Raw genomic sequence first — 72,089 nt, 5'->3', positions numbered from 1 at the left:
TATATATATATATATATATATATATATATATATATATATATATATATATATATATATATATATATATATATATATATATATATATATATATATATATATATATATATATATATATATATATATATATAGAGAGAGAGAGAGAGAGAGAGAGCTAGGTTCATGTGTTTAAAGTATTTATTGTGTTATTGTATGCATAAATGTGAGTCAATCATTCTTAAAGGGTATTACTGTAATCTTAGAATATAATTTATATTTTACCGAGTTAATTAAAATTTGATTGATATCAATCAAATTCCTAAATATCAGCCTATTAAATATGTATCTTATCAACGAAAATAATATATATATATATATATATATATATATATATATATATATATATATATATATATATATATATATATATATACGTTTTATTCTATTGCAGACTGATCGTTCATCATCTTCATATCATTTTTGTTATTCTGATATTTCGTTAATGGAGGTATGTTGTTCTTACAGTATTTATTTCGTTCATTATATGCATATAAATTTTGGTCTATTGACAGTGCAGACTAATCGTTCATCAGATTTATATCATATTTCTTCTTGTGATATTTCATTGATGAAATTCATATTTTGAATTATATTTTTGTGTTTTTCAGAACAAAGATAATATTGATAACAATAACAATGACTTTTCTGATAACACTAGTCCGAATGTCAAGCAATCCCAAGTGAATCAAGATGTGAAGAAAAAAAGATGTGGTTTTTGTTTTGGTGTTGGTCATGATAGGAGGAACTGTCCTCAAGCAGTGGTCAAGAGAGAGTAGATGTTTATTTCGTCAAGATATATTAGGATTTGAATAATGTTTTCAATTTAGTCTTATCGGATGTTATGGAGTTTATTTCATTCTAATAATGATATGGATTCATGAAATTTAGGGGTTTATCCTTGTAACTTTATGTTTTCATTCAATTAATATTAATAATTTTCATTTTGTATTTGATTAAAATTTCATACAATTTGTTATTTATCGTATGCCTACAAATATGTTATTTTAAATGTATTTTGTTCTCATATTTGTATAGAATAATTCTTCATAAATTGTGTTATACATAATGTTATATGCAAACATTCTGTTAGAATTGTTGTTATAAAAAGTAGTAGAATGTAAATGTTGATTACAAAATACAGAATAAAGAAAAACACAATTGAATGTATGTTTTTAAATGCATTTTATTTTTATATTCATACAAAATAAGTGTTCCGAAAGTCGTATTAATTAATGATTAATCAAAGATTTTGTTGGAATTGTTATTATTAAATTTTTGCAGAATGTTAAAATTTGTATTACAATATACAGAACTAACATGAGCAAAATAAATTTAGTGTATTTCTTGTCTCATATATTGTTACAGAATAAGACTCTGGTCGAATTATGTTAAGTTTTATTAGAATATACCGAACAAACGTGAGAAAACTAATTTTTTTGTAAATCTTGTTTCAAATGTTCTGACAGAATAATATTTTGGTATATTAATTGATTTCTTAGTATATTCGTTTATGCCGTAATAAATCAGAGATCATATGTAAATTCATACAAAATATTTTTTTTTATAAAGTTTGCTGAATAAATTAATAAAAAGTCAAAGTTATGCAGGATGATATGTTGTGAAGTCTTATCTATGGAATGTGTTATATTTGGAATTTGAATCTGTCAAATATTTATAATATCATGATGAATAATACGTTTTTGTGTTGATTCTTATCTTTACAATGTTTCTAAAAATTCAAAAAAACTAATATTTGATAACAATGAATGCAGATATCACGCCTTGTTAGTTACATATCAATTACACGGTTTCTCCTTTGTTAATATATATACTGAATTGGTTCAAAGTTTGTAATATTGAATTTATTTTGCTTTCTCCAATAATCTGGTGTTCAATCGTGCTGTAAATTATCTTATGGATGACACGGTATCAGCAGGTGACGATCATATTCATGTTCAACATGAATATCCTAAGGATTATGCACATGATTATGAAGATTTCGGGTTAGCTGATCATGATTCTCTACATAATATCGATTTTCAAATATCCGAGAATATCAATATAAATTTAGGTGAAGTATCTTTATAAGTTTTTATACTTGTTAATTTTTATAATAATAATGTTTAACTTGTATATTGTTTTTTGCAATATGGCGTAACTTGCACTTGCAAAGATGAGGATCCATTAGAACACATTGAAAATCATATATATGACAATTCCGAATATCAATTCGGTGATTGTATTAATCATAACCCAGGTGATGTAGTTTAAGTATTTATTTGTTTTTTATATATTTACGTATCCTTACATATTCTACTTAAAAGATGCAGAAAACGAAATCGAGTTCATTGATCATGAGGCAGATTATACTATAGCCGATGATAACATTGATTTTCAGAAAGGTTAGTATACGAATAAGAAAAAATTTTACTAAACTAGATTAATTCTTTTCGAATTTTTTCAATTTGCATAAAGGATAATCTTTTTTTTTTTTTTTTTTTGATGCAGAACAATCTCATGTTACACATGATTATGTTTCTCCTGGTGGATCATCTTATTGGATTCCTGTTGTTTCAGACCACATCAAACCTAAAATCAATTCAATTGTTGATTCATATAGTGCAACATTATCAATGTATAAAAGTTATGCATCATTAGCAGGCTTTGATGTCAGGCTTGGACCAATTAGAAAAACCGAATCCAACATTATCACACAACGAAATTTGCTATGCAATCGGGAAGGTAAACCAAGAACCGCTAAAGTGGATACTTTAGACCCTCAACATAATAAGATTCAGAGAAGGAAAGACTCGTTTAGGTGTGAATGCAAAGCGAAAATTATTTTTATTCTAGTAGATGGTACTAATAAATATCTTGTTGCTGAATTTGTCGAACAACATAATCATGAGTTGTTTCGTAAGGACAATATGTTTTTGTCTCGTACAAAGAGGAAACTTGATTATTTACAGGAGATGTTTATTCATTGCTCCGATTTTGACATTTAGTGTAAATTTTTTTTATTTTTTGTGATAGGTGCAATGTCTTAAATTACGAGTGTTAGTACTAATTTAAATTTATCCGGAATTTTTTTTACGTCTCACCACTACTAAAACATTTTACAATCGGCACTATATACATATCTATGTATTTTAAAAATGTTTTTATATGTACTTATATCTATTTAAAAACGTATTTCATATTTATATGTTTAGAAGAAAAAAAAGGTTTTTGTTTGCTAAACCACTTGGTCAAATACAAACAGAATGGTTTTAAGAAAAAAAAATCTTCCATTATTTTGATTACGACAGGCAGCAAAAAAACTCAAAAAAAAAATGTCTTTTTAATTTCTTTTGTTTATAGTGGCAAGAAAAAAAGTGTTTTTTTATAACAATAGTAATAATAATAATAAAGGAATTTTATCCGTTATAAATTAAATACTAGTTGTGAGACACATATATTATATGTGTTGATTTAGAAAAAAAAAATTAAATATAAAAGTCAAAATATTTGAGAACTTTGAATTTATAAGAAAATAATAAAAATAATGAATTATTATAATGTAAATGTTTTTTATTATTTAAATTTAAACAAATAATTTAAATAAAGAAAATAAACTAATGAGTTTTAATTTTGGGAATTTTGAAATTAAAGACAAGTTTATTAATGAAATTAATATTCATTTATTGCTATATTTATTGAATTATTACATTAAAATATTATGTATAATTTTATAAAATAAAAAACTCATAAAACAACATGTGGAAAAAAATAAATTCAAAATAACCACAACATGTGGAAAAAAAAAACCCTTCATTTATAAGAAAGGATAAGCAATTGGAATGAAAACCATGAAATCAGTTTTAGTTTAGTGGATAAGTTGTTGTATCCTTTATTGTGAGTTCTTAAGTTTGATAACCGCTCTCATTTTTCTTTAATGTGCTTTCATTTCTTTTAATTAAAGGTATAGTGCTGACGAGGCAAGCCTTGTTATCCCCTACGTCAGCATTTAAGTGTCTTATTGACTCGGTGACCGGTTGAGGAGCCCTAAATCGGATAAAAGGGCAACATTGACAAATTTTAAGCAAATGCGAGGCATAAATGAACATAAAAAATCGCTTTTGATAAAACCAACAATTTCTTACAAAATTAGGGTTCTTGTGACATTAAACCTTAAATAAATCAATAATACGATGATGAAGAAGAAATCAAGAAAACATATTCATCCGAGCATTTCTCTCTGTAACAAACCCGGCTTTCATGTATTTTCAAATCCTTTCTTTTGTATTTAAATATGTCATTTTGGGTACTTGGAGTATAAAGGAGTAGCCTTAAGAAGCCCTAGTGGCAAAGTGGTAATTTTTGGGAGCATAAGTAGTACGCTGGGTGTACATGTGAGTAGGCTAGGCGTACTAGAGCATGCCCTAGTACGCTGGGCGTACACATATGTACATTGGGCGTACACATATGTACATTGGGCGTACTAATGTCAGGGTGAAACCCTAATTTTTAGGGTTTGAAGAGTATTTAAGCACCTTTATAGATCATTTTGCCTCACTCTTTCACCCTCCAAGTCCTTGAGCCGTTTTTAGCAAACCCTAACCCCATAAGTGAGTGTGTTGAGCTTAAAGTGTGATATTTGTGTGCTTAAAGGAGAAGGAAGTGCATCAAGGAGTTAAGGAAGGAAAGCAAGCTTGTAGATCTTGGATCATCATCTCATTTGGAAGCTCCAGAAGGTAAAAAGTTGCTACCTTTATGTTTGGTTTGCTTAGATCTCATCTTGGTAGCTTTATGATGTTCTTTTGTCCCTAAAAGTCCCATTGTTGTGCATGTTTGATTTTGGACGTTTTGGGATGTCCTTCTAGACCCTAGGAAGGGTCCTTAGTCATAAAAATGAGGTCCCAATGGTGTCTCATGCATTTGGGAAAAGGTTCTTAATCGATTAAGACCTTGTATTAAAAGCTTATGGACATGTAAAGTCATAAAATTAGAGACTTTATGGCTCAAGGGTGCATTTGGACCATGGATCTATAATTTGGGCTTCAATGCTTAAGCCATTAAGCACTTAATGGACTTTTAGATCTGCAAGGGTACGCCCCGTAGGGAGGAGTACGCCCCCGCATACTCGGTCAGCCACCCCGATGGTGGTCAATACGAGGCTCACGTACGCCCTGCGTACCTCCGGTGTACGCCCAGCGTACGTCGTCTATGGGCTTTTGAGTTTGGCTTCGAGTTTTGGGCCAACTTTTGGGCTTGTATGGCTTGGGCCCTTATTGGACTTTCTGAGCATGAGTGTTTTGGGCCAGTTGGAGAGTTGGACCTTAGGATAAGGCCCAATAAGGGGTTGGGCCCAATTTGGAAAATTGGGCTAATTATGGGTCTTGAAGTAATTTTGGGCTTTTTGGATCAAAATTTGGACATTAGGCCTTGGCCCAATTAGGGAAAGGGTAAAGTGGACATTTGCCCTAAGTTTGGATCTTTAGTCAAGGATGGTAATCCAATTGCTAATTGGATGTTTGTTTTGTTGTGATAGTTCGGGATTTTCGTGAGCCAGCAGCCAGAGATTTTTAGTGTGGTTCGACATTGTGAGGTGAGTGTCCTCACTATACTTTCAGGTCGAAGGAACCAAGGCTGGCCCTTTGATTTGATAACTTGATATTGTAAATATGCTGAGTATGGAATTGATGCTAGTCTTGATATGCTAGTCTAGTAGATCTGTAGGACTACCTGCGATACTATCTGTTTATCTGAATGTGTTATTATCCGTTATATGTCGACATGTTGTGTGGGTTGGGTTGAGGTTGTATAGCTCCGTGCTGTAGCCAACAAACCTTGGAGCATACCAGATATTAGCTGAGGGCCAGGGAGCGCATGCCAGACTCATACTGAAGGCTCATGAGCATTCTAGATACGAGCTGGGGGGCCAGGAAGGGCATGTCAGAATCGTACTGAGGGTTTAGTGGCATTCAGTCCAAGGACTGATCAAGACGGGGAGCAAGCCAGACATAAGCTGTGGGCCCATGGGGAAATCCAGACTTATTTTGTGGGCTCAGGGGTAATCTAGTCTGTTAGTTGTGGACCCATTACATGTTATTATTATATTTGTGTTATTTGTTATGTATTGGTATTTTGGGGGAACTTACTAATCTTTGGGCTTACAGTTTTGGATTATGTTTGAGGTACTTCAGAGGATCACGGGAAGGCGAAGGCGTGATCATGCACCTCCTCATGTTTTGTTTCACGGTTTTGGGATTTCTCTGATGTGGAACTTATTTTAAAAGCAATTTGTAAACAATGATGGTTTTGGGTATAATTAAAAGTTTCAAATTTTTGAGAACTTTATGAATGTTACAAGTTGGTATCAGAGTCTTGGTCTGAGTGAATTGGAGGAACACTCGTGTGAATCCAGTCTCAAACTAAGGAAAAAGATTTTAAAATGATTTTAAATGGTTTTCAAAATATTCAAGGAGGATGCAGTGTGTACGATCAGTAGGAGCCAATAAGTAGACCCCTAAATACCATATTTTTATTGATATTGTGATATGTCAGAACAACATGCTAGTGTTAGGCTAGGGATCTTCAGGAATTGCATGATATAATTGCTTGATTATATGATGCCTGACAGCCTAGGACCTTTCTTTTATGGAATTGACATAATTACTGTAGTTGCTTAGTGTATATATCATGGTTGTACATAACTAAGATCTTATAGCATGAGAATGTTTGGTTTGGCCTTATTTCCTGTTCTTGTTTGATGAAGGGCTTAGGTTAGGATCAGATATTCAAATGTCTATAGGGTCCAGTGTTATGTATGGCTAGCATACACGAGTGGTGTAGAGTTGGTGGAAGTTTCATGGATGAGTCGTGCGGGGTCAGCCGACCAGTTTTGAGATATTTAGCATTTCCTCTAGGGAGTGAGGATTGAGTGTATGGTTATGCTTGTGAGTATTGTTAGAGTGTTGTGATGATCCTCTGAGACAAATACGGGTAGGTGTGGAAGGTAGTATGGGACCGTACTACTGAAAGCACAGGACCTGTACGCGTAACAGAGAAGTCACAATCCCTAGAGCTTTGTTAGGAGTTGGCTCCCCTTTATGATATGTGTGTTATCTGGTATCCTACTGGTTTACTTTCAGTATGGTGACTACACGTCGAGTTGAGGCAAGATCCGGATCGGGATCAGGAGCTGTCCGTCAGGGTGAGTCAGCTGCGTTGGATGAGAGGATCAGGGAGATCCTGCAGGAGGAGGTTGTTGCTCGGTTCCGAGCATAGTTTCCAGAGATGTTTGGGTCTATCAAGACCACCATGGTTGAGTACTTTGATGAGCATTATGATGCGTTGTCTGAGACTGCTGCAGCCACTGCAGTTGTTGCGGCTACAACGGTTGGATCGGTTCGGGCTTTTCACTATCGGGACTTCGACAAGACGAAGCCGCTGACTTTTGATGGGGTGCAGGATTCGATCATCACCATGAGGTGGCTATTTGATGTGGAGGGATGTTTCTTCACTTGTTTGTGCCCTACTGGCCGGAAGGTCAGGTGTGCTCTAAACCTTTTGAGGACCGAAACAAAGGATTGGTGGAGGCTCGCTACCAGTTCCTATACTGCTGAGCAGAGTGCTTCTGTGACTTCGGAGCAGTTTTCTGAGATGTTCCGCTCCTGGTATGTGTTGCTGGTGGAGAGAGAGAGAGAGAGAGAGAGAGAGAGAGAGAGAGAGGTTGGCTCATGAGTATCTAGAGTTGAGCCAGGGTTCTGAGACGGTGATGAAGATCACCAAGATGTTCACGGAGAGGGTTATGTTCTGCCCTAAGTTTGTTGCATCTGAGCAGGCTCAGATGACCCGTTACTTAAGCATGCTCAAGACGGAGATCATGCAGTTTGTTTCTACTCAACACTATGGTACATTGTTGGAGATACAGGAGGCCGCCAGGCCGCGTGAGATTGAGATTCATTTGTAGACGAGGGAGTTGAGACCGGCCCCGACGTAGGTGTGACCTGCGCCAAAGAGGTTTAAGACTGTTGATGTCCGATCTGGGGGCAGAAGGGTCGCACTTGTGGAAAATGTGGCAAGGAGCATGAGGGTGCTTGTCGATCATCATCTGGGTGCCACAATTATGGCCAGCGGGGCCACATGGCGAGGGATTGCCGCCAGCAGGCTCCAACAGTCAGTTTCAGGATTTGTTATCTTTGCGACCAGGTTGGCCATGTGAAGGCCAACTGCCCATCTCTTGGCGCTAGGCCGGCGCAGGCTCCAGCGCCGGCTACCTTGAGGATCACAGATGGGAGTCAGGGAAGGGCGGAGCCCCCGAGGGCTTGAGGGCGCGCTTTCCAGCTTACCGCCGAGGAGGCCAAAGCAGCACCAGATGTTGTGACTGGTATGTTTATTGATTATGTTTGTATTATGCTTATATATTTGTACCTTTGGTAGGTACGTTCTTAGTGAATTCCTTGCCTGCTTTAGTATTTTTTGACTCGGGTGCAAGTCGGTCCTTTGTTTCTCGATCATTTAGTAGGGAGTTCGCTATGCCTTTAAGGGAGTTGGAGTGTCCGTTGCGAGTTTCTATCGCCAACGAACACGGGGTTTCTGCTTCTTCAGTGTATCAGGGTTGCATTCTGGAGATCTTTGGGGTATCCTTCCCGATCGACTTGATCCCTATCCCCATGGGGGATGTCTGCGTGATTGTGGGTATGAATTGGCTGAGCCATTTCGGTGCTATGATCGATTGCGAGGTCCAGCGTGTGGTAGTTCGAACCCCAAGTAAGGGAGAACTGGTTATTTTTAGAGAGGGAACTAAGATGGGTTCAGAGTTTTATTCTACAGCCAAAGCTCAACAATATATTCAACACGGGTGTGTGGGTTATTTAGCTTATGTGGTGGATACGTGGTTTGGAGATCAGGTTTCAGTTTCAGAGGTCCTGGTGGTTAGGGAGTTTTCCTATGTATTTCCGAAGGATTTACCCGGTGTGCTTCCTGAGAGGCAGGTCGAGTTCAGGATCGACCTCGTGCCAGGTGCGACCCCGATTGCCAAGGCGCCGTACCGTTTGGCATCGCCATAGATGCATGAGCTGTCATCTCAGCTGCAGGAGCTGCTAGGCAAGCAGTTCATCCGACCGAGTAGTTCTCCGTACTTTCCTCAAGAATTGCCTTGACTCCACCAAGTCCCTTTCACTACTACTGCTTTCCGCGCTAATCTCATCCTAGGCTTGCCCTAGGGTAATCTCCGACCCACTCTCCGCCATCAACTGCATAAGAAGTCCCTGCTAACTTTCCCTAACTAGCTCGCGAATACCATTACATTTTACTAAGACTAGATAATTCTTCGCATGAAAGATCTCTCCCTACAACGGTTAGACTCAAACAAGAGCTGCGAAATAAGGCTAAACCTAACCTTCTTAAATTATTTAGTCCTCATAATATGTAACTTAACATATTCGTTTACTAGTTAGTTAAAGATAACTAGAACTCCTAAAAGCACAAAGCAAGCAACATTCGGGCATTGAGTAAACAAAACCAAGCATATCCTAATCAAACCATCATATCATTGACTAATCAGTACTAGCATGCAGTTCACTAAGCTCATACAGTAGGCATACAAGGTATCCTTCCTAGATCCTTAGCCCTAACCTAGCATGCAGTTCACAAATTCACAATTCATATCATAACATAAACGTGTATGGGTAATTTGGGAGAACTTACTTGAGCTCGGCTGATTGCATGCACCACACCCTTTTCTCTTTTCAAAATCCTTTTTATAAAAATGTTTTTCTTTTGAAAAAATTTCATACCAAGTCCTTAGTTTGAGTTCAGACACACCCGAGAGTGTGTCCGAATCCCTCAAACCAAGGCTCTGATACCAACTTGAAACATCCCAAAAATCATGTCCAAAAATTTCATTTTTAATTATTAAATAAAATCATAGTTATCAAAACCTCTCGTCAAAACATAAGTTATAGTATCTCAAAACATCATAATCTATATAAAAACATATGACTATATATATATATATATATATATATATATATATATATATATATATATATATATATATATATATATATCATACTAAACATCCCATGCTAAAACATTGTGGTGTGTGCAATGCAGTCATCCCGAGCTCTTCCCTTTTCTACCGGAAGTACCTGAAACCAAAACTGAAAATTGTAAGCACGAAGCTTAGTGAGTCTCCCCAAACTACCACATACCATACACATAATCATACAATCACATAATCACATATAAACATAAAGTGGGCCCCGCCCCTTCATCGGGCCCTGCCCAACATCGGATACAGTCCGACATCGGGCCCCGCCCGACATCGGACAGAGTTCGGCATCGGGCCCCGCCCGACATCGATCAAAGCTCGGTATACATTTGAACATATCAACAAATACACATAAATAATCACATAACATAAACATATAAACATTCCTCAGGCCCCGCCCGACATCAGAAAGAAATCTGGAAGCATACAAACATTCCTCGGGCATTGCCCGGCATCGGACCGCAATCCGGAAACATACAAAACAGACACATACCAGAATCACGAAGACATCAAGCATACAAACATTCCTCGGGCACCGCCCGACATCGGATCGAAATCCGGAAACATATAAACCTACATCGGGCGCTGCCCGACATCGGACCTTAGCCCAGAACATACTAGCATACATATACGAGCCAGCATTGGTGTCTTCGACCCGTTCATATAGGAGGAAAACTTACCTCCAATGTCGAATGATAGCTGAAATGTCTCAGTCCCGGAATCAGCTCTATACACTCCCTGAATCAAAACAACCCCCTTAGATACTATTTATACTCATAACCCCTTTAGGGTCAACCATGGTCAACGTCAAGGTCAAGTCAAAGTCAAAGTCAACACTCCAAGTTGACTCAACTCGTCGAGTTTTCCCTTCAACTCGTCGAGTTCCCATGAATCACAGAATCGTGAAATCACGATCCAACTCGTCGAGTTTTCCTTCAACTCGCTGAGTTCTTCCCTTTTACAGAATTGGGACATTTCAACCCAACTCGTCAAGTTCCTCTATGAACTCGTCGAGTTCTTCAGTCATTCAGCCTTTCTTAATGCATTAAGTCACCATTCTTCAAACCAGGGCCCTATCTTCTGGATCTAAGCTGGAAATACGTCTAGAAGGGTAAAGTTTCCAACTTTACCCGTTAAGAACCTCTCCATAAGGCAAAAACTCAAACCCTAACCCAAAATGGTTTAGATCCTATTTCAAAAGCCTTCAAAACTTCGAGATAGACCATAAGGTCATAGATCTGGACTCTAGGGACTAAAGGATCACGTAAATCCTTAACCTTTATCCACATGCATGGCCATAAAAGCTTCAAAAGGCCAAAATGATGGTCTAAAGGTTGCATGGGACTTCCATGGGCATAAAATTGGCAACTTTATGCCATGAAGTCCCCTCAAGACCCTAGATCTGAAGGGTTGCCAAGATGGGGCGTCCAAATCCCAACCATGAAATTACTTGGACCAAAACATGAATCAAAACATCCTAATACTAGATCTAAGCATATCATGGACAAGGTTGAAGCTTTATACCTCAGATGAATCAGAAATGAAGCTCAACTTCTGGATCTAAACCTCCTTCTTGTGTCCTCAAGCTTTTCCTTCTTCTAATGGCTTCAATGCACACACTAAAACACTTAGAATAGCTCACAAACACTCACAATACCATTATGGTTTCGAGATTTAGGGTTTGGACCTTGGAGGCTGGAAATGAGGCCAACATGAAAGGTTTAAGGTGCTTAAATAGGGTGCAAACCCCAGAAATTAGGGTTTCATCCCTGCCAGCCTACTCATCGAGTTGAGGCCTCCCAAATCGCCGAGTAGGTTTCTTAAATTATGTGGCCCTTAATCTCTACTCGACGAGTTTGGGGATTCCAACTCGTCGAGTTGCACTTATAAATTGAATAATTTAATAAATTAAATCCATAGCAGGAACCAGGCGTTACATAACTGTTGTAGGTATGTAAAGGATTTGATGTTATTTAAATGTATTGTTAACTAATATATTCTTATTTTTCTATGTATTTTAGAGTTCATCAGGGCTCTTTTTGATTTAGTTGATTTGTGTTTACAAGAGACAAAAGTGGTGGTGGTGGAAATAATGAAATAAACAAAATTATCAAGGTGCATATTGAGTTGATTATGACGTCTGGGTTCTTTTTCCAAAAAAACATGGAAAATAATAAATATTTTTCCAAAAAAACATGGAAAATAATAAATATTTTTCAGTGAAATCACATTTTCCCCCTTTTGTTTCACAGGTTGTGTAGAGGTTTCCTTTAAGAGTTAAAGGGTTTGGAATATAGAGATTATATATTACTAGACCTATGGACTTTACACCTTATTTAAAGTAATAGTTAGTGTTTTGCAATGTCTGAATAGCTTTAATTGTGTTAGTTAAATACCACAATTAAAATACTTGAATATATATATATATATATATATATATATATATATATATATATATATATATATATATATATATATATATATATATATATACACAGGGGCGGATTTAGGGGTGGTCCACGGTGGCACCGGCAACCCCTAATTTTTCCGGGCATAGTGGAAAAATTTTCAAAAATTTTCAAAATTTTTATTTTTTCTATTATTGTACAACCCCTAACTTTCCCGCGCAACCCCTACTGTGAAATCCTGCGTCCGCCCCTATATATATATATATATATATATATATATATATATATATATATATATATATATATATATATATATATATATATATATATATATATATATATATATATATATTGAAGTCATGTTGTTTATCTACAAGATATATTTGTTTTAAGAACCATATATGGTCTTATGAGCCTTTCTGTACATCACTAAACACTTTATTTCTTAAAAAGTTTAGTTTTCTACAGATTGAAGTAAAGCACATAGCAGCCATGGTTTGCATGTTGTAGTTGAGCCTGGTCTAGCTGAAGTATGTGTAACATTGGTAACACACTTTTTTTTACTAATGGTTATATTTTAATGTGAGATGCCATCTTTTTCCATGGAATCATAATGGATGTATTTATGAAAGATGTTTGGTAAGGAAGATGTGATGCAACTTTTAACCTCTTAAGCATGTGCTAAAGTATGCTGTAAAATACTAAAATATCAAGTTGCAGCAAATACGCTTTAAATCCTATGAAAAATATGGTCAACTATAGATTATGACATAATAGAAAAAAATGTATGGAGTTATGAAAGTACGTTGCTAAGTCTTGCAATTAACCCTTTTATGTTAAACCTAATAGCAATTATCAATATCATATATCATTCACAAGGAAACAGTTAGGATCAATAGTTTTATGCTCATGGAAAAACATATAATCAAACTTGAGTTCTCGTTTAGCTGTAGGATTAAATGCCTTTAAGATTTATTGTGTTTTGCAATTATTTTTATCGAAAAAATGTTCTATTTAAATTATTTTGATGTAAACTTCAGTATGTCTCTAGCACATGATTGATGTGGATGTAATAAAAGGAAAATTAGTATTTACAATTGGAACTATTTTTACTATTTATCTATTATTATACAAAAGAAATTGTTTTTAAAGGTATATAAATTCCTTCTAAAGATGTGCAAGTTTCATGTTAGTGCTTGGCATTTTCATCATTCCAATAAAAAAATTAGTAAATATTTTTCAATTTACTAAAGGGTCTTGAACTCATGGTTTATGTTTTAAAGTATATATTGTATAAATTTTAGTTTCAACTCACCACCTAATTTTCATATTACTACTCTAAACATTGGTAAAATAATTATAAATTTCAAAATTTAAAGACACTTTTAACATTTTTTTTACAGATTCTTTATGTTACGAAATTTAATTATAAATTTGATAATTAGAGGCCATTTTAATATTTTTTTGGTTTAGATGAGACATTTGTGTTTTTTTTTCCACACTTTGTATCTATTATAACCAAAAGAAATGATGAAAAAGGAAAAACGTTTATACAAATATCAGAAAAAGGTTCCAAGATTTTAAGGGTTGTTCATGATGATGATTTTGTGGTTATAATATGAAAACAACCTTTAGAAACTTATAAAGCATTTATTTAAGAAACCTAATGTTGGAATCGATTGTAAATGGTTTGGGCCAAGGGCGTTTTAGGGATTCATATATGAGAATGTGAGACATGATTGAGTTTAATGTTATTGTTGACCCAACCAATTTTTTCATACAAACTCATGATTTTATCAAATAACTCATCTTACAAAACTTAAATTGAATTTTAATAATGGGTTATGTATTTATTGTAAAACAAATTTATAAACTTACTAACAACACTTCTATTTTTGTAAATTAATATTTTTTTTCAAATATTTGATTAGTTATTGCAATTTTAAATTATTAATAATGTTCTTCTTTATTAACTATGATTTATGCATATCTAAAGTGGACACAAATTAAGAATTTTTTAGTTTACTATAGTACTTAAGTATATATTGTTTTTTCATACTTATTACTTAACCATGCCAACATTAATCAAATTTAATTGGACAAATGAAATCTTATTTTATTGGACAAATGAAATTACTTTTGTATTTTTAAAACCTATGTTTATTTACTTTATCAACCGTCGGGTTTAAACCTAGTATATATAATATGAACCGAGAGTTTTATAGTTTCTTTCTTTTTGTTTTTGAACGGAAAAGTTTGACAAATATTGAATGGACTGAAAAGAATTTTGATAGAAAAATTCTAAGACAATTTTTATGGAAATCTTAAAAAAAGAAAATATATTTTCTCAAAACACGAGTTCTTAAAAAAGCGGTGAGCATTTTCCAATTAAATAACGCTAATATGATACGTATATAATATACCACTTCAGTATATATGATTTGTTAGGGTCTTAATGAAATTTGTGTACAATACCCAATGGATAGATTATTTATTCAGGAATATTTATTTATATTTTGTAGACAAAGTTAATTAATTATGGGGAGAAATTTATATATATTTTTGCTAAACATGTAAATATTGTATTTATGCCGTATTTGTTATTTTTAATGTTTTTTAATATCATATATACCAAAATCTATTTTTTTATTACTTTTAAATTCAATAATTTTTTTTTTTATATTCTTAAATCATTATAATTAAAAGAAAAAATGGATGGACACTTGGTTCTAAATTCCAATACAACACACGTTCACGTCAGATTACTACGATCGCTGCTTCCATATTCACGTTTTTTGCAGTCTGTTAATACTTCATTCCAATAGCAGCCTCTTAATCGCATATATTGTCGCACTCACAAGCATCACGCACGCATCAGGTATACGATTCAACCCTAATCCTATTTCCAACCATAATCCTATTTCCCAAAAATCAATCTGTTGGTACAGTGCACGATCCTCACGAACATTGTTGTCCACTTCAGTAATATTTGAGCCAGCCAATAGCTACATAACAAGTCCAGAAGTTATAATGGGAGTGATACCCAACTCCATGACAGTCCCATAGTTGGAAGGGGGAATAACATGCATCCAATAAAAAGGATATGCACTGGCTGTTGAATGGATGACATAGAGAGGAAGCTGAGTGCACACCAAGAATATGAAAAGAGAGATCATAGTGTATATGACTTTCCCTCTAAAAGGATGTCTCTTGATTATCAACTCCAATTGAATTAGACCACCATTATCTTCCTCACGAAAAAAGACCTGTAAATTTAATGCATCTCATGGATTTCTCTTGATATCAACTCCAACCTATAAAGATATAATAGTACAAATATCATACATAAGAAATTTTAAAAGAATTAGGATGCAAGCATACACCAGAGACATTAAAATCGATCTTTGACCAGAATTAAAACTCCATTGAGAATTGTGTTCTCAGAATCATCAACTTTCAATTCAATTATGCAGAAAGTTTAAGAATTTGGGTATTCAATTCCATAGAAATTTGAAATTTACATTTTTTCCTTTTTGGAAATTGTTCCTAGAAGATGGTGCCGATAATGCTGACGGAAAACCCCAACAAGGCTTCGACCTTGCCGGAGATGTCGCTCCTCAGGGGTCGTCAAAGGCAGAATTCCGTTGAAACCATCATCTTGTCGGGTTTAGTGGGAGGCGGATATAGGTTCCTGGCCGATCGACAGCGGTACACAAGGTATTGGGGATTTGGGGGTGGGGAGAATTACGACCAATGCATCCTGTTAGTAAAAAGGGATTTAAGAAGTTAGTCTAAAGGGATTTAAGATTAAAGGGCATTATGGTCCACCCATCCATTTTTTCCTTTTAATTATAGTGATTTAAGAATATAAAAAAAAGAACTATTAAATGTTACAAATAATTAAAAAAAAAATTTTTTTGGCTATATATGATATTAAAAAACATTAAAAATGACAAATACAATATTTAGAGTTTAGGTCGGACAAATACAATATTTACATGTTTAGCAATGACATATATGAAATTCTCCCTTAATTATGCAATCTAGTTATTTTTGCATGCATGACATGATATTGCCTTTTTAATATTATTGTAGATGATTGATTAAGAGATTAAAGAACATAAAATATCAAATAACACGAAACACACCGAACTCTCAATATATCGATTTTGACAAAATTTATATCACATGGATCAACACACATACTACAACATCTATCATATCAATACACAAACCTAAACAATGTCCCTAATTCCTATGACCATATTACTAATTGTCATACCAAATCAACAAATTCCAACCTATCTCGAAAGAGAGATAGTCGCCATTAACTACATATAGGACTTGTTCTTCGGTTAGGTTTGGTTTATCCCAATTAGTTCTACCCTCTTTCAGTTTGTCGTTCTCAAACTCTTTGCCAAGAACTACTTCAACCATCTTCATTATCCTAACCTTCGCAAGGCTAGGCTTATCCAACTCAATGGACGCCAATTCACAGATTCCCACCATGTTCTTCATACCTAAAGCATGATCCTCAACTAGACTACTGTAGTGACAAGAACACTTAGATTTGACATGCGGAATTGTAAGAACACAATGAACATGGTGATTTGAGTGCTAAAAGATGTATCCGATCATAGTAATGAGTTATAAAAAGGGATCAAGATCTAGTTCTACATAAATATCTCAATTACTAATCAAAATACACTACATCTCTCAAGCACACTCTACTAATGGTATAAAACCCACTATATATAGAGGTGCTAACAAGTCTCTTTCTCTCTCTCTCTCTCTCTCTCATACTCACTCATATCACAAGGCTCCAACCTCACATGTGAAAGTGGGTCTTCTCAAGCCAAGTCTTCACTAGTCATCTAATGAAGAACTTTGTACCCAACATTCCCTCCTTAAAGTAAGGAATGGATGGCTCAGCTTCAATCTCCAAAAAGAGCAACTTAACGAACGAATCCTAAAGCGTGACAAATGTAGAAATTAGCATTAAATCTTCAAGTCTTCAATGATTTTCCAATCCGGGTTCTAGAGCGTGAGACATTACAATCCGAGCATCAAAAGTTAAGTTGGAGTATCCAAATCTCCACAAATCAATTACCCAACTTTGAGCATAAAAACACACCCCAAAAATCTTCATTATGTCCAAACCCTTCATGAACCGGGAAAAACCAAAACCACTTCAAAATTTCCAAATTGAATCACTTCTTGATCTACTCCCCCTTAAGGTCACATCGATATTCTAATTCGCCTAATATGAAAAGTCCAAAACTTCCGACTTTGAATTCCCATATTAAAATCTTTCTCCTTTTTATAATTGAAATATGATTATAAAATCCAAATGGGAATGTGAAAGCGCTCAATGTGGAATATGCAATACAATCCTCCCCCTTGACAGATGGCATAAATGTTTCACACAAATCCGGAAAATCCAAAAAATATGACAATTTTTGAATTCTTCACTTCCCGGACCGCCTTTGACTCGAAAATTAACAAACTCGTTAATATTGTTGAAAAATTCTTGCAAAAATTACCAATTTTTTGAAAATCCCTAAAAAAAATCTTCAATATTTGATAAGATTGTAATTTCTGGGTAAAAATAGGCATTTTACTGAAACTTCAGGGACCAATTTTGAAATATTGGTTATCATCTTCCCCGATTTGTTCCAGCTACAAGATAGAACGAAAGCACAATAGTCGAAACCACACTTTCGACTCGAAATAAATAACCAGTTTCGACTCTTAAGCCTGTAAACGTTCGTTCCCAAGCCTTTGCAAACCAATTTTCGACTATAAACCCTTTATTTCGACTATAATCTTCAATTTTCGTTAATAGGCTTTATCAAAAATTTCGACCTCAAAGCCTTTCAAAACCAATTTCCCATCGAAAATCAAAAACCCATTTAGAACAACAGTCGAATTTCCGAACATTCGCATATCGACCACTTAAAATCAATATTCATCACTCCCAACCCAACCATTTCAATATCAAAATCCTATTCACTGTCAAAGCACCAATAAAACATGTTCAAGGATTCGATACTCAAAAAGCTTTGATATTTTTTCCTTTTTTATATAAAAAACGACTTTCGACACTATAATCCCCATTTAACATCGAATTTTCAACCATTCACCTTCATGGCTTCTTTCTGTTTCGATTCACACGTGCCGATTTTGACTTTCTTTCTTAAAGCTTTGACCACTTCAGCCAAATCGAATTTCATTCAAGCTTATGCTTTTGGTCATCTAAATCTAATTCATTGCCTTCCTGTACTTCATAGAAACAACTATAATAGATTCATAGACTTCGAGTCCACTACAATTCTTGATCATAACCCCTTCGATATTCATGTTTTTGTGGCAAAAAAAGGCTTCGATATGTCGTATTGTTCAAAAAATTTCATTCTAAAACAACCGATTTCAATTCTTTGGAACATCAACTTTGACCTGATTTCTTTGACCATCCATCTGTCTACGATTATCGAAACCATTCTTTTGATTCAATTCTTCCTGTTCTTACAACCCTCAACGTACTAATTTCAATTTGAATGAAATTCATCAAAACATCCCATTTTGACTTTCAATCAATACAACATTTCAGTAATCGTTACATAGAGCTTCGACAACCTTGAATTTCAAGGATATTCCACAAACACAAATTTCAGTTGACTTCAAGAATTGTTTGCATCAAGAACCAAAAATTGTTATCTCCAAAAATTTGAAATCAATTTCATCCAAAACAGAACTAATCATTCTTTATATTTGTTGGATGAAATCATTAAATCGATAATAATTTCTAAACCAGTTCACCAAGTCGATTTAGCCATTAAGATCTTGATTCATTTCAACAATCAATACAATTGATTCAATCAGATCGTGATAAAAATGAAGAATATTTCGATGAATCATAAATCGAGAATCATAAATAGAGAATTGGATTGATTGCACAATTAAGGAAATATAAAGCGAAGGTAGTATGAACCAAGAATTGAGAGACAAAAGGATAAACAAAATTTGTGATGCCTTGACTCAATTTGACATAAGAAACAAGAATAAATATAAACGTTCATGTTGATTTTGAGTTAAGGATAAACTGAACAATCAACTGGATTGAGCATTCAAATTGGATAGTGAATAGTAACGAATCGCAAAGATTGGGATTCAAATTTGATTCAATGAATAGTAATGAACTAAAAGTGATATTGGGCAATTTGACGAATTGAATACGGATCAAGAATTTGACTAAAAAAAATATGGATCAATGTTTTGGCCAGATCAATCGATTAAAATATATTGGATCAACAAATTTAGAATTGAAATCAAATAGATCTAATGGAATTAAAATGTTCAAAAATATGATACTGACAGATTTCGAGAGATTATCGAGAGACTCACCATAAATCGTTCAAATTGTGTTGAATGTTGCCAAATCGAGAACCGTTTCTTCAAAAATCACTTCGATCTTCAAAGACACGTTCTGATACCAAATGTAGTGACAAGAACACTTTGATTTGACATGCGGAATTGTAAGAACACAATGAACATGGTGATTTAGGTGCTAAAAGATGTATTCGAGCATAGTAATGAGTTACAAAAAGGGATCTAGATTTAGTTCTACATAAATATCTCAATCACTAATCACAATGAACTACATCTCTCAAGCACACTCTACTAGTGGTATGCAACCCACTATGTATAGAGGTGCTAACAAGTCTCTCTCTCTATTTGTCTCTCTCTCTCTCTCTCTCTCATGTCACAAGGCTCCAATCCAACATGTGCAAGTGGGTTTTCTCAAGTCAAGCCTTCACTAGTCATCTAATGAAGAACTTTGTACCCAACAACTACTCTTTCCTTTCTCAATCGTAATACCCATTAATGTATAATCATAGTTTTCAATGAAACACTTCATTACTTCAGAAAATAGATTATGAGTACCCCTATGGATTTGATATATGAGGCATCTTTTACCAACACAAATGTCACATACCAAGTTTCCAGAAGTTTCCAAGATCGTCTAGAAAATCCTGGAACGATCAAGAATGTCGAATACATCTCTGAAGAGATCAAAAACACACTATGAGACCCTGGAAGACTCTAGAAAATTATGGAAGTCCCCGAAGAAATATGAAGTGATCAGGAATGATCTAGAAGACACTAGACAAAGCGTGAATAATTCAGAGGACTTTGGAACGACCTAGAACATGATAGGTCATGAAGGGACAATTTGGATAATGCTAGAACGTCACACAAATCTCTAGGATATCGTACACTAGTATAGAATATTCTAGAGTCTTGTAAATTCCCTATATATAGTTAGAAGATTCTAGATTAGTTAAGAAAGATCGGGATCTAGATCCTTCCTTTGAGGAGAGGTTAGAACCCTATAAATAGGGGTAGAGTCATTTGTAATAACCTATCGACAAGTTCACTTGTAAAGAATTCCAATTCTATAATAGAAGCCTTCTTTCTTACTTTAAAGTGTTCCTTATCAAATCTGTTGCTTCCTTGAGTCGTTAGTACATATACATCATTAAAGTTATCCTAACTTAGTCGACGAAACACTCGACACTTGACTGAGAAATAACGTCACACCGCTTAGAAGACCAGGATATCAAATTATCTCCAAGAAAAACACAATATCCGAAAGTGGAGCAGAGAGAGACGAGGCATCCCCCCAGTCAGCATCAGAATAAGCGAGTAGAACATACGTAGGGGAAACTTGAATATGTAATAACATGGTTTAACGTGCCATGAACGTATTGCAAGATACGCATAAGCGCATGAAGTTGTGGCTCCTGTAGGTCCTACATACATAGACAAATGTGATGTGCCGTAAAATCAATGTTTGGTCAAACGAAAGTGAGATACTGAAGGGCACCGAAAAGACTACGATAGATAGATGGATCCGCGACAGAAGATCTAGTGGAATCCAACTTATGAGTAGTCTTGGCAGGTGTACGAGATGGATTACACTAAAGCATATTAGCCCGATGAAGGATCTCTGTAGCATATTTTCTCTTAGTGAGAAAGAGACCGTGAGAAGGGCGAGTGACAAATATCCCCAATAAATAATTGAGAGCTATAATATCAGTCATGGAAAACTCTTTGCTGAGCTGAGCAATAATGGAGTGAAGGAGACTCGTAGAAGAAGCAGTTAGAACTGTGTCATAAACATATAGAAGAAGATATTCAATATCCAATCCATGATGATAGGTAAAAAGTGATGAATCAGTGAGACTATGCTGAAAACCCATGAGAAAAGCATGTTGATAAAACGGTTGATACCATGCCCTAGTGGCCTATTTCAGACCATATATAGACCATTGTAGATGACGTACATAATCTGGGTTCTAGGAGTCATAAAATCCTGGTGGCTGATGGATATAAATAGCCTCTTGAAAATGACCATGAAGAAAGGCATTCTTCACATCAAGCTAATGAATGGTATAGTGTCGAGAGATGGCCAAACTGAGAACGACCTGTATCGTGGCCGGTTTGACAACCATACTAAAAGTCTCATCAAGATCAATACCCTACTGTTGCTTAAACCCATTTGCAATGAAACACACTTCGTAGCACGAGAGAGCACCATCAACATTAAACTTCTTCTTAAATAACCACATAGATCGAACCACATACTCCCCCGGTAGTCGAGGAACAAGAACCCAAGTATCATTATTAATAAGTGCATTATATTCCTCATTCATGGATTTATGTCAGTTTGAATCGTTCAAATCCTAGGTATGTGACCTCGGGACAAAGGAAGTTTGAACATTGAGACATTGGATGGGTTTCATAATTCCACTTTTATGTAGGGTGTACATGTGATAGGTGGGTGGAGGTGGGGGCTCACGAAGAGGGGAGCGCTGGCTCATGGGGAGGAGTAGGAGGGTCTGAAGGTGGGGGTGGGATTAGGAGAGTGAGTGGTGGGAGAGAGGATGTGTCTAAGATTAGGAGAGATGTTGGAATCATAGAGTAAATCATAAGAGGAAGGGTCGATGAGGGTGACTGATCCGTAGGGAAGGACACTCTCATCAAAAGTGACATAACGAGTGATAATGACTTACGTGTAGACAGATCAAAGCATCGAAAACCCCGATGATATGCAAGATAGCCTAGGACAATATAAGAAATAGAGCAAGGTTGTAGTTTATGAGTGGTATGAAGACGTGGGAAACCTAGGCAACCAAACGCACGAAGATGGTTGTATGTAGGATGATAGTGGGAGAGTCGGTAGTGTGGCGTGCCATTAGAGATGGAGGCAGATAGTAGGAGGTTAAGTAAATGAGCTACCATGTTAAGAGCTTCGGGATAAAATGTGTACGTGTGTGTGGGGGGGGGGGGTACATAAGAATAAGAAAATAAGAGTGTGCATCATGTTATTAATTCTGCGAATCATACACCAGATTGACTCTTTTGTTGAGAAGGGTGAGGACATGATAACTGGAAAGTGATCCCGTATGTGGCAAAGTGATTATGGAAATGTTTGTTGTTGTATCTCCCCCCCCCCCCCCCCCGGGTTATCACATTTGAATTGTTTGATGTTACCTCTTAATTGAGTTGTTATGGTGTTGGAAAAATCTAAGAATTTAGAGAAAGATTATGATTTTTGTTTTAGCAGGTAGACCCATAAGTAGTGGGTAAAATGATCAAGAAACAAAATAAAATAATGTAAACCAGCATTACTAGAAATAACAGATGTCCACAAGTGAGAATGTATAATCTCAAGAGGTGTGGAAACATGAGAATCAGACAAATAAAAAGGTAATCTAGTGTGCTTACTATGATGAAACGCATGGCAAGTTACCTTATTTTTAGAAAAATGACAAGAAATAGAACTACTAGAAGATAAATGCTTCAAGACTTGATCACAGGGGTGACCGATTCTTTGATGCCAAGTAGTGGGAGAAATGAAAAAACGCATGATTATGGATCTTGTGAATGGATAGAGAGGCCCGGAGCTATCACAACAGATTAGAGGACGTCGTGTCGGATAATCAAGAATGGTACAATTATAAGCATCAAACTCAATAGAACAGGTATTAGTAGTGATAAATTTACGGAAAGAGATGAGATTTTTAATAATATTGGGTGTAATAAGGATGTTTTGTAAATGGAGATGGAAATAAATATTTGGAATTAGAAAATAAGAGTGTCCCGATTTCATAACAGGTATTGTAGAACCGTTACCGACATAAATAGATCGAGGATAATGAGTAGTACTGGTGGAAGTAACTATACATGCATTCGTGTGAACGTGGTCCGTTGCCCCGGTCTCCATGAAGCAACTGGCATGTCCCGGGTCATTTAGTGACATGGTATTGAATAAAATGGGAAGGAACGTGGGCTAATCAGAACCGAGAAATGCCCATGGGGACTGATCCATGCCTGGAGCCTGCAATTGGGCCTGAGGAGTTGTTGATACTGTGGTGAAATTGGTCATAGTAGGCTTGGTACCAAGGATACCTTGGCTGGAAGAAATGGGCATGCCCATTTGTTGATAGTTCTGATGGGTCAGATGGTTGTGAGGCTTAGTGTGAGCCCAAGTGGGTTGGGTTGGGTTGGTGTAGTCATTCGGTGAGTCCATTGTAACGCATTAATTAACGCTCGTGGGGTGAAATAAAACCAATTATATGGTCTTGGCGTGCCAGCAGACGAAAATGGAGGTTGACGAGGGTGCTGGTGGTTTTGGAAACCACCTCCTCAACGATTGTTGTTGTTCCCCCAATAAGAAACGTTGTTGCTGTTTGTGATTAGAAAAGGGGTTTGCGACAACGCTAAGATGGAGAAACAATGGTTTGTAGGAGTGGTGTTTGTGTGAAGGGGTTGTGACATGAGGGTTGTTGAGCCTCGTTTCTTCAACCGAAAGCATAGATCTCATCTCCAAACATGTGGGGAAGGTTTTGGTGAAGCAAATGATTCTGGTGACACTATCGAATTTGTCAGGGAGACCGTTCAAAGCGTGAAGTACAATATTCCTGTCTCTGAATTTTGCACCAAGACCCTCCAACAGGTCCACTAGTTTTTTCACCCTTTCACAATAATCATGGATCGAGGAGTCTCCTAAGGAAAGGTTTCTCAACTATTTTTCAAGTTGCATTGTTATGGACTCAATATTTTCGTAGAAGAGAAAGTGTAGGTTCAATCAAACGTTACGAGTCGTGGCCTTGGTTGAGTAGGCCAAATATATACAGAGATATAAATCTTCTTGTTGGTGATAGGATGCCGAGCCCATTGAAAATTGATGCCGACAACTAGTCTTTTTCAGACGAACTTGATTTAACTGCTCTGTCGTTCTTATCCACTTTTCGGCCGCCAATGCGTCATGGGTCACCATCACCTCGATTCTCTTGTCATCGACATTCATGACATAATTTATGACATCCTATATACGACCAAGATATCGAATCTTATACTTCTTCACCATAGTTGCTACGTTCTAGGGTTTCAAGAACCTCGATGGGTTGTAGATGGAATGGATCGAAAAACGAATACACAAAGAGTTTTTGTGAATCCGATCTGCAATGTAAGATGACGATAAGTGATACATCCATTTTTACTTTTATCCTTATATAAAATTTACAAAAATATAAAAGGATAAATAGATTTTATATGCGTCTTTTAGGCGTCTTTTTTTCTCATAAATTGAATATAGACAAAACTTCAAAAATGGTCCTTGTGGTTTTCAAAAATATCAAGTTTAGTCCCTAAGTTCAAAAAACCTCACAGATGGTCCTTGTGGTTTCAAAACTTTTAACAAATGGTCCTTTTCGCTAACTCCGTTAGCTTTTGGCCGTTAAGTGAAGGGCATTTCAGTCATTTCACAACCACAGGGACCATTTATGAAGTTTTGCCTTAATTTTTTAATATTATTGGACCACGGATGCTGTACAGGTTCGAAACACTCATTCATCACTTCTAATGCCAAGTTTAGTTTGCTATAAGTTTCTGTATATTCTTCCTTTATGTTGTTATCATCACTCACCATCTTCAGTAAACTCCAACTCAGGTTGTTCGTTGTTAATGGAATCGATATGCCAGAAATCCCCATTAGGCCGGAAGATATTCCTTCACATTTTTTAGAACAGAACGTTTTATTACCATCAGAAGACATTGAAAGCCCTTCTTTTTTCAGGCAATCAATGTGGAAATGGCGCTCACATTGTTCACACGTAATTCGGTCATGATCATGACCTTGAAGACAAATCCCACAACAGCAAGATGGGCAGAACCAGTACTCAGAATCAGAAACTCCATTCAATCCAATGAAAGATGAATGATAAGAAGAAGTACAAGAATCACATAACAATAAATCACCACCATCGTTGCAAAAAGAACAAAACTCATCTTGGCCAGATATCGCATGATCAGATGATTTTGTAGATTTAGTGACTGTATCAACTTCGGTTTCTAGGTTTAACTGTGTTTGACAATCCAATAGAGACCTCCCATCATCTAGAAATATCCTGGCTGATGGTCTACGATATGTACTTCCAGCATGAGACTCGAATTTGCTTAGCAGAAAAAACATATTGCAACAATCACACTGAATTCCCTTCTCATATATACGCCCGGATGCCATAATATGATCATCTAGTCTGTTAAGATAAGCGACTCTTGAACCACTTAACACAATTTTTCTTTGGATTAGGGAAGAAAGAAGGCACCTGCGGCTCACAGAAGAAGGTTTCACCTTTCGTATTCGTTTCTTGGGTTTAAACTCTTTTCTTTTCTTCCCGGATTCCTTCAATTTCTTAATCTCACGAAGAGCTTTTCCTGGACGATTTCTCAGAATACCCTCTTTCTTTTCATCATCGTCAACAATACCCGAATCATTACTGTTCCCAACCGATTCTTCACTCTGTTGACGAAAATACGAACTTTTAACATCTTCTATCCGAATCCTTTTCTTGGGTCGACTATTGCTGATCACTGACTCATCGCTATTCACCAATTTCGTATCCTGTTTTGTACCTTCTTCGATTATGGAACTACTCACGTCAAGATCGTGATGATCTTGATGATGAATGAGAGATCCACAGGCTGTTCGGAGGGAGATATAAGTTTTACCTTTCGGAGAACAGTACCTAAGTTCTCGACGATTGGGTTTCTTCTGAGAGAGAGAGAGAGAGAGAGAGAGAGAGAGAGAGAGAGGGTGGGCCCTTTAATATTAAATAATTATATTTATTTTTCTTTTTTTTAAAAAATTAAGGCAAAACTTCATAAATGGTCCCTGTGGTTGTGAAATGACAGAAATGTCCTTCACTTAGCGGTCAAAAGGTAACGAAGTTAGCGAAAAGGACCATTTGTTAAAAGTTTTGAAACCACAGGGACCATCTGTGAGGTTTTTTAAACTTAGGGACTAAACTTGATATTTTCGAAAACCACAAGGACCATTTTTGAAGTTTTGTCTTGAATATAAATATATCCATCAAACTAGTAACTGATCCATCAATCTATATATATATATATATATATATATATATATATATATATATATATATATATTATTTGTAACTCTATCACCTCAATTACAAGTCTAACAAAATAATTTGTTGTTTTATGGAGTTTTTTTACCAAAAGATCATACTTTCAAAAAGTATTTACCAATTAATGGTATTTTTAAATTTATTTACTAAATAATAGTAGTTTTTTTTTTAAATAAGAAAAGAAAACCTAATGACCCACATTACACACTCTTCTCCCACAGATTTCTTTCGCGCGCGTCTTTTTCCTCAAACGTGCGTCAGCATCATCATCTCTCTCTCTCTCTCTCTCTCCATTTATGGCTGCCATTGTATCCGATTATCCCTCTCTATCGATTTGCAGCCTACAGATTCACATTCACGATTATCAATTTCTCGAAATCTCCTCTAACGATGTTACTTCCTATTTGATATATATTTTGTTGGTTATTCTAACTTTAATGTAAGCTTATGCTTATCGACCTCTAGTACATCAAGTTGTTCGGTACCATTCCTAACGCTTTGGAACATTAAAATCCTTTCATAACTACGATTTAACCTAGAACTATCTGGTAGGGGTATAGGAGATCATTTGGGAACATTAGCCGAAATTAGTTGTAGAACAGAAAATCGTTGAGAACCAAAGACTTTTTGCAGGCCCCACACATTAATGATCTGTTGGTGTTTTTTTTTCATTGATAATCTATGATTGAACTTAATGTTCAACGAAATCAAAATCAATCATCTTCTCTGAAGATGTCTCTCCATGTAGTGATATTTTTTCTAGGTTGTAAACATCGATGGACATTTCTGATTTGCAAAACATCATAATCTTAGTCCTTGAGTCTATGAAAGCTTGATTGCTGATGCCAACAATCGAATTTTACAGGCATCCCTTTTGTTCATCTAGATTTACAACGTTATGAAACTTATATTAATAAATGTTTCTATTGATATTTAATTTCAAGATTCGAACATGATTTAATATATATTGCTCTCCACGAGCAACACTGAGTCGCTCAAAAACCTTAAATTGGAAGGTTCTTAAGAGGGAGATGAAGGTGGCATAAGGATATGGAGTCATCAGAAATGGATGAACATGAGTGTAGGGTGTTCTGTGATATGGTTTGAATGGGTGCTAAATAATAAGATTAATGATTCAATATATATTGCTCTCCACATAACTTTACAAGGTCATAATTTTCGAACAAGATCAGTATTTTGGAGCATAAGATGTTGGAACATTTTCATGATTTCAAAGTAGTTCATAATTTTCAAACTAGATCGGTATTTTCAAAGATACAATCTACATAACTTTTAGAACAAAAGTAAATAGTAACATAATTTTGGTTGTGAAAAATGATTTCGAAGGAAATGTTTTTCAAAGACACATTATATTATGATTATTGAACATCTTCTTTAGGCTCCGAGTCCGAGAAATAAAAACCAAATAGTTTTTGTAAGGAAATTTCGAATTCATGAAAATATAGTAAAAAAGACATCACCGTAAATAGAATGGACCACTTAAAAAAAACTAATCATCAAAAATCATTAATTAAAAAATATTAGGTTTTTTTAGTATTTGCGAAATATGTAACACATTTTAAAAAAACCAGATTTTCAAAGATCGTTGTCATATTTTGTTAATGATATTTTTTATAAATGTGTTTTTTATGTGAGACAAGTCTTTTTCTTTTTTTAATGTGACCATTACCTCATTTTATATATTATAAACCAATTTCAAATCATTAAAAATATTATAAAATATGCTAAGGTTCCTCCTTGTCCTTTCCCCCACCCACAATTCCTTGGACCGGTGTTAGGTGGTGATACTCTTCGTTCATTTGTTTCGACTAATATTATAAAACTATCATACTTATCTTATATGCCGAAAACCTCGTAACTCATATTCTATGCTCATATCTTCTAATGTGTCCAACATTGATAAGGAAAGTCCCTTAACATTTGAACATTTTTTCTTACTATGTTACAAAAGTTGACTTTTTAGATAAAGTTCAATGATTCTTTTGACACCCCTTTATTTTATTGGCACTTAAGGTGAATATATTCAGAACCCATATACTATCTTAGCAAATACATAAATGTGTAGAAGGAGTTTTCGATGTGTAAAAGAATTTTCGTTACACATATATAGAGTTGGTGTAACTATAGATGATTAATTAAATCCCACCAGGCCACCAACTAATGGACTCTATTCAATTCCCATTTTTCACATTTTTTGTAATATAGACAACTTTCATAAAACATATATTAAGTTCTTATGTGAATGATGAATATTAACAATTTTTATATTTACGTTCTTATGTGTATGATCACTATGTATAGAAAACTTACATTATCTAACGATTCCTCGTATATTATGTTCATTCTCATGTGAAAGATGAATATCAAATGATTATCATATTTATAATATCCCGTGAATGATCATGTGTCTAGTAAATTTATAATATCTAGCGGTTTCTTGTTTATACAAAATGCTAATTCTCATATAAGTAACAAATATTTATATGATGAATATGAATGATAATCCAATTTCACAAATGTGAACCTAATCAAAACAAATCTCTAAATATTATTAAAAGAGAACCCTTAATTCATCAATGAAGTAATCAGGGCCCTTGATTGTATTTCAATCCTATGATTTCCACCCTTAGATCAAATTGTTGACATCATCTTCCCAAAATATAATCCAAACATTTAATTATAAAATCTTTAAATTTAGCAATTACATTTCAAACACAATTACATTTAATTATAAAATCTTTAATTATAGAATCTATCCATACTTTCTAAAATATATTTCACAATTCGAGCACAACTATATTAAATTATAGAATCTTTAAAATCAACAATTATGTTATCGATTAAAGCATATCATTCTATTTATATATATAAGATATCAGTTTCTCCATAAATCTGGCCAAAAAACATGAATAGCCGCCCCATCTTTCTCCTCTATTTTCTCTATTAAACCATAATTCTCTAATACTCTTCGTCCTCATGTCAATTGTTGTGCTTCAATTGATGCTTTGTGTGTTTATTACATAATGTAGCACCATAAGGTGGTTCCTTTTTGCTCATGTATTCTTAGAATTTGCGTATTGTGTCTTCCTTGCATCTTTAATTATCACACCTCTGTTTTGGATTCACACAAATCTCTACAAACTGAAGCATGCATCTCCTTCAAGTCATCTTTTGACAATCTATGTCATCATTAACCCTAATTAATATTGTCCATAATTTAACTCCCTTATTTATAGTTTTTCGCTTCAAAAATTCAAACCCGTTCAGTTTTTTCTTTTTTAAAAAAGTCATTAAATAATCATACTAATAATTATGTTATCTTTATTATATACTAAAATAAAAATCTTATGACATCATCTTAAACAATCTGGGCCCTTTATTGTATTTCAATCCTATGTTTTCCACCCTTAGATTGCTGACATCATCATCCCAAAATGGAATGTATTTAATTCCAATAAGAGTTTTCCACAAAATTAACTTAAATCCGTTGAAATGGATTGTATTTAATTCTAATAAAAGATTCCCAGATTTTAAATCTTGAATTTTCGGTTATCAAGGTTTTAAAATGGTCAACTTTAAAAACATATTACAAAAAATCATTTCAATTAAAGCATTAAATATCAACCATTAATATAAATTTGTTTATATTAGTAACCATTAATATAAAATCCATTTTTATTAGGAAACCATTAATACCAAAAAATCAGATTTAAATTATCACATGCATATATGATTCATCTCTGAATCCGCGGCTCACACTTATTTTCAGTTGTTGCTTTTTCTTCAAACATTCTCCTACAACATCATTCTTATTGCTTATAACTTTCATCATCATTCTCTGCTTCAAACCTTCGTTGTTGTGCACTAGAAGGTCAGTACCTTCTTTTTGCTTTTTTATATTTTTTTCGATTATTTTTTTGTTCCTGTATCAAATATATGTATTCATATATTTTGATTTTCTTTGTCACAAATTACATGATATCGGTTAACTACTTTTCTGAAACTTTTCAAATAAATAGGAAAATATATTACATACCTTTAGTCCAGAAAAAATAATAATGTTCTTTGATGGAAACAAGTTAAAACACAATCTAGAAAAGTACTTTGATGGAATGACAAATACACCCCACCCGTTTTCCTGTTCATTGTAATCAATTTTTTTGTGTATTCTTTTAGCATGATACTTCCATTTTTTATCCGAAGGGTAAATCATTAATTTAGTATGTACAATGTTCATCAGAATGGTAAATCAGTAATTTAATTTAAACATTGATCAAATCATGAGCTGTTGCTATTTCTGTTTGTTTGATTACCTTAACCTGGTTACTGTTTTTGATTGTATATAATATCTTAAATTGCTGGCTGAATTACAGGGATTACAATCTTGATATAGAACTCAAATAATCAGTTAACATAAATATATGGTAATACCGAATGGAAAATGGAGTATAAGGGTATAATATGAATAAAGAGATATGTTTTTAGTGTTTGAATGTAAATTAATATCCTAATATGATGGTTGAATTACAACATTTCTAACTTTAAATTGAAATCATAACTAAAGGTTATTGATATTGTTGGATGGATTTTTTTTTAAATGCTAAGTATGATTTTAAGGTTTAAGGGCAGAAAGGTAATTTTATTTGGGATAGAATAAAGAAGGAAGATTCGAATTTACCTTTTGAAGGTATCAAAAAACTCCTAAATTTATGTGATTTATTTTAATTTAATTGCAAACTAAATGCAGGAAACCTTTAAGTAAGGAAATATAAGGGCAAAAGGGTAATTCGACTTACGAAACTAGAAAAGCATTGAGCTGGAAAAGCAATTCAACAATGGATATTAAGATGACATGTGTACTAAAATGATTCTTTTTGCATGATACTTCCATTTTTTATCCGAATGCTAAATCATTAATTTAGTATGGACAATGCTCATCAGAAGGGTAAATCGGTAATTTAATTTAAAAATGGATCAAATCGGTTGTTGCTACTATTTCTGTTTGTTTGATTGTCTCAACTTGGTTACTATTTCTGACCTTATTGTCGAATATAATAACTTCATATTATACCATTTTTAGGAATGTACTTGTAAAGTACATTGTTATAGCATTTTTAACAATAACCTGTTGTGAGTTTTTCATGTTTTAAATGTCTCTTTTAATTTATCTTTTATTCACTATTAAGGGGATGAATTTTATAAAAAATTTAATCTAGAAATAGTTAAACTATAATTATTCTAATTTGTATATATTTTTGTACAGCAAATACAACAATTCAAAGATTGTTTTCTATGACTAACAAAATTATGTTTCTATTTTTGAAATCTCATAAAACATTACATAAGGTTTTTTTTTGGCTTAACATATTACATCATTCAGTCTAGATTAAGTCAGACAAAACAACAATGTATAACTTTTCATATTAAATGTGTAACCTATTAACTTGGACTCGATACTCAACAATCTCTACAAACTGTAATAATTATGTGGTTTTTTTTACAAATTATAGCAACATGTATACTTACCATGAAAAAAAACTTTTAAGTTTAAAATAAAACTCAGTTTTTTACCGGTAACAACAATATACAAAACTTAATATCAACATCATTGTCTACCAGTTTCTCTAAATATTGATATATGAACTATATCAAAAGTAGGCTAAGAAGTTAAAATCTAAATTAGGATTGATCTTATTTCCTTGAATATCAGATTTACGGTATTATAGACAAATTTTTTATTTGATTCTTAAATTTTCTATGTGGTCGTATTTATATGCTAGAATAAAATTGTATAATTACAATTAACATTTATTTATTAAACTTTGTATGTAGGTATGAAACAATAATAAATATATTTTTAAAGAAACATTGTTCAAAATAATTTACATAATCTAAATACATGTTAATTTTGTTAATTCCTACACTTTCCTGTAAGATTGGATTTTTTTTTGTCATGTTACATTCAAAAGATGGATTATTAGAACAGGCACCGTAGGTGTTTGACGAAATGTTTCAAAGAATCTGACACAAGTTCTCTACATTCACCTCACAACCTGGTATAAATTTTGGTTTTATTTTTTTTTTCAAGATTTTTAGCATCATATGTTTTTGTTGTTTGCAACTTTGTAGTTTTACATGTTTTTTTTACTTGTCCTCAGGTTTTTCTATCTCTGATATGGCTTTATTTTTTATATTTGTTGTAAACTATCGATTCAATCTATTGCAGTTTGTTATGACTTTTATCAACGTCATAAGATTCTAATAAATTGTCCATTTCTCGATCTTTTAGAAAAAGATATTCTAATTGTATTACCATCTACGACTGTGGTATTCTATTTTGTTGATTAAGCGATCTATGATTTGCCTTGGATGGTTTTTACGGATTATGTTTGGCCTGATAATTGTTTCTGTCATCAAAAAATACATCCAACAAAAAGTGAAAGACGATTTTTTTTAAATTAATACCATTATCTAACTATAAATGATCTTTTTTCAACTTTGATGACGTGTAACAGAGTTTTGGTTGAAAATTTCAATTTTTCGGCATATAACAGGTTATGACTTAAATAATGATATTAGATATTTTGGCAATAAGGTTTTTTGCGGTTCTTAAATTATTTTGTAGAAAGTAGTCCAATTTGGTATTATTGATCTCACAAAAGGCAAGTCTCATGTCTCTTTTAGCGTATCCATTGAGTTTAGAAGTTTCTTGTCTATATTTGTTTTTAAAAAATGTTAAATCTTAATTTAATGAATGTAAGTCAGCAGGTAGTAAAGGTGCAAGAAGAGCAAAGTATTAAATATGGGATGATCATGGCTATGTCAAGCCAAAATAAAATTCTAAAGTAAGAAATGCTAAATTCAAAAGGTAAGAACTTGTAATGCAGAATACATATTATGCTTGCCAAATAAATAACCAAAAACTAACCTCTTCGTATCATAATAACAAGTAAGTTGTGTGTCAATTATGTATTTTGACATTTTCAATGAGTCACGGGCAATATCGAAATCAAGCAAACATAACTGTTTTTATATTTATTTGTTAGAGTTTCTTTATATTTAATATTGTTGGGGGTTTATGTGGTTCATTTCAAATGAACATAAATAAGTTGTTATTTTTTGAAATAAACAATTATATTTCACAATATAACCATAAAATAACAATGTATTTTGAAAGTACATTGTCAAATGTTGGATTATACTTACGTAGACACGTTTTCGTGCATGGTCAGGTGTATGTAGTTGTTTCCCTTGTCACAAGTAAAAAAGGTTTGAAGTTACTTTGTGACGAGGAAGATCGTTCAACTAATAAAAAAAATATTGTGTACAAAGAGATCCTTCAACGACTATATATATTTGTCGATTTCAGTGTATTTTCTATACATTTCAATAATACCAATAACCCTGATTTTTTTTTAATTATTCTGCGATATCTATATACATTTATATTTTATTTATGCGTTTCCCCGCGTTTAACGCGGGTCATAATCTAGTTATAAACCTAAACCTAAACAAAAAAAAACACAAATGTGGGCAAATTTGTCATCTCACAATTAAATTAAATTCTATTCTTTCATTGCATTCCCCAAAATGGTGACACAATGCTACAACAACATGCCATTTTAGGCCCCTCTACATCTAAGTAATTTACAAAACTACCACCACCTCTAATGAAACCAATATTTAACCAACTCTTCCATTTAAGTCAATTAACATACCAATATGTTCCCCAGATAATGCTCTTGATATATTTCCAACCTCATCAAGATTAAACATCACAACTGCCACAAATATAAAAACTCCAATCAATACCAAAAAAAAAAAAAAAACATATTTAATAAACATAAAAGTCAAAAAGTCAAAAAAAACCAACCAGGAATTCCATTCTCTTGACAAAATGTCACAGCCATCATGTCCATTAAAGCCACACCTCTAGAAGCAAACTCCCTAAAAGAAATGTGCTCATACTCACTCTCACCAGTGGCACAATCGTAAATACCATGTAAGCTACTACCTTTAATTACCACATCAGCATGAACTACAAAAAAATAAAATAATTAATTAATTAACAATCTTCTAAATGAATGAAAGATTTTAGGCGAAGTACTTTCTGATGCTCGAAGAGCTGCAGCTGTGTCAGTAGAGAAAAGTGGATTCCCTGTTCCAGCACCAATCCCACCGAAAATTACAACTCTACCCTTTTCCAAATGTCGAATTGCTCTTTGTTTGTTGTAAGGTTCAGAAACTTCCGGCATACAAAATGATGATTGTACACGTGTCACAACACCTAATTTTTCTAATGTTGATTGGAGTAGAATCGAGTTCATCACAGTTGCCATCATTCTGCTCACATATGAAAAGATAATTACCATATTAACCATTGTTGAATAAGAACAGATTGAAGAAAATAGCAACATACCCAATTTGATAAGCAGAAGTTCTATCAAGACCATTTGATGTTACCCATGTATCACCACAAAAGAAATTTCGTCCACCAACAACTATTGCCACCTGGATTTAGGGCTTCAATGTTAAAGGTAAGATCAGAAAGTGGAAATGTGAATGAAGTGAGAAATTGTTTGGAATTGAAGAATACCTCAATACCAATATGGCAAGCTATTGATACTTCTCTAGCAATTAGCATTACTACCTATAGAGTACAAGAAACCAAAAACGAAAAACCCCACTGAAGTTTGGATATTATGGAAAGATAGAATTTTTCCTTTAATGTACCTTTGGATCAATGTTTTGAGAATCAGTTCCAGTGAAAGCAGAGCCACTGATTTTGAATACAACTCTTCGCCATCTTGGATTTGTGACTGATTTTGGCTCCATGTTAGTGATTTGATGATTATTTGGGCTAGAAGTTGCAGTTGTGTATCTGTAGAAATAGAAAAATTTGATGTTTTTCTCTAAAATTGCAAACTGTTAGCTGCAATGAGAAAGGTGTATAGTGTATATACCTCTTGGATTGTCTAACTGAGCTGTTGATTCCTCCTACAGACTTGTCTTCATCCAACGCAGGCTTCAAGGGTAATGAATTTCCAACAATCTGTTCCATTTTCTGATACCAAGGCCAGTGGCTTGTGGTGTTTCCGCCATTGTTGTTCATAACTCGGTGTCTCTCCAGCTTATACCTCTTTTTCAAATTATCTACTTTGTTCTTGCACTGTTCTACGCTCTTCGATTGATTCTCGCACCTCTCGCTCACGACCGCAGCTACCTCTTCCCAATCCCGCACTCTCAAATTTCCACGATTCAATTGCATAAACTTCTCCAGATAAGCATCTAAGAGGAACGCGATTGCAGTGTCACTCCACTCCTCTCTATCCTTTCTATACTCTCCGCCGTTGCCTGAAGAAGAACCGGCAACCTTCGATTTCTTATTATAACTAAACGGCGTTCCTCCGTCGCTGAGATCTTCGCAGTCGCTACGTTTCTCGTTTCTTGCAGCGCTAATCCCAGATCTGTTTGGATCGGATTCATTTTCGTAGGTAACCACCACCATAGGCTGTGAACCGAACGCGTGATCACTGTAACCCTCGCCACTGGCTTGTAGAACACCATCATGTGTTGCCCCTGGAGGTGGTAGTTCGTTAAACGGGGGACCCTTGGAAGCTAATAAATGCGCGGTGGTCGAGAGGTGGTGGTGGAAACGCGGGTTTGTTTGGTGGCTGTTGGTGGTGCTGTCGTCACCGATAAGTACGAATTCGTCGTCACACGACGCCATCGAAAGAACGTTAGGGTTAGGGTTAGAATCGGCAGTGAAAGTCGGAACAGCGTTATAGACGACGTTAACATTTTGTTATTGAGTTTGTAGATAAAAAAAAAAAAAAAAAAAAAAAAAAAAAAAAAAACAGTTTAAATGAACATTTTGGTAAGTTCTGAATGGCTCTTAATCATCAGTATTGAATGCATTTGCTTCATTTTCTAAACGAATCACAAGTTTGGAATGATTCATTTCAGCATTCAGTGCAATTTACAAAGAGAAAAATTATAAAGAAATTAAAGTATGCCATTTGTTTGTGTGAAATAAAATTTTAAATTCATTCTTTCTATATTTGTTTGGTGGATACTCAAAGGTTTTGGATGATAACTACATTTGAGAAGCAGCTTCTGTTAACAAATCGTAATTTTAAAATTAGCTTTTTTATAACCGAGACCTTTGTACGTATTGCTGCTTTAAGAAGAAGATCTTGCAAGTTGATACCAAATTAGAGGCTAAATTTGTAGGTGACTAAACTTATACATCTTATAGCAAATATTAGAAGTAGAAAACAAAAGCGCCCATGGCCTAATGGATAAGGCGTCTGACTTCTAATCAGGCGATTGTGGGTTCGAGTCCCACTGGGCGTGAGCATTTTTTAAAAATATTTTTATCTTTTAAAATTAGTTTTGGTTTTTGTCTTCTTCCAAATATCATATGACATTTTGTCGGCAAGAACATAATATCTCTCTCTCTCTCTCTAGTTTCCCTGTTTATCCACCTCATCTTTATCTCATTTCATCATTTCTTTTCTTTTTTCGAAAGAAAATTTCATCAGTTTCGCCAAAGACCATGATAGTATGTTACTTGTTACGTGGACAATAAATCTAGAAAATTCTAAAAAGCAATTTATTTGAATTTTGAAGAGTATTTGCTACGACAACATCCTTCACTTGATCAAACACTATCGATTAATACCAAAAACATATATAGTTGTAAACGGAAAACCGAATCATTTACAAACACTAACAATTTAGATATGACTTTTGTTGAAAAAAATCAATGATATTATATATCTTGAGATGACTATTTTTTGAAAATGGTGGTAGAGATTGCTTTTAGAATGTGTTGTGTGAATGAGAAAAAAAATCTAAAATAATCACTTTCGTAAATTGTGGTCATTTTCTAAATGCTCAAAAGTTGAGTCATTTCTCTATATCGCTCAAAGTCATGTGATCAATTTTATGAATATCCCTATAAAGACAAGTATGTCATAGATTTAATGTATCAAATAGATTGTCACAAACAACTTAACCAAACAAACTCTTTTTTCAACAACGATTGCCATGACCCATGACAAAGTCAGACGACAATTAATATAATTGAATCAAAATCGCTTGATTACTTTTTTTTTTCAACAACAAATGTAGTTTTATTAGATAACAGTTATCGGATAATGGGCGGATAATGGGCGAAAAGTACCAATGAGTTATACGAAGAAACAAAACACCAAACATTATAAGAACTGGAATTTAAAACATAATAGCAACAACTAAGCACCATTATGATCAATACAACCATTCCAACAACAAAAGCAACAAGATATTGAGTTGTCAATTGGATTAGTTTTCAAGAAACACATAAAGAAAGCACCAAAATATACCATCATACATTTGGCGACCACAACTCTACCACCAGATCGTGGTCCTCCCACAATTTACTCAAACGTCAGAGAAAATGGACATTATTATGTACAAATTCATAAGAAGCTATTTGCTATAAAATAAAGGGAACAAAATAACAACAAATACAAACTTGGATAAATTCAAGGATCGTGTTTATCAAACACTTTCTGAAATCTGTAATTTGTCCCTTTTGTCTGGGATATATGAATTCAGAAGTGGGATAATCCAAGAATAAACCAATCTGAATTACAGGCCTAATTTAGATTGAAAACACCAAACCTTGTTTGATGTATTCTTGAGACATAGATAAATTATGATATAATTTCGAGTATATGAATGTTCAACCCTTTTTCTGGAACCAGAGAAAAGTTCTTATACTAGAGGGAAAAGTGGTTAAAATCGGTTAAACCAAAAATGACGCCAAAACATGGTAGTTATTGGACACAACTGATACCTACATCATCATGATGTGATCAGTGGGGTTTTGGCGAGAAAATGCATAACTAAAGTCTCACTTGATACAACAATCCGTTTAGGTTTCGGGGCGTTGCCCCGAGCCCCGTTCGCTAACCGGTCTGCGGAACCACCGCCAGGGGCTCTGCCCCTTGGACACCGCTAGGGGCGCTGCCCCTAGACCCCGCCAAGGGGCTGCAGCCCCTTAGAACCCTGGACCCATGAGCGCTGCCCCCGGACCCCCGTATTCCCGAGTTCACATTTATGACACCGAGTGTGCACCCTGCATGTGACATCTCTAAAATCACGGTCATTTTAAAAATTTTATTTATGCTTATTAAAAATCAGAGTATCCTTTTTGAAAAATAGTATTGCGGAATTTGTTCCCAGAAAACATGATAATGATGTTATCAAAGCATTTCCAAAGAAATGTGTTTTTATTTAAAACATTGGGATGTCATCGTCAATACAGAAACATAAGTATAAACAAATCTTACACTCATTTACACTAATGATTTACATCTCATTTAATCTCTCAGTGTAATGTATCTTCGCATCGATACCTGTGATTCAAATAAACTGAGTGGGTCGGGTTGGGAAACCTGGTGAATACATAGGATTTTCAACCCACAATAATATAGTTAATTTGTTTCTTCACATATTTCATGTCAAACAATTAACCCAATTACCCATCCCCATTTTCTTTATTTATTCTTCCCTAAAGATTTATTCTAAGGGTCATCTCCTACATCGTATTTACCTATCATCATCGTATTTCTTTATATGTTTGTTCTTAAAGACTTTTCCTAAGGATCATCGCCTACATCGCATAGACAATACTGATTCGGGGATTACTCCCCCAATACGTGTCCAATAAGGGTTAGAGTATCATTGCATGAATACGTAGTTACTACATCGCCTGAACTCGTAATTCACCACCCACATGTTATGAGCTTGTCGGTGTTACCACATGACTTGTTTAGATTAGTCAGTGGTCGTCATCTGTACTCTGGTAGATGACTACATCGCAACATCGCAGGTCAAGGTTATGGCATCACCTAATCATCTCTTATCTTTTATCACCTTATTCATCATCGTATATCTATCATCACCTTCCTATCATCACCTACCTCTCATCACCTGTCGCAACCCAATACATATTTGTAAGTATTTAATACTTATATGATTAAATCCGTTAAACATCATCACATAATATCTTATCTAACACATAATATTCACGGCATAGATAATAAGCACATGAGCATGTAATTATCCAGATACTTCATATCTATGTGTAAGATGAAAGTAACTATGCACTCACTTGTTAAAGTGATGACTCGAAATTCGGGCAGCGCTTCACTTCTATCAATCGTCTTTTCCTTCGACGAAACCTAGAATTATTATCGCTAAGTTTTTAGTCTAATATTTATTGCGACTAATTATTAGTTTAGATTTATCATTAACTCAAAGTCTACTTTCATGATCTATCAAGTAAGGATCAGCCTGGTAGGACAGTTGGGAGGCAGGACCATTTAGGCATATAGCTTTTCTGAAATCCAACAACCAAGCCAACGTGACCATTCTAGACACCTCTTCCGTAAGTAGATCAATCGGTATAACGACTTTGAATCACTAATAAATCTTGTTTATAGGATCATAATAACGATTATGAACTTAAACATAAGTTATACTTAAAGTAGGGTAAGCATAACTCACTTACAAGGAAGTTTGGCGAGGAACCGGGCACTGCGCGAGCAGAGCTTCTAAGCCGAAAGCTCTTCTTCTCGGAGCCTTCTGGCGCTCCGGGACTCGCTTCTAGCACTTAGGAAGTTCTAGGGAATGGAAAGGGGCTATGGGGGTGTTTGAGAGAGAGTGGGATAAGACTGGTGTGAGAAATGAGGTGATTTGTGCCTCTATTTATAGGCTGGGAATTCGCACTACACGGGGCATAATATCGACGTACGTTGGCCGTACTCGGTACATTGGGCGTACCAAGCCTTACGTTGGGCGTACCAGTGACACGTGTCGAGATCTGGTGCACAGCCGTGGGGAGGAAGGTACGGTTGAGATTTAGCCACGTCACCTCCAAAGTTTATTAAGAAAATTAATTATTTTCTAAAATCTGTAACTTTCGCATACGAGCTCCGTTTTTGACGTTCTTTATATCCACGCGTAGGTAGCAACGTGATCTATAACTTTCGTTTAGACTCCGTCGGCCAGTTTTGAATTTATTTTTAAAGTTATATTTTAACAGGCTTACACAGTTAAAGTCCGTTAAAAATTCATAACTTTGTCACGACGTTTGTTTTCAATTGTCTTTATATCGTTTAGCTCCTATTAATGAGATCTTCAATTCTCATTTAGGTTGTGTCGGCTAAAAATTGATCGATCTAAAATTCGATTTCCGAGCTGTGTACTGCTACGCTAAATCTTAGAAAAATCAGAACTTCTTCAAACGAAGTCAGATTTGGATGTTCTTTTTATGTACCTTCTCGGTTTAACATATACTACGACTTTCGTTTAGATTGATAAGGCTAAAAAGTAGCTTATCAAAATTCACTTTTTACGATATGCGACGTCGTGCCAGTTTTGTGACATATACTATACTTTGGTTAAGATTATTTATTCTAAATAATCTTCTATAAAAAGTCATTTTTAACTCTTATTATTTATAAATTGATTAGCCCGAATCTGCGGGCGTTACATCGCACCTCTAAACTCGGTTAGTAAATGGAGCTCGACCTATCTCATTATTAATAATAATTACACCAAAATATGTTGATAACACTAAAATCACCAACAATATCTCCTCACAAACATTATAAATACCTAAGCCATAGGATGTATCAACAAGTAACAATTCACTCCCAACTCTCAATATCGCTCTTATACACTCTTGAGTACACATCCCTAACTTAGGTTTCGAAGTGTAATCCCAAGACTTTCCCAAATTACACTTGATCCTAGTCTATTCTTAGCGATCAATAGGTCTTTGAACATCCAACTCAAATAAGAAGACTCCAATCTCTCTCTACATCCATCATTAATCCTATCCATTTAGGACTTGGTTGCATCACTATATTTTAAGAGATGATGATTTCACTCAAGAGATTCATACAAACGATAATGGAGCAAATATGTTTACCAAGGATCTTTCCATTGGGAAATTCAAGCATTGCTTGAACATCATTTGCTTGCTCAAGTGTCGATGTCATCTAGGCATTTGGGGGAGAGATGGGTTTGGACATCTTGGAAATTCAAGAATGCGTTCCACCCATTTACGTGTGACAAGTATTTAAAGAGCGAAACTCATTTGACTTGGTTTTTGTCTAACTCATAACCTATTTCACTCAAATTAAAATCTTAAGAGGATTTTTCCTGTCATATCCACTCCATTGCAACGAATGTTACCTTATAAAGTAAACATCCACTTGGTAAATTTATATTTGAACTTTATATTAACGGAATATATTTGTTGTAAATATATGTAGTATCTCTCTATTAGGTTAGCTTGATCCTTTTCCCAAAATAGCTCTCTTTTTTTGTTACCCATTCGTTCAATGAAAAGGGGCATCGAATTCTATAACATTTTACATGGTATCAAAGTGCCTCTAGCTCTTGCCCTATTTCTTTCTTCCGAATTCCTTTTCTCGTCTCATCACGATGAGCGACAAAGACGGAAACGCAGCAGGCAAAACCAATTCTCTTCATCGTGTCTACACGGTGACTAATATACAGAACAAAATCAAAGTGCTTGATGGTACGAATGTGAGTTACTCATCTTAGGTAAAATTATTCCAACTTCACGCCCGTGGATACAAAGTTCTCTCACACATCGATGGCACAAAATCCCCAATCAAGACCAACCCTCAATATGAATCTTGGGCAGAGATTGATGTCATTGTCCTTCAATGGATATATGGAACCTTATCAGATGATCTCCTGGTCAGAGTTCTTGAAACTGAATCCACAACTCTTGAAGCATGGACTCGTATCAAAAACATCTTCATTAACAAAAAAGGCTCACGGGCAGCCGCCTTGGAGCAAGAATTCATGAACTTGACTCTCAAAGCCATGCCCTCTCTCGAAGCCTACTGTCAACGGCTCAAAGAACTTGCAGATTAGTTGACAGATGTTGAAAGTCCTGTGAGTGAAAACTGCCTTGTGTTACGGCTAGTTCGTGGTTTGCCTACCGAGTATGATACTGTTGCCTCCTTCATTAATCAAAGCCTTCCCTCATGGGATACGACTTGTAGCATGCTCCAACTGGAACATAATCGTCAATCGGCTCGGGAATCGCTTACCTCTCCCCCAATTGTTGTTGCCGCCTCCCATGATCCGCCTCCGCCTCAAAATAGACCTGACAACCCTAACTGTGGTCCTCCTCGCAACTATAATCAACGTCGATCCGGTAACCCACATAACCAGAACCATCATGGTTGAACAAGCAATCAAAGACGCCCTCTATGGTTAGTGAACAATTCCAATCCACCACAGTGGACTCCTTAGTGGATAATGCATCCACCATGCCCATATCCAACACAACCTGGATGGACCGCCAACCCATGGAACAACATCCCGTGTCAACCAACACCGCATTAGGCCACAACTAGGACTCTACATCAACAGCAACCCAACACTAACAGTGAAGGTCAACATCACCAAGCTCATATGACTGATCATGATGCCTTGGAACCCATTGAACTCGGTGAAGCCTTTCAAGCCATGACCATGGAACCTGGTGATAACCAATTTTACATGGATACAGGTGCATCTTCCCATCTCACGACTGATCAAGGTAAAATGACTAAACTTTCTCAGTTTTGTCCCGTTACTTGTATAATTGTTGGTAATGGAAATCGTGTGCCAATTCTTGGATCGGGCAACACCACACTCACACAGTCTTCCAGAAACCTTCATCTCAAAAATATTCTTTATACACCACATATTATCAAAAACTTAATATATGTTAGACAATTCACAATTGATAACAACGTTTCTGTTGAATTTGATCCATTTGACTTTAATGTGAAGGATTTTCCGAGTGAGAAGCTCCTGACTCGACACAATAGCACAAACAACCTCTGCCCCTTCACAATAGCACCAACAACATCTACCCCTTCACAAGAGTGGGAAGTTCTTGAGTTGACTCAATAGCACCAACAACCTCTGCCCCTTCACAATAGCACCAACAACCTCTACCCCTTCACCAGTGTCGCTCGCGCATCAACCTTCTTGGCTTCTTCAACCACCGATTTTTGGCATGATCGTCTCGGCCACCCCGGTCTTCCCGTTAGGGATTTTCTTGTTTCAAAGTCTTTGATTACATCTTATTAATCATAACCACATGTAAACATCAAAAGATTCCTCCCTTATAAAGATAAATATCCTGTGAATATCACGTTTTTCTATCCTAGTATCTTTTATACAAAAAAACGAAATTGAGGTGTCCACTTTAAAAAAGTATATATTGACAATAATATCATGGTCGGTGGCGTTCACCATTCAATCCATGTCTTTTGCATTCAAAACTTCAAAAGTATTAAAACGTCCGCCACAATAAATTGGCAAATTATCTTCCACTACAATAAACACAAAACAAGTTTTTTGATCGAAAAAACGTTTTTTTCAAAATCCGAATTATATGATCTGCTGTAAACAATTAAACTATACATTTTCGAAGATAAGGTAATTTTAGAGAAAATTAATCATAAATGATCTTTGAAGGAAAAGGTTATTACACAATGATTAGTGGTTGATGATTTTATTTCTGGAAAAAGTCCGACAATTCGATTCGAAAACAAATCTTTGTCTTGGTAAACGACGTATTAAAATAAACACAAAACTCCACAACAGCCGAGGGGGAAGGCTGTCATCGACACACAAACAGCTTTCCCTCAAATAAAAATCTCCCTTCCACCACACTCATCCACCGGCGACCACCACCACCACCACCACCACCACCTACTGTCACATCCTCACTTCACAAAATCCCCAAAAATTGGGGCTAAAGGTTGATTACATGGGAGCGTCGTTGTCTAATCTGACAGAAGGAGGGTCGACAGCCGGCAACGGAACCGGACTCGGCGATATACCGGAGAGCTGCATCGCTGGTGTTTTTACCTATCTTACCCCGCCGGAGATATGTAACCTAGCACGACTCAACCGTTCGTTCCGTGGCGCTGCTTCATCGGACACCGTTTGGGAATCAAAACTTCCACCTAACTACCAAGATCTGCTCGACCTAATTCCACCTGAGAGGTACCAAAATCTCTGTAAAAAGGACATCTTTTCCCTCCTCTCTCGCCCTGTTCCCTTCGACGACGGCAATAAGGCAAGCTTCTGAACCCCTTTTCCCTTTCGTCTTGTACTGATCTCTATTCTTTTTGTTGATTTACATGTTTTTGTTTTCAATTGGAATCGGATCATATATTTTACTTCAAAATCTGAACTTGATTTTGATCGAATCTTGTAGGAAGTATGGTTGGATAAGGTTACTGGAAGAGTGTGCGTGTCAATCTCCGCAAAGGCAATGGCAATTACAGGGATAGAAGATCGAAGATACTGGAATTGGGTTCATACTGGAGAATCAAGGTTTATAACTTCATCATTCATGATTTCTTATCAACGAAAAAGATGGATTGTGTACTGATTGTCTGATTCTGATTCTATTGCTATATCACAGGTTTAACATTGCAGCATATTTGCATCAAATATGGTGGTTTGAAGTAGATGGGGTGTTGAAATTCCCATTTCCAGCTGATGTATACACGTTATCATTTAGGATACATTTAGGAAGATTTTCAAAACGATTGGGGAGACGTGTATGCAGTTTTGATCAAACTCATGGGTGGGACATAAAGCCTGTAAGATTTGAATTATCAACTTCAGATGCTCAAGAATCATCATCTACTGAATCTTTTTTAGACGATTGTGATAAAGATGATGAGACAAATGGAAATCATAAACGTGGTTGCTGGATCGAGTATAAAGTAGGGGAGTTCATTGTAACTTCATCTGATCCTGCTACTGAAGTAAGGTTTTCAATGAAGCAGATAGATTGCACACATTCTAAAGGTGGGATTTATGTAGATAATGTGTCTATAATTCCCAGTGATCTTAAATTGGGTAGAAGAAGAAGAAGGATGTTGAAGTAAAATGGGGGAAATCTTGATTGCTTTTGTGGAGATAGTTAAGTGTCCATGTATAATTGTTACCACTATGTTTATGATCCAATTTTGATTGGCCTTCTTTTGATGCTAATGTGATTTCTTTGTGTTGTATTATTACAAAATTATTAAGTAGAAACTTGTTTTTTGTAATGTTTTTGCATGTTTATTATTATTATTATTATTACAAGCAACTTTATTACAAGGCAAAACATGACAAATCAAATCTCAATTATGTGAGCAAGAAGAACAAGTTGTTAACTCATTGTAATCACCTATAAATAGCAATTGAGATGGAACCATTGTTTCCTGCATAAAGCAAGAGAACACTCTAAAAAAAGGATATCAAGTTGGAAGTATGAAGCCGATCTTAAAGTACAGCTAATCAGTAAGCAAGTATGATGAATATGTTAAGCAGTATAAATGAATTATGCATGGAGTACTTATATGATATATTGGTATGTTTTCCTTGCCTAATATGATATGTTTATATAGTAAACATATGTTTTATGGCATTTTATGAAATTAGCATGTGTTTTACATATGATGCATGAAGATTTGTATGCATGTTATGTATGACAATATGACATCGAATATCTGACCTCATATGGAAAGAAGAGATGTTGTGCTAACGGATTTTATTGGGCTGCCCTTATGTGGACCCATGGCTGAGCTAACCCAAGACAAGTTTTTGACATAATTGGATGTTCCATTGACATCTCGAAGGATATTTTATGACGATGATGAAGGGCATATTACTATACATGGGTATGTATTATGAGAATTGTTTATTCATGAAAGATGAAACCATGACTATTTACTAAACTTAAAAGCTTATATATATATATATATATATATATATATATATATATATATATATATATATATATATATATATATATATATATATAGAGAGAGAGAGAGAGAGAGAGAGAGAGAGAGAGAGGTTGAGGTGTTTAAAGTATTTATTGTGTTATTGTATGCACAAATGTGGGTCAATCATTCTTAAAAGGGTATTAGTGTAATCTTACCATATAATTTATATTTTACCGAGTTAATTAAAATTTGATTGATATCAATCAAATTCCTAAATATCAGGCTATTAAATATGGATCTTATCAACGAAAATAATATATATATATATATATATATATATATATATATATATATATATATATATATATATATATATAGGTAGGTTCAAATGTTTCTCACATCTATTGTGTGCTAGAATACACCAATGAGAATTTAGTAATAATTATATTTATATTAAATGTTATCCATACTTATAACTCATTTTTATGGAAACTAATTAAATTCGTCATTAATGTCAACAATAATATTCTTTCAGAATGAATTCATATTTAGAGAATGAGACTGTATTTCAGCAGAATGAGAGTGTATTATAGTAGAATACACTCTAGTTCTTCATATTCCATGCAACTTTATTGTATTTTAAGTGAATGAGTCCTGAAACAAAATACGAACTCATATATAAAAACATAAATGCGAATTCATTCTGAAAGAATGTTATTGCTGATATTAATGAAGGATTTAATTAGTTTCCATAAAAAGAGAATTATAATTATGGATATCATTTAATATACATATAATTATGGAAATAATTTAATATCTATATTTATTTAATTAAATAATTATTTAATTTACTAAATTCATATTGGTGCATTCTAGCATACAATAAATGTAAGAAACAAAATAACCTAGCCCTATATATATATATATATATATATATATATATATATATATATATATATATCAGTGTTGTAAAAATCCCGACTAGGTCCCGATTAATCTCCGATTAATCCCTAGGCACTACTCGACCGATTAGAGGGCGTCTAGCGATTAATCATTAGATACAAAATAAATGAAGCAGTAGAAAACGATGAAATTTTAACATTTTGAAGAAATTTTATCTCAATAGAAACTATTTAAGGAATGATTAGTGTTGTATTAATCATATTAACCTATTTTATTATGACATTAGTGGTATTTATGAACTTTATGATGATATTAGTCATATTTAATTTGTTTTAATTCAACAAATTAGCAATTAAAGGTTCCCGATTAATCCCCCGATTAATCCCCGCCTAGCCGATTAATCCCTAGACCCCAGTCCACCGACTAGCCAACGTCGAGCGTTTTTTACAACCTTGATATATATATATATATATATATATATATATATATATATATATATATATATATATATATGCATCATATACGTTTTATTCTATTGCAGACTGATCGTTCATCATCTTCATATCATATTTTTTATTCTGATATTTCGTTAATGGAGGTATGTTGCTCTTACAATATTTATTTTGTTATTGTTGACTAATCGTTCATCATATGCATATAAATTTTGTTCTATTGATAGTGCAGACTAATCGTTCATCAGATACATATCATATTTGTTCTTATGATATTTCATTGATGAAATTCATATTTTGAATTATATTTTTGTGTTTTTCAGAACAAAGATATAATTGATAACAATAACAAGGATTTTTCTGATAACAATAATCGGAATGTCAAACAATCCCAAGTGAATCAAGATTTGAAAAAAAAAGATGTGAGATTTGTTTTGGTGTTGGTCATGATATGAGGAATTGTCCTCAAGCAGTGGTCAAGAGAGAGTGGATGTTTATTTCGTCAAGATATATTAGGAATTGAATAATGTTTTCAATTTAGTCTTATCGGATTTTATGGAGTTTTATTTCAGTCTAATAATGTTATGGATTCATGAATTTTAGGGGTTTATCCTTGTAAGTTTATGTTTTCATTCAATTAATATTAATAATTTTCATTTTGAGTTTGATTAAAATTTCATACATTTTGTTATTTATCATATTCCTACAGATATGTTGTTGTAAATGTATTTTGTTCTGCAACAAATAATGAAACAAATGATTACAGTCTATTAATAATATTTTTCAAAGTAACCAGCCATACTTCAATATCTATAACCACTATCAATACCATTTATGTTTTTATTCTGTAAGAATGCAACACATATATATAATGTTTATGTGAGAATTAAAAGCAAATAGTAAATACAAATAAAGTAAATCAGCCAAAATCACAGTAATAAAATAATATACAGTTACTTACTAGCAATTCCCAGATTAACGAGTCACACTCCAATCTATATAACCCCTATCTATATTTCTTATCTTTCCATTCTTTAAGAATGTAAACACATTTTCTTACACTGATTCTATGAGAATTAAATTCATATAGTATATACAAATAAAGTAAACCGTCAAAATCACAGGAATAAAACTACAAATAAAAAATAACTCATAATACAAAAAAAGAAAAAAATATAAGACAAGACAACAATATCATCACAAACTCTGTCAGAAGATCAAGCACTTGAAAGATTTATGCAAGGTTTTAAAAACATAAATCAAAATACTAAACAAAATTACAAAAACAAACAACACTATCACCCCCTAAACTAACACAACAACAACCACATACAAGAATTTAAATATTTCGTATTCTGGAAGAATGCATTGCACATGAACATCACAAAAAAACATAGAATTCTAACAGAATATTATCCTGCCTTACTTCTAACATAAACGACAAAATAATGCAAAAAAAAAAAACAAAAACAAAAACAACATCTTTTTACTCTTCCAAAACACAAAACAAAATAAACAATCACAAACCCCTTTTTTTTTGCTAAACAACACTCACACATCTTTAAAATCCAAAATTTTAATCGGATTTTAAATCCCCAATTTCAGAAAACCCTAATAAAAAAATACCCCCTTTTTACACTATTTCGGTCAATTTTACTTAAACCAACTAACAAACCACATGCAAATACTTCATTCTTCAAACATTCCAAAAGAATGTTGTGTATTCAAACGATTAACTTAACAAAAATTAATAAAAAAAAATACCTATAGGCGGAGCAACGAAATCATCATCGTCTTCATCTAGATTCAACACCATTTGTTGTGTGTTCTTAAATCTCGATTTGAAAGAAGTCGCCCTTGTACTCCTCATTATACTGCAATTTCTTTTACTTCGAACGATCACAATGCAACTTCTGTGAACAATCTTCAAGAATCGATCACTATATATAAAAACTACAACAAAATCTACCGCTTTTTTGGTTGATTAGAGAAGATATACTTTGATTTTGTGTTCCGATACAGAGGGTAGTGGAATCCGGGTTCATGCGATGTTATAGAGATTATACGGGAAGTTTTCATAAATAGAGTCAGTTACCTATTTTAATGGAGACGACAAATGTACACAAATACCCTTATCCGTCCGTTTTCTTTAAATGTGGGGCCTTTTTCAGTTTTTTAATATCAAATTAATGTTAATCATTTTCTATTAAAAATTAAATATTTAATTGACCCACATTTATGTATACAATAACACAATAATTACTTTGAATAAAATAGCCTAAGCATATATATATATATATATATATATATATATATATATATATATATATATATATTCTGTGTATCTTATGGAAGGAGTACATTTACAAGATGAAGCAATTACTATTTTAATCAATAATCAATATCATTTTTGTTGTATTATAAACTAGCACGTAACGTTTTATTTGTTTTCGCTTATGTAATAATTTTGTATCGAAGTGCGTTTCCGGCTGATAATAAAGACGAAACACCGGTTTTCATTTTTCAAACCCAAAACCTAAACCAAATGGTGCTTTATATATCAAAAAATTAGACCCGACAAACTTGATGTGCCGTGTCAGGTTGAAGCATTAAACGGTTTGAAAGAGCTTGATCCTAACCATACCCATTTAATTTTTGTGTAATGACATGTCAACACGTTTATTTAGTGTCCAGTTATTAGGTTAGAGTTTAGAGATTGTAAATATGTTGTGTCGTACCGGGTTGATACACTAAACAAGTTGAAAGAGTAAAAGTTGAGGATGTGAAAGGGAAAAAGTGAAAAAGTGGAAGGATTAGAAGTTTGGGAAAGGAATGGGCGAATTCACGATAAATGTAAGTCGTAGGAGTATAAGTTGGGAGGCGGAGGGTGAGGTCGTGAGAAGGAGGGTTACTGGCTGAGTATGGAAAGGAAAGGGAAAAAGGAGAAAGAAATCTTAACCTAGACTTCTTTGTGGTTTTGGTTTTGCACCTATGCAATATACCTAAATAAAAATAAACTTACATATGAATAACTAAATCCTTTTCGCGTTGACAATTTTGGCCCTAACACTATATATTCAATTTCCGTGTTGTGTCGTTTTAACTCATTTAATTAAATGTGTTGAAATCTTTTATGTAGACTTGTTTATTTTGTGTCATGTTCTAGGTTAGTGTGTCACGTCAGTTTTACAAACTGATGACATGTACTACGATATCTAGCAAAAATCTTATCTCTTTTATAGGCAAGAAAGGAACAACCTTTTGGACACAATTGCTATTTTGACCATAAGACATACTCCCATCGTGCCTACACGAGGAACTAACATAAAAGCAGGCATACATGCTCCTAAATATGTTAGAGTTTGATGACGAAGCCTCGAAGTATGTATATATATATATATATATATATATATATATATATATATATACGTAACGCTTGGTCTAGGTATGAATTAATTCTAATTACTTTTAAATATTGGAAGGAACTCGACGAGTTGGGAGGCTCCAACTCGACGAGTAGAAAGCTTCCTAGCCGCGTAGATTGGAGGACCTACTCGACGAGTTGGGGAGCCCCAACTCGACGAGTTGGCACTGGAAAGGAAAACCCTAATTTTTCGGGTATTGCACCCTATTTAAAGGACTTAACTCTTAGGGCTGACCTCCTTACCAGCCTCCTTGCCCAGAGAAAATCCTAGAATCGCCTTCCTCTTTGTTCATTGAGTTTTGTGAGTGTTTGAGTGATTGTTGAGATCTTTGAAAGAGGTTTTGAAGAGAGAAGTATCAATCTTGGAAGAGAGATCTTGGATCCAGAAACTCTACATCAAAGGCTGCATCTTTGAGGTATAAAGTCATAACCTTGACATGTAGCTTATTAGATCTCATCTTTTGTAGTTAAGGGCATGGTGTTGGGACTTTGGCTTGGATGTCCAAAGAAAATAGGTTTCCAGAGGTTGAGGGTGTAGATCTGGCCTCTATAAGACCTCTAGAGGATTAAAGTTGCAAACGTTAATAGCCTTTATGTCCCATTCATGCAATATGTCCACTATGAAGCCTAAAATGGACCTTGGAGAGTGTTTCAAGAATGCATAGATGTAAGTTAGAAACTTTACGTGATTTGTCCACCTTTGGACATCAGATCTGTGTTTTAGGACGATAGGATGAGAGTTTAAGGGCTTAATGAGTCAATACCTTCCTTAAAGGAACTAGGGTTTGGGTTTAGAGCTTATTAGATGATTGTTGGGGGTAAACTTGGAAACTTTACCCTTCTAGACATCTCTATGAAAGGGGATCTGAAGTTTGGAACCTTTGGATTCGAGAAAAAGGGCTTAATGCATTAAGTGAGTTGACAGACTGAATAACTCGACGAGTTCACAAGGGGACTCGGCGAGTTGGGTTAGAGTTACCTCGATTCTATTGGAAAACGGAGGAACTTGACGAGTTATAGGAGAACTCGACGAGTTTGATCGCAACATCTCGATTCTGATAAGGATATCTCATACCAATCTTAAAAAATCAATTTTAGGCATTAAAAACGAGTTATGGTAGTTATCCAAATCAAAAACTGGCCAAAAATTCGAAAATCCCGGCAACAGATCACTGAACTCGTCAAGTCCACTATGGAACTCGTCGAGTTCATGTAACTCGTTGAGTCCATACTTGGACTCGTCGAGTAGACCTGTCAGACAACAAATTTCTCAACTTTTTGATCTTTTGGCAGTTCACTTTTGCATCTATTCAAATGAAAAACGACCTAGGCTCTAATACCACTGATGGTTTTTTAGCATAACAACATTCCTATGGTGTACATGAAAACCTAATTGCTTTGGATCTAGGTTTTTCTCTATTGAACACACAACAATGAATACCAAAGCAATAACCCTATGAACTAGCATATACAATTCAAAAATCACATATGATTAGGATTAGGAGCTTACCTTTCTTGTTATGTAGCAATAACAAGCTTAATCCTTCTTGATCTTGACTTCTGAAATCCTAGTGCCCCAAGTGTTGCACCTCTAATGGAGTCACAAGCACCCAATGCAAGAGGATGACTTGAGAGAGAAGGATTTTCGGCTAGGGTTTCTTTCTTGAATGCTTAGGCTGAAAATCCCTTGATATGGGGTTCTATATATAGCTGTGGCTGCTAGGGTTTTCAGGTGGAAACCCTAATACCTTACTTAGGCAACAAGCAGCCCATAAACTCCTTCCTTAGAGCCCATGGACGAAATCTATAGGGATTCCCTATAGAATTTCGTCCACTCCACTCTATGGAGTCCATCAGCCCAATTTTGCAACTATCAATGATTTGCAAAACCAGTCCCTCAATTATTAATCAGTTCCTTTAATCCCAAAATTAACACTTGATTAATTTCTGATTAATTACTAATTAATAATATGATTTCTAATTAATATATTAATCTTGTAATATATTAATAAAACCATTATGAGTACCAATTTATTATTCATATAATAAATCCTACTTGCTCTCTCTCCACTTGTCATCCTATCAAGTTGCATGAGTGAAGGAAACCCAAAAGGACCATGCTCATAATCAAATCAAGCACATACCAAAACAGTTATGGGCTTAGACACCTAATCCAATAGGGGTGCCCATGGCATTCAAGGTAAAGACCATGGGGGGTGCCCATGGCACTTGGATGTCAAACCATGTGGGGCTGCCCATGACATTCCATGTAAAGACCATAGGGGGTGTCCATGACACTTGGTTATAAGACCATGTGGGGGTGCCCATGGCATTCCAAGTAAGATCATGGGGGTGCCCATGAAACATGGGTGTAAGACCCTGGGGGGAGCCCACGACATCCGTATATGTTTGTATGCATGGCTTGTATGGTTGATATGGTTTATATGGTTATGTGGATTGTGTGGGGCATGTTATGGGGAAATCACTAAGCGTTAGTTTACAGTTTGTTGGTTGTTTCAGGTACTTCGGGATCTAAGGGTAAGAGCCCGGCGTGATGGCGCGACATGCACTCTCTGGCATGTTACTGGGGACACTCTGATATTATGAATAAATTGTTTGATGTTATGGATTTTGAAAACAAATGTGATTGGACTTTTATATTTTATGGAAACGATTGCGTACTTAAACATGAAAATTTTTATTGGAAATTTGGGTTGTTACAAGTTGGTATCAGAGCCTTGGTTTGAGGGATTCGGGTATACTCTGAGGTGTGCCAGAACTCAAACTGAGGAAATGGTAAAATTGTTTTCAAAAATTAAATTTAAAAACTTCATAAAACCAATTTCTTGTAAGAAAAAGGGAGAGTGCAATGCGCGTAATCGGCCGAGCTTAAGTAAGTGTTTTTCCCAATATGTCAGCCATGATATATTGATATTTGGAATGTGATAATCGTATGGATTATATGGTTTATATGGTTATGTGGATTGTGTGGGGCATGTTATGGGGAAATCACTAAGCGTTAGTTTACAGTTTGTTGGTTGTTTCAGGTACTTCGGGATCTAAGGGTAAGAGCCCGGTGTGATGGCGCGACATGTACTCTCTGGCATGTTACTGGGGACACTCTGATATTATGAATAAATTGTTTGATGTTATGGATTTTGAAAACAAATGTGATTGGACTTTTATATTTTATGGAAACGATTGCGTACTTAAACATGAAAATTTTTATTGGAAATTTGGGTTGTTACAAGTTGGTATCAGAGCCTTGGTTTGAGGGATTCGGGTATACTCTGAGGTGTGCTAGAACTCAAACTGAGGAAATGGTAAAATTGTTTTAAAAAATTAAATTTAAAAACTTCATAAAACCAATTTCTTGTAAGAAAAAGAGAGAGTGCAATGCGCGTAATCGGCCGAGCTTAAGTAAGTGTTTTCCCCAATATGTCAGCCATGATATATTGATATTTGGAATGTGATAATCGTATGGATTTTGCTATGTGTATGCTTTAAAAATTGTATACGATTAGGATCCTATAGCCTTAGAATAATTGATTTAGCCTTATTACCTGTTCCATTTGGTTGTGGTCCTAGGGTAGAGTCTATTATTCGACAGTCTATTTGATCCAGTTCTGTGTATAATTTGCATGCATAAGGCAACCTGTTATGATTGATTTGAGTCCTAGTTTGATGGGAATGGAGCAAATCCTAGGATAGCCTAGGATTCGAGTTATGCGGTAGTTTGTGAGATATGCTTGTTTTGGGGACGAATTAGAGTTATCAGGTAGAGCCTTGGGGAAGGTACAGGTAGGTGTGGAAGGTAGTATTGGTCCCGTACTACTGAAAGCACAAGACCTGTACCCGAACTGATGTTAGATCTGGAAGCTCTAAGGAGACCGGTGTGGAAGGATCAGCATTTTGAATATCTTGATCAGTCTGTGTTATGGTATTTCAGATCAGGATGGGGGTGACGCGTCATGGAGCAGGGGGATCAAGATCTGGGTCGGGGTACGATACAGAGCCCATTGACGAGAGGCTGTGCGAGCTTATCGGAACCGAGGTTATGAGGGGCATTCTTGACGCTACCCCAGTGATTTTCGGGACCGTCAAGGAGGGGATGATGAAGATCATGGAGGAGCGGCTCAGGTCTTTCCGAGCCGAGATTGTTGTGGGCCAGGTTGGGGCCCGAACTCCCTTGTTCTGGGAGTTCAAGTCGTGTGGGGCACCTGAGTTCTTTGGGGTCAGGGACCCCATAGTTAGTCGATGCTGGGTGGCAGACATGGAGAACGCCCAACGCACGAGCTCTTGTCCCGAGGCAACAAAAGTGGGGTTTGCTTCGTGCATGTTGAGGGACCGAGCCAGGGACTGGTGGGAGGAGGTGACCTACCAGGTGGGATTAGCTGGAGTGGCTGAGATGTCATGGGAGGAGTTTGTTAGGCGTTTTGACTTGGAGTTTGCACCATCCAATTGAGGTGCAACGGTTAGCGAGGGAGTTTCAGGAGCTACAACAGACCACCGAGACCGTGGCGGAGATCACCACCAAGTTTTAGGAATGAGTACTATTGACAGTATGCTGCGGATGAGGATATGAGGAGGATAAGGTATCATTCCATGTTGATGGATGATATCCATGAGTTCGTGAGCTTTTCAGGGTGCAAAACCCTGAATGAGATGATGGAGAAGGTCCGGGAGTGGGAGATGGAGTTGGAGTTCCGCACCAAGCGGAAGCCATAGCAGGCTCAGACAGCTGTAGGCCAGGCTAAAAAGCCTAAGACCTCAGATTCTTCTGGTAGGAGCCAGCAGGGGTGTGGCCAATGTGCCAACTGCAGTAAGCCGCACAACGGGGGATGTCGGACAGCGGGCTCGGGATGTTACACAAGTGGACAGCAGGGCCACATGAGCAGGGATTGCCCCAAGAAGGGCTTGATTTGTTTTCAATACAACCAGACCGGCCATAAAAAAGCCGATTGTCCGAGGTTGCAGGGAGGAGGAGGAGCGGTGGCAGCGCCTGCGCCCGCCACCATGAGGATCACTGATGGCCACCCTGCCAAGGCAGGTGCTCCTGCAGTGAAGAGCCATGCATTTCAGCTGACCACAGAGGAGGCTCGAACAACGCCAGACGTCGTGGCTGGTACGTAATTTATTTTCCCGCTCGATATTAATTTATTATGCTTATGTATGTATGTGCTCTTATATAGGGACCTTTTTGGTCAATGGTATGCCGGCTCATGTTCTTTTCGATTCGGGAGCTACCCGATCGTTTGTATCTATTGCGCTTAGCAAGAAGTTTCAAGATGCTCCGGGGACTTTGGATTCACCGCTTGAGGTTAGGATTACGGATGACCGCACCGTGAGTGCTGCGAGAGTATACCAGGACTGTGTCCTGAATGTGTTTGGGGAGAGGTTCCGTGTTGATCTGGTTCCGATACCATTGCGAGGGCTGAAGGTGATCATCGGAATGGACTGGTTGGGGGCCAATGGGGCCATGATAGACTGCGAGCGCCAATTGGTGAGTGTTTGAACCGCAAGTGGGGGAGAGCAGGTTATTCAGGGAGAGAGGGCCTCGTAGGGGCCAACTCTCTGTTCGGCTGCGAGGGTTAGGAGACTTCTCCATCAGGGTTGTTCAGGATTTCTGGCATACATCTCGGATACAAGGGTTGAGACCACGACAGATTTGGACAATGTACTGTTTGTACGAGATTTTCAGGATGTATTTCCCGAGGAGTTGTCTGGGGTGCCTCCGGAGAGGCAGGTAGAGTTTCGCATTGATTTGGTGTCGGGTGTTGCTTTGATAGCCAAGGCACCGTACTGGCTAGCTCCGCCTGGGATGCAGGAGCTGTCTACGCAGCTTCAGGAGCTTCTAGACCGAGGGTTTATCCGTCCGAGCAGCTCTCCGTGGGGAGCACCGATCCTGTTTGTAAAGAAGAAGGACGGGTCACACAGGATGTGTATCGATTATCGAGAGCTAGACAAGCTAACGGTGAAAAAACGTTATCTGCTTCCAAGGATCGATGATTTGTTAGATCCGCTTCAGGGTGCATCTTGGTTTTCCAAGATTGATCTTCGGTCGGGGTACCATCAGATGAGGATTAGGGATGAGGATATACCGAAGACAGCTTTCAGGAGTTGGTACGGTCACTATGAGTTTGTGGTGATGCCATTCGGGCTCACCAATGCCCCATCAACGTTCATGGACCTCATGAACAGGATGTATAGGCCGATGTGGGATCGGTCTGTGATCGTTTTTATCGATGATATCTTGGTCTATTCTAAGACCAAGGTACAGCACGAGCAGCATATGAGGGAGGTATTAGAGATACTGAGGACGGAAAAGCTTTATGCCAAGTTCTCGAAGTTTATTTTTGGTTGTGTGAGGTGCAGTTTTTGGGGCACATCATCAACCAAGAGAGTATTCTGGTTGATCCAGCCAAGAGTGAGGCGGTGATGCGATGGGAAATACCGAAGAATGCATCTGAGATCCGTAGCTTCTTGGGCCTAGCGGGGTACTACTGGAGATTTATTCAGGATTTCTCCAAGATTGCGGTACTTTTGACTCACTTAACCAAGAAGAATGTGACATTTCGGTGGGACCCGGATCAACAATCAGCTTTCGAGACTTTGAGACATAGACTATGTGAGGCCCCGATTTTAGCACTACCCGAGGGGTTGGATGATTTGGTGGTGTATTCTGATGCGTCTATCACATGGTTAGGTGCCATTTTGATGCAGAGGGGGCATGTGATTGCGTACGCCTCGAGGCAGCTGAAGCCTCATGAGGTGAACTAACCCATTCACGACCTAGAATTGGGGGCAATGGTGTTTGCCCTCAAAATCTAGAGGCATTACTTGTACGGAGTTCGGTGCACCATTTTTACTGACCACAAAAGTTTGAAGTATTCGATGGATCTGCAGAACCTTGACATGCGGAAGAGGAGATGGTTGGATGTACTAAAATATTATGATTACGATATTTTGTACCATCCAAGGAAGGCCAACGTGGTGGCCGATGCTTTGAGCCGCAAGGCGGAAAGTACTCCAATCGGGAACGTTTGTTTGAGGATGACGGTGATTTCTCCATTATTGGATATGATCAAGGAAGCTCAGGTGGAGGGTTTGAAGAAAGAGAATTGGAAGATAGAACTGATTCGGGGTCAGATTCCCTTATTTGTTCTGGATGGTCGAGGTCTTTTGACATAGTGTGGCCGAGTGTGGGTACCGGTATCCGGGGGTGTGAGGAAAAATATCTTGGAGGAGGCACACAAATCCAAGTTCTCTATTCACCCGGGGGCCACAAAGATATATAGGGATCTGAGGTTGAGTTACTGGTGGACCTTCATGAAGCGGGAGATCACATGGTTCATGGAGCGGTGCTTGACCTGCAGGAAGGTCAAGGCCGAACATCAGAGGCCCCACGACAAAATTCAGCCGCTACCCATTCCCATGTGGAAATGGGAAGAGATCACCATGGACTTTATCACGAAGTTACCGAGGATGGCGAGGGGCGTGGACTCAATTTGGGTCATTGTGGATAGATTGATGAAGATTGCCCATTCTATTCCGATCCCCGAGAGTATTTCTGCTGAGAAATTAGCAGATATCTATGGGCGAGAGGTGGTGGTCCGACACAGAGTGCCAGTATCGGTGGTCTCGGACCGTGATGTTCGATTCACCTCCAGATGGCCAGAGCGAGCGGACCGTGAAATCAGCACTACGTACCACCCCTAGACAGATGGCCAGAGCGAGCGGACGATCCAGACGCTCGAGGATATGCTACGGGCATGCATATTGGATTTCGGAGGGAGTTAGGATACATACCTTCCACTAGCAGAGTTTTGTTGGATTAGGTGTCTAAGCTCATAACTATATTTGGTATGTACTTGATTTGATTATGAGCATGGTCCTTTTGGGTTGCATTCACTCATGCAATTTGATAGGAAGACTAGTGGAGAGAGAGAGAGAGAGAGAGAGAGTAGGATTTATTATATGAATAATAAATTAGCACTCATAATGATTTTATTAATATATTACAAGATTAATATGTTATTTGGAAATCATATTATTAATTAGTAATTAATCAGAAATTAATCTAGTATTAATTTTGGGATTAAAAGGAACTAATTAATAATGGAGGGACTGTTTTGCAAATCATTGATAGTTGCAAAACTGGGCTGATGGACTCCATAGAGTGGAGTGGACGAAATTTATGGTTAAGGCCATAAGATTTCGTCCAAGGGATCTAAAGAAGAAGTCCATGGGCTGCTTAAGCCTTAAGCAGGAATTAGGGTTTAGTCCATACAACCTATATAAACCCTCTAAGACTTAGGAATTTCGGCCCTAAGCTTCAGAAACCCTAAGGTAGCCGATTTTCACCTCTATCCAAGTCATTCTTTGTAGTGGGTGTTTGTGACTCCATTAGAGGTGCAACACTTGGGGCACTAAGCTTTCAAGAGTCAAGGAATTTAAGGATTGTCTTGTTATTACAACAAGTGAGGTAATCATCAAACCCTAATATATATGTAAATTTAGAAATTATACATACTAGATCTAGGGTTATTGCTTTGGAGTTTGTATTTGCATGTTGAATAGAGAAAAACTTAGATCCAAAGCAATTAGGGTTACATGTACACCATAAGATTGTTGTAATGCTCATAACCCATCAGTGGTATCAGAGCATGGTTGTTTTCTATTGAATTGGTGCAAGAGTGAATCGTCTAAAGAACAAGAAAGTCGAAATCTGTAGTTTTGGAGCATGAACTCGACGAGTTCACTTGCCAACTCAGCGAGTTGACTCGTCAGTTTCCATATTTTTTTGATATTTTGGCCAGAATTTGAATAGGATAATTACCATAACTCGTTTTTATTGCCTAAAATCGATTTTTCTATTTGGTAACATGATATCCTTATCAAATTTGAAGATTTTGTTAAATATGGATAATATAAGATTATTTTGATTCAAATATTTAACCTAGAATTTTGAATAGTTTCAAATTGCACCCTCTAAGTTTTGGAATTTAAAATTTAATTAAAAGTTTAATTTTGAAATATGAAATTCTAAAACCCTAGTATTTTGAAAAGTTTTAAAATACACTCTTTTGTTTTTGTGATTTAAATTTAAAATTACAAGTTTTAATTTTGGAAATTTAAATGGAAACATCTAGAAGGTATGATTATGGTTTTTATTAATAATTTAATTAAAAGATTAATTAAAAGAGACAATTAATAATTCCATAATATGGTTTAAAGTTAATTAAATTAAAAGTTTAATTTATTTAAAAGATTAAACCACTTAGTATTTTAAAAGTTTAAAATACACCCTTATACTATATAAAATTAAAAGTCTAATATATTATATATGTATAAGTAAAAGGCCAGTCTTACCGTTAGTAGGCCTCATTCACGAAGCTAGTCTATCGGGGGTGTTTAAGGAAGCGGCCTGTAAAATGGCCACCATTGGGTATCCACTCTTACCCATCGCACTCTTGACCAGTGGAGGGTCATTAGCTGAACGGGTAGGATAGGACACAAACTCTCATTAATAAGTATAATGAAATACAAAGTAACTAAACGGTTTTATAAATTCCCAAATCTTAGTTACTTTAGGAAAATGTGAATTTGATGCTAACCCATGAAATATCACATTGCACCTTATTGGTCGTTAGTGGAGCGTGTGTGGTTAACCGGCACACTAATATGGGACTAGTGAAGGATGGAAATGGGTAGCTCGTAAATTATTATTGATTGGTGGAGTGTGTGTGGTTAACCGACACATAGATTAGATGATAAATGACATCGAGAGTACCAAGCTAATTTGCATGGTTATTCACACATTGTTTGCAATCCTCGGTATCCCAGTCACAAACTTGAAGGGCATAATCGAGATTAAACATGCCATTGAAAAGTTCAATGAATCTCAAAGGATCTAGGAATTTCATTTAAAACCTAATTCGTTTAAAATTTCGTTTTCGTGGTGGAATTGGTAAATTGTCATTTACCTACCTTCAAATAATTTGCAATTGGATTACGACATCCCTCTTCCGAATTATAAATTATTGTGTTGGGTCCTAGCCTTAATATTTCATTCGGGTGTTATATTAAGGATTATATCAACTAACTTGAATTTCCTCTTTTGTAGATGTCTAGTTCTGACAACTATGGTCTTCCTCAATCCTTTGGAAAAAGCTTTCAATTCGAAGATGATATTCCACATGTCGATCAAGGTGAAAGATCATTCCATTCTTCATGCAAAGGTGGAACTGGAAATCATACTTCTCTTCCTCCACCTCCTCCAGTGATTCTCCCTGACCCACGTTTTCGTCAACTTGAAAAGTTCACGGTTACTCAAGCCCTTTTGGCAAGCAAACACCAAGATGGAAGGTTTGTGTGTGCACACATCTTGAAGATGAAGTCACACATTGATAGACTAGGGATGTTGGGTGTCATTTTCCCCAGGAAGCTGGCTGTTGACTTGGTTCTTCAATCACTTCCTGAGTCGTATAGTCAGTCCGTTAAGGACTACTATATGACAGACCACGACGTGACCCTTATTGATCTGCCATATTTGCTAATTACTGCTGAATCATCAATGCTTTGGCGCACTGGTCAAGCAAATTTGATTGGAAGATCTACCTCCCAAATTTCCAAGGACATTGGTGATGGCAAAGGTGATAGTCCAGAAATGGTTTCTCCTCCTAAGGGAGAGAAATCGACCATGGTCGAAAAGTTTGATCATAAGAGAAAGGAAAATTCTGAAATAGTCCCATGTGTCATTCCCAAAGAGTCCATATGTTTCTATTTCCAAGAGAAGGGGAATTGGATGCAAAGCTGCTGTATCTACCTGAAAGATTGCAAGGATAGTAAAGTCAAACTGTATGACTCTACTTCAGGTAAACCCACTATCTAACTCTATTAAGTTCCTATTTATAGATTCTTAATACATGATGTGATAAGATTGCATTTTGATGTTTCGTAGGATCAATGAAAAGGAAGGAAGCCTAAAAAAGAGAGTAAGATGAGTCTGATCGTGAAAAGATGGATTTTAATCATATGGTTCGATGATCGGATTTTTGAGTTGCTACTTAGGAGTTATGATAGATTGATTAGGAATATTTGGAAAAATAGTTTTCATTTGTATTTGCATTGTAAGGACAAGTTTTTGCGCATTTTATCAATAAAATAAACTTTGATTTTATCCTATTTTACGTTTCCTTGCAATGACATTTATGAAAATTGGTGTTTATATTTCTATTGTTAGCAAAGTTGAAATGGATTTGATTCTTAGATATATCATTTATGGTAATGTCATAATTTAACAAATAAGGAAAGATTCTCATCACCCAAGTTTCAATTGGACAAAAACTTGGAATCATGCGGTTTGAATTGTGTGATGCATGAGAATCTTGATCTTTGGAAAATTAAGACTAATTCCTTGTTCACATGTATATGTTTAGTCAAGTGAAAGACTAAAGGATCTAGTACACATTGATGTGCACAGGTCAGATCCGCCACAAAGGACGATAAAGTCTATTCATTATGATTTACTAATGGTTCAGTAAATAATGATATGCTTACAAGATTAATAGTAATTCTAATACCTTGGAAAATTTTCAAAGTATAGCAGAAGGAATAAGAAGAATCAATTAGGCAGAACGATAAAAGTTTCTCTACTCTGAAAGGAAAGGAGAGTACTTTAGTATCATGTTTTATGATCATTCTAATGATTATGGAACCATGTCTCAATTGATCCTCTAAGGACACATGAGTGCAGTTAAATGACTAAGAAGAGGAATCGTGAATTGTTGAAATGGTTAAATCAAAAGGATGGATCATACTTTGTTCCAAAGTTGAGTTTAAGTGTTATACTCTAGTTACTTCAAGTTGTACCTTGAGTAACAGGTTCTAAGTAGGTTTATAACACCTCACGAAATATGGAGTAGAAAAAAGTTTTCTAATTCTTGTACATTTCAAATTGGTAGTTGTGATGTTTTGGATAAAACAAAGACCAACTAAGACCAATTATATGAAGTGTTGTCTTGATTAGAACCCGCACTAACTCTTGAATATTTATTTGTCAAGAAATGTTTCTTGACAGAGAATCTTATATGTCAAGAGGTTAGTGGGAGTCTTAATGGTCTTGAATAGTTTTAAGAACTAATCAAGAATAAACTTTTTAGTTATCACTAGCACACGAACTGAGGTTGATAACCTATCGTGTTGACATATTCTTGTTTCTGTGCCCATTCCAGTTAAGTTGACTATGCATATGAGTTCTGTGAGTTCTCATTTGATTGCATAAGGAAAAGCACCTTGATTAGTGAAAGTACATTAATCAATGTGGGTGAGCTGCTCAATAACCTGGAAGCACCGGTAAGCCCTTGTGCTGCTGGATGGCAAGAAATTAAGAATAAGCAGGTTCAGTCCCTATGAGTTTGAATTTGTCATAAACCTTGTCTTGTGATAGTGGTTCGAAATGACAGGTTCACATGGATAGGAACACATACACCATAAAATCTAAGTGGCAAGAGGTTTCTCTCTACTTCGTGAAAATGATTGTGAGGAAATGCTTTCACTTGTAGATTTTATAGGATTAGCGGTTGTGATAATTGCGTTCTCAAATTCGAGTATAATTACGAAATCCCTTTTAATAGTTCGAATTGTGAGAAATGGCAAATAGTTTGAACATTTGGGACTTATCGCTATAAGTTTTGAAAAGGTTTAGACACACACATAAGCTGTCTACTGAAAGATGTATGAGCTTGAGAAGTCTAGATAGAGACTTATCGAAGCACCACGTATCAGAAATCTGAACTTTGGTAAGAAAGTCAACAAGTATTGATTTCTAGAAGTCCAACTGATTTCTGAGTACATGTAAAAGCTAGTGGAAGCATAATTGTTATTCCGGAAATAACATAATTGTCAAGCTAATGGGAGCATGATGGTTATGTTAAGTGTTGCAAGTTAGCAATGCTATTTATAGGAAACAAAGGTTACAAATTTGCAAAGTTGCAGAGTTTGGAAATTGTTTCGCTGTAAAAGGTTTTAAGGGAGATGAACTCATACTTCATTTCAAATCTAAAAGTTTAGTTTGAAATTTTAATGGGACTTAGTCATGGATATATACGTAATGTTGAAATGTTTCAACATTGGAAATTATATATATGGAAATATTATAGCAGGAGACTGGTCAAGTATCATGTCTTTATGTAAGACATTATGAATCGTATCCCATATGCTTCAAGTATAGGATCGATTACATATGCTATAATATTCGCCCGTTCTGTTTTTCCAAATGCCTAGGGCATTAAGAGGGAAAAAGGACTAGAACAAGATATGACTAAAAATTGTTAACAACTGCGAAGGACAATCTGAAGTTCGCTGAAGATTGGTTGCTTATGGATAGTTGGAAGAATAGTAATGGATGGACCATATTAATATAATTCTGAATAGATAGGATTCTATTTAGAAAGGATAGTCATATGGAAATTATGGAAATGCTTCCATAATAGGAGTTGGATGTTAAGAATCTATGTGTTAGTTAGAAACTTTTATGCATGAAGGATGTTCAAGGAATCTACCTTGAATGTGAGACTTCATTTCCATGGAATTGTTCTGTAACAAATCTCCAGTGGAATGTTTTGTAATATCATTGACCAAGTCTCTGTGACCTTGGTGCCTTGACATTACAAAAGGAACATTGCATGTAAGTTTAGATCTAACAAGATTCTCGTTGTGACAAGAATTTGGTATTCTTACACTTGTGATAAGGATTAGGGAATTGTGAAATGAGCATCATTGGAAATATGTTTAATTGATCTATTTCACAATGTAAGGACCATAGATAAACATAGTGTGCATGCTTGGAGCATGGGATGACTATTGTTTTAATTCAAGTATCGAGTTGATTGATCAAAATAGTATACAATGAGTAAGGTCTAATTAATATGGTGATTAAATAATAAGTGTTTTATTTATATTCAAAAGTTTTGAGACCATATTGTATTAGATTATTCTTGTGTTTCACTTCGCATGTTTTACTTCCCGAATAATAGGATTATTCAAACATCCACAATCGATCATACTTTGGAAGTAAGTAATGAGGTAAGACTGTCATGAATCCGACTGTAGATTGTCTAAGTGCTTAGACATAGCAAATGTTTGTTGCGGTGTTCATGAGTAATCCTGAAATAAGAATTTGAGTATTGGATTAAACCCACGCTCATATGAATCACTTCATGGATTTTATCACGAGTGATTGTGACACGATAATATCATATATTCTTGAAACGGAGACATATAGTTGTTGTTTGCAAGTCAGTTGCACAGTGATAATACGTAAACGCATCAGTAACTTGATGTTATAAAACGTATGGTTGTGTGTGATTTGATGAGTAAATAGTACAAGCATATGAGTCGAAGTTTATCCTTTCCTTTTACCCTAAATGGGATAAAAGCGATATCTGTGGGCCCCTCGATGATTTAGTGATGACACCCTAAGCGCTTGGCCAAGCCTGGACTAAGTTGATGTGTTCAATTGTAGTCCGTTGTCAGTCGTCGTAAATCGGAAGTCGGGAAACAAACCTTGGACAGAGTGAATGATTATAATCCATGTCTCATGTCCATACGATATCTTGTAGAACGGAGGAATATTTGATCCCTTATCTAAAGGACGCGTTTCTGATAAGATCAGAGTTCGACAACGACTTTTGAAAGCTACGATTGCTAATCTAATTCTGAAATCATACTTGCAATAATAGTTATTAGACTTATCCAAGTGGAAGACAGTTGGATTAGGTGTCTAAGCCCATAACTATATTTTGTATGTACTTGATTTGATTATGAGCATGGTCCTTTTGGGTTGCCTTCACTCATGCAATTTGGTAGGATGACTAGCGGAGAGAGAGTAAGATTTATTATATGAATAATAAATTAGCACTCAGAATGATTTTATTAATATATTACAAGATTAATATATTATTTAGAAATCATGTTATTAATTGGTAATTAATCAGAAATTAATCTAGTATTAATTTTGGTATTAAAAGGAACTAATTAATAATGGAGGGACTGTTTTGCAAATCATTAATAGTTGCAAAACGGGGCTGATGGACTCCATAGAGTGGAGTGGACGAAATTTATGGGTAAGGCCATAATATTTCGTCCAAGGGATCTAAAGAAGAAGTCCATGGGCTGCTTAATCCTTAAGCAGGAATTAGGGTTTCCTCCAGAAACCCTAGCAGTCCAAACAGCCTATATAAACCCTCCAAGACTTAGGAATTTTGGCCCTAAGCTTCAGAAACCCTAAGGTGGCCGATTTTCACCTCTCTCCAAGTCATTCTTTGCATTGGGTGTTTGTGACTCCATTAGTGGTGCAACACTTGGGGCACTAAGCTTTCAAGAGTCAATGAATTCAAGGATTGTCTTGTTATTACAATATAACAAGTGAGGTAATCATCAAACCCTAATATATATGTGAATTTCGATTTGCATGTTCAATAGAGAAAAACTTAGACCCAAAGCAATTAGGGTTGCATGTACACCATATGATTGTTGTAATGCTCATAACCCATCAGTTTTCATATAACAATAGTTATCATGCTAGTATCGACCGACCCTCGTTTGAGATGATGTATGGTCGGAGGTGCAGGACTCCCGTATGTTGGGGGAGGTTGTGTTGGATTAATGTCTAAGTCCATAACTATATTTGGTATGTACTTGACCCGACCCGGCATGGTCCATTTGGGTTGCACTTCACCGGCACAATTTATATGGATAGTCTTTTGAGAATAGTATATTTATGATTTATATTAATATATTATAAGTTCTAATATATTAATATGGAATCATATTATTTAATTAGTATTGATCAAGAATTAATTTAGAATTAATTAAGTGATAAAAAAGAACTAATTAAATATGGACTCTTATATATATGGAATGGGCCAAGTTCATTTAGGTTGGGCTAAGCTTTCATGGATGGTCCATGGAGCTTTTAACCCATGGATCCTATGTAAATGAAAGGTCATGGGTATTAGGGTTTACATGGATGTAGCCCTAATCCTCCATAATATATAAAGGGGTCCTTGGCTCACAAAATTGGAACAAGTGTGTGAAAATAAGAGTGGGCCGATTTTAGTGTGCATACACATTCTCTCAAGTTCTTCCAAGGTGTTTTGGTGATTTGTGAATCCATTTGAGGCTTCCACACTATTGGGGCTAAGCTCTTAAAGCTTGAAGACATCAAGCTACATCAAAAGGTATGTCATCTAACTAGAACTTTGTAGTATAGGTGCTTCATAATATGCTAGTTAGGATGAAACCTTGGAATAGTTAATATTTGCATGTATAATAGAGAAAACATAGATCCAAGGTTTATAGGGTTGCATGTACACCATAGGAGTGTTAGAATGCTCAAAACCCAACAGTGGTATCAGAGCCATGGGTTGTTTTCTGTTATATTGATGCAAATGTTTTATTTTCAAGTTGAAAAAAAAGGAAAAAAAAAACATGACGTTTGTCAAATTTTAAGATAATTACTTGTTTTGTGAAAAACGAATTATTTGTAAAATTTGAATCATTTGTTATATGAGTTGAATTAGGTCAAATTTAGTAAAAGATAAAATGATATGATTATTTTATTAGTTTTAAAAGTTTGATCTAAATGTTTTAAGGAGTTACAAATTTTGTCATAAAATTTTGGAGCTCAAAAGTTTTTTTTAAAGTTGTGATCTTAAGGGTTTTTGAAACTTCCATAAGTTATGGATATGAAAGTATTTTTTTAAAAAAAATTTGATTCAAAGTTTTATGAAGTTACAAAATTTGGTGTTAATGTTTTAAAGAATTCCATAACTTGTTCTTAAGTTATGGAACATGGAAAGTTTCATCATAAAACACCATTAATTCCATAAGTTATGGAATCCAAAGGTTTTCAAGAATTCCAAAACTTGCCCTCAAGTTTTGGAATTTGAGAAAAAAATTTTATGAAAAAAAGAATTGAATTCTAAAACTCTTGGGTTCATAACTTAAACAATTAATTAAATGGTTTTAATTTTGAGTTTAATAATTGGAATTATGATGTTTTGTTGAATAGTTCAAATTAACTCTTATGGACTTTATTAATAGTTAATTAAAGCGTTTACTTAAAAGAGTATTATTAATCCATAAATATATGGTTTGAGTTTAATTAAATTAAAAGTCTAGTTTAATTAATAGATTAAACCACCAAGTATTTTAAATGTCTAAAATACACCCTTATACTATTATAATATTAAAAGTTTAATATATAATATGTATAAGAGCAAGTCGTCTTACCATTAGTAGGCCTCATTCACGAAGTCGGTCTATAAGGGAGGTATAAGGTTGTTGCCTATAAAATGGCAGCTTAATGGGTGTCCACTCTCACCCACCGCTTCCTTGACTGGTGGAGGGTCGTTAGCCGAACAGGTAGGACAAGGACTATAATTCTCCCTTCATTAAAAGTATTAATGATAAATACTAAGTAACTAAACCTTTTATTAATTCCCAATCTTAGTTACTTAGAAAAATGTGAATAAGGTGCTAATCCATGAAATTACACTTTGCACTTTGTTTAAACCGTTAGTGGAGCGTGTGTGGTTAACCGGCACACTAACCTGGATTTAACAAAGTAGGCAAAGGGTAACTTAATATTTATCATAGTATCGGTGGAGCTCGTGTGGTTAACCGGCACATCGATTGAGGGGTAAATATTAAGGGTACCAAGTATATTTGCATGGTTACTTCACACCTTGTTTTGTGATCCTCGGCATCCCAGTCACAAAACCTGAAGGGCACACTCGAGATTGAAACATGCCATTGAAAAGTTCAATGAATCTCAAAAGATCTAGGAGTTTCAAATCCAAGTAAAAAACCTAATTAAATTATTTCGTTTTTCATGGTGGAAATTGGTAAATCGTCATTTACCTACCTTCAACTATTTTATAACTCGGATTACGGCATCCCTCTTCCAGTTATAAATAGGTTGTTGGATCCTAGCCTTAATATTTCATATTGGGTGTTATATTAAGGACTTTAAATCAACTATCTTGAATATCTCCCAAAAGATGTCGAGTTCAGACATCTATGATCTTCCCAAATCTCTTGGAACTTTACTTCCTCCACCTCCTCCAATTATTCTCCCTAACCCACAAGTTCAAGGTCACTCAAGCCCTAATGGCAAGCAAGGTCTATGTGTGATCACATCTTAGAGATGAAGTCACATATTGACAAGCCGGGAGAGTTGGGTTTCAAAGTCTTGAGAAAGTTGGATGTTCAATCACTTTCTAAGTCACATAGTGAGTTCCTTTGGGACTACTATGATACAGACTATGACATGAACCTTAATAATCATATCTATTTGCTTGGTGCTGCTGAATCAACAATGATTTGGAACGATAGTGAAGCAAATTTGATTAGAAGATCAACTTCCCAAAAACTTTATGGACAGTGACAATGGTGACACTGGAAATCCAGAAAAAGCATTCTCTTCCCAATGGAAAGGGATTGGCCATAGTCAACCGGGTTGACCAAATGGTAAAGAGAAAGGCTAAGTCTGAGATAGTCCCATTACCAAAGGGTCCATATGTTTATTTTGCCAAAGGAAGGGGCGTTGATTGCAAAGCTGCCAAATTTACCTAAGGATGTTAAAGTCAATAAGTTTGACTCTACATCAGGTAGAGCCCATTATCTAACTCTGTTAAGTTCTATTCTGAGATCCTCATTACATGATGTGACTGGGTCACATGTTGATGTTTTAAGAATCAAAGAATAGAGAGAAATCTTAAAGGAAGTATATGCTGATTCTGATCGCGAAGGTGGATTTAGATCGCATCAGAATTTTGAGCAGTTGCTTAAGAAGTTATGATATATTGCTAAGGAATAGATAACAACAATTTTCCATGTGGATTGTAAGGATAAGTTTTTCCACAAAGTTCTAAAATAAAAGAAAATTGTTTAATTTTGTTTATTTGAAGTATCCTTACAATGGCATTTGTGGAAAATTGTTGCTTATATGATTCCACTGACAGCAATATTGGAAAATGGATTTGATTCTTTCATTTGTGGTAGTATCTAAATTTACCAAATCAGGAAAGTTCTTCATCACCCAAGTTTCAATTGGACCGAAACTTGGAATCATGCAAGTTGAATAGTATGATGAATGAGAACTTTCAAGCATTGGAAAATCAAGACTAATTACTTGTTCACATGGATGTGTGAGTCAAGTGAAGGACTAAAGGGATCGAGTACACATTCTTGTGCACTGGTCATGTCCACCACAAAGCTCGTTAAGACTATTTGATTTACTAAAGTTTAGTAAATATGGTTACTTACAAGTTTAAGTATAATTCTGAAACATTGGAAAAGTCTCAATGTATGGCAGAACGAATGGGAAGAATCAAATTAGGCAGAAAGATAAAAGTTTCTCAAATCTGAAAAGATGGGAGAGTACTTTAGTATCATGTTTGTCATCATCTTAATGATTTAGAAATCATATCACAATTAGTCCTCTAAAGGTCATCTTAGTGCATTCTTATGACTAAGAAGAGGAGTCATGAATTGTTGAAATGGTTACATCAGGAAGATGAGTCATACTTCGTTCCAAAACAATTCTTAGAGTCATACTCCAAGATTGTAACTTGAGTGACATATCTTAAAGAAAGGTTTAAAACACTTGTCAAATGTAAGAGTAAAAGTGTCCTACTCTTGTACATTTGAAATTGGTAAGTTGTGATGTTTTGGATAAAACAAAGACCAACTAAGGCCAATTGTGTGAAGTGTTTGTCTTGATAAAGAATAAAACCTGAGGTTCTTCACTAGCATACGACTTGAGGTTTATAACCTATCGTGTTGACATATTCTGTGCCCATTCCAGTTAAAGTTGGCTTTGCATAGGAGTTCTGAAAGTTCTCAATTGGTTGCATAACAACTTGGAAGCAATGGCAGACCCTGTACTGCCAGGTGGCAAGAAGTTAAGATTGCATAAGTTCAGTCCATATGAGTTTGGATTTGTCATTATCCTTGTCTTGTGACTATGGTTTTGACAATTCACATGGATAAGAACACATACACCATAAAATCTAAGGGTCATAAGGTTTCTCTCCGATTCATGAAAATGATGGTGAGGAAACACTTCCACCAAGTAGATTTGAAGCAGATGGCAAAAGGTCTAAACAACTGAGACTATGATTACGGCATCCCTTTTTATAGTTCTGAAATTGTTTAGACACATATGCATGATATCTAAGGAAAGGTGTATGATTTTGATAAAGTTTTATCAAAGCATCTCGTATCAGAAATCTGAACTTTGGTAAGAAAGTCAATAAAGTATTGATTTCTAGAAGTCCAGCTGATTTCTGAGTACATGTCAAAGCTAGTGGGAGCATAAGTGTTATGCTAATAATCATCATGTTAGTGGGATCATGATAATTATTGTTAGTGTTGCAAGTTAGCAATGTTAATTATAGAAAACAAAAGT

General features: G+C 35.4%; 3 protein-coding genes and 1 non-coding gene across 4 annotated transcripts; 3 read left to right on the top strand and 1 right to left on the bottom strand.

The window, feature by feature from the left end:
• Positions 1–34,555: 34,555 nt before the first annotated feature.
• Positions 34,556–36,798, bottom strand: LOC145121015 (uncharacterized). Its single transcript, XM_079056802.1, has 7 exons — positions 35,966–36,798; positions 35,736–35,883; positions 35,599–35,652; positions 35,422–35,513; positions 35,110–35,345; positions 34,876–35,040; positions 34,556–34,783 (listed from the first exon to the last, which is right to left on the bottom strand). Exons 1-7 carry the CDS (start codon positions 36,730–36,732, stop codon positions 34,686–34,688), a joined length of 1,560 nt encoding a protein of 519 aa, XP_078912928.1. The 5' UTR covers positions 36,733–36,798; the 3' UTR covers positions 34,556–34,685.
• Positions 36,799–37,285: 487 nt separating this feature from the next.
• Positions 37,286–37,358, top strand: TRNAR-UCU (transfer RNA arginine (anticodon UCU)). Its single transcript has one exon. It is a non-coding gene; the product is annotated as a tRNA-Arg (tRNA).
• Positions 37,359–42,509: 5,151 nt separating this feature from the next.
• LOC145121532 (uncharacterized) lies at positions 42,510–42,971 on the top strand. The gene is made up of 2 exons (XM_079057264.1): positions 42,510–42,569; positions 42,633–42,971. The coding sequence occupies exons 1-2, from the start codon at positions 42,510–42,512 to the stop codon at positions 42,969–42,971; spliced, it is 399 nt and encodes a 132-aa protein (XP_078913390.1).
• A 1,742-nt stretch (positions 42,972–44,713) lies between these two features.
• On the top strand, positions 44,714–46,168 carry LOC145120743 (F-box protein PP2-A15-like). Its single transcript, XM_079056543.1, has 3 exons — positions 44,714–45,180; positions 45,322–45,440; positions 45,532–46,168. The coding sequence occupies exons 1-3, from the start codon at positions 44,869–44,871 to the stop codon at positions 46,001–46,003; spliced, it is 903 nt and encodes a 300-aa protein (XP_078912669.1). The 5' UTR covers positions 44,714–44,868; the 3' UTR covers positions 46,004–46,168.
• Positions 46,169–72,089: the final 25,921 nt, after the last annotated feature.

The sequence above is a fragment of the Lactuca virosa genome, chromosome 6, assembly GCF_052849685.1.
Source record: "Lactuca virosa cultivar CGN04683 chromosome 6, Lactuca_virosa_CGN04683_v6, whole genome shotgun sequence".
Classification (NCBI taxonomy): Eukaryota; Viridiplantae; Streptophyta; class Magnoliopsida; order Asterales; family Asteraceae; genus Lactuca; species Lactuca virosa.
This window is presented reverse-complemented; position numbering and strand designations above follow the sequence as displayed.

Excerpts from the sequence above, each read along its gene's own strand:
- LOC145121015 (XM_079056802.1), bottom strand. The coding sequence starts at position 36,732 with ATGGCGTCGTGTGACGACGAATTCGTACTTATCGGTGACGACAGCACC. Across the intron at positions 35,346-35,421 it reads ACTTCTGCTTATCAAATTGG|AATGATGGCAACTGTGATGA; the intron begins GTATGTTGCTAT and ends ATATGTGAGCAG. Across the intron at positions 34,784-34,875 it reads TCAAGAGAATGGAATTCCTG|TTGTGATGTTTAATCTTGAT; the intron begins GTTGGTTTTTTT and ends TATTTGTGGCAG.
- LOC145121532 (XM_079057264.1), top strand. The coding sequence starts at position 42,510 with ATGAGCGACAAAGACGGAAACGCAGCAGGCAAAACCAATTCTCTTCAT. Across the intron at positions 42,570-42,632 it reads CTCTTCATCGTGTCTACACG|GTAAAATTATTCCAACTTCA; the intron begins GTGACTAATATA and ends TACTCATCTTAG.
- LOC145120743 (XM_079056543.1), top strand. The coding sequence starts at position 44,869 with ATGGGAGCGTCGTTGTCTAATCTGACAGAAGGAGGGTCGACAGCCGGC. Across the intron at positions 45,181-45,321 it reads CCTTCGACGACGGCAATAAG|GAAGTATGGTTGGATAAGGT; the intron begins GCAAGCTTCTGA and ends CGAATCTTGTAG. Across the intron at positions 45,441-45,531 it reads GTTCATACTGGAGAATCAAG|GTTTAACATTGCAGCATATT; the intron begins GTTTATAACTTC and ends GCTATATCACAG.